This window comes from Helianthus annuus, chromosome 8, assembly GCF_002127325.2.
Source record: "Helianthus annuus cultivar XRQ/B chromosome 8, HanXRQr2.0-SUNRISE, whole genome shotgun sequence".
Lineage (NCBI taxonomy): Eukaryota > Viridiplantae > Streptophyta > Magnoliopsida > Asterales > Asteraceae > Helianthus > Helianthus annuus.
This window is the reverse complement of record NC_035440.2, coordinates 128566129-128638217: the sequence shown is the minus strand read 5'-3', so window position 1 is coordinate 128638217 and position 72089 is coordinate 128566129. Positions and strand designations below refer to the sequence as shown.

General features: G+C 37.5%; 1 protein-coding gene and 1 long non-coding RNA gene across 2 annotated transcripts; one reads left to right on the top strand and one right to left on the bottom strand.

Annotated features, from left to right (window-relative positions):
- The first annotated feature begins 34138 nt into the window (after window positions 1–34138).
- LOC118480870 lies at window positions 34139–35205 on the top strand. Its single transcript, XR_004863974.1, has 4 exons — window positions 34139–34309; window positions 34747–34835; window positions 34989–34994; window positions 35103–35205. It is a non-coding gene; the product is annotated as an uncharacterized LOC118480870 (long non-coding RNA).
- Window positions 35206–63210: 28005 nt separating this feature from the next.
- On the bottom strand, window positions 63211–64626 carry LOC110907006. Its single transcript, XM_022152047.1, has one exon. The coding sequence runs from the start codon at window positions 64624–64626 to the stop codon at window positions 63211–63213; it is 1416 nt and encodes a 471-aa protein (XP_022007739.1).
- Between the last annotated feature and the right edge of the window lie 7463 nt (window positions 64627–72089).

Sequence of the window (72089 nt, the reverse complement as noted above, 5' to 3'; positions counted from 1 at the left end):
TCTAACCATTTCGATCTTTTCATTCGTTATTGCTATTAAATCACTTGGTGCAAGCTCCCTTTGTCCCACTTCGCCCCAACATACGGGAGTCCTACATTTTCTCCCGTATAATAGTTCGTAAGGTGCCATTTGAATACCACTATGGTAACTGTTATTATAAGAAAACTCGACCAGGGGCAATTGGTCGTCCCAACTTCCTCCAAAATCTAAGGCACACGCCCTCAACATATCAACGAGCGTTTGAATGGTTCTTTCTGACTGGCCGTCAGTTTGAGGGTGGTAGGCGGTACTTATGTGCAACTTCGTACCCACACTCTCGTGAAACTTCCGCCAGAGAAGTAAATCTAGTGTCCCGATCCGAGACAATCGACACGGGCACTCCATGACGGGATATGATCTCGTTCATATAAATTTCTGCCATTTTCTCGGAAGAGTAAGCTTCTTTGATGGGTAAAAAGTGAGCGCTTTTTGTAAGTCGGTCTACGATTACCCATATTGTATCGTGCCCTTTCTTTGTTTTAGGAAGTTTGGTTATCAAATCCATCGTTAGTTCCTCCCACTTCCATACCGGTATCTCCAAAGGTTGTAATTTCCCATACGGCTTTTGATGTTCTACTTTCACTTGGGAGCATGTTAAGCATTTCGCGACGTATTTAACTATGTCACGCTTCATACCCGGCCACCAATAATTGGCTTTCAAGTCCCGATACATCTTTGTAGCCCCGGGATGGAACGAATATCGAGACTTATGTGCTTCGTCGAGCAAGGCAGCTTTGACTTCGCAGAATCGCGGAATCCAAATTCGGCCGAACCGCGTCTTAAGCCCGGTCGAATTTTCTTCTAGATTATCGATCACACCTTTTAGTCGTTCTCTCTTCAGGTCTTCCGCTCCGAGCGACTTTATCTGGGATTCGCGTATTGCCTCGAGTAATCGTGGCGTAACTATCATCTGCATGGATTTCACTCTTATGGGAGGTGGATACTCTTTACGGCTTAATGCATCGGCTACTACATTTGCCTTTCCCGGATGGTAGAGGATATCACAATCATAATCTTTGATAAGTTCCAACCACCTCCGCTGCCTCATGTTTAGGTCTCTCTGTTCAAAGAAATATTTAAGGCTTTTGTGGTCCGAGTAAATGGTGCATTTTGCCCCATATAGATAATGCCTCCAAATCTTTAATGCAAACACTACCGCCGCTAATTCCAAGTCGTGTGTGGGGTAGTTCACCTCATGAGGCTTCAATTGTCGCGAAGCATAGGCGATAACTCTCCCTCTTTGCATTAGAACACAACCCAATCCCTGGTGTGAAGCGTCTGAATAGACCACCAGGTCTTCGGTTCCGTCTGGTAACGTTAGGATCGGGGGACTTGATAGTTTTTCTTTCAACATTCGAAAAGCCTCCTCCTGTTCTTTTTCCCATACAAACTTCTCTTTCTTTCTTGTCAATTTTGTTAAGGGTAATGCTATTTTGGAAAAATCTTGTATGAACCTTCGGTAGTATCCAGCAAGACCCAGAAAACTTCTTATCTCTGTTGGATTTTTCGGAGGAACCCACTTCATTACAGCATCGATCTTTGAAGGATCAACCATAACACCCTCCGCATTTATCACGTGCCCCAGAAACTGTACCTCCCTAAGCCAAAAGGCACACTTTGAAAATTTTGCGTAGAGCTTCTCCGTACGGAGAGTTTCGAGTACTTCACGCAAATGTATAGCATGTTCGTCTTTGCTTCGTGAATAAACCAAAATGTCATCTATGAATACAATTACCGATCTATCCAACATGGGTCGGCATACACGGTTCATAAGGTCCATAAATGCCGCCGGCGCATTAGTTAACCCGAAAGACATTACTAAAAACTCAAAATGTCCGTAACGGGTTCTAAATGCGGTCTTTGGAATGTCTTCTTCTCGTACTCTAACCTGATGGTACCCCGATCGCAGATCTATCTTGGAGAACCAACTCGCTCCTTATAACTGGTCGAAAAGGTCGTCAATTCTAGGTAAAGGGTAGCGGTTCTTTATGGTCAGCTTATTTAACTCCCTATAGTCGATGCACATGCGCATCGACCCGTCTTTCTTCTTAACAAATAAGACGGGCGCTCCCCAAGGCGACACACTTGGGCGTATAAAGCCTTTGTCTAGGAGGTCTTGTATTTGTGTCATTAATTCCCGCATTTCCGTGGGAGCTAATCTATAGGGAGCCTTCGCGACCGGTTTCGCATCCGGATTCAATTCGATATTGAACTCCACTTCTCGCTCGGGAGGGAGTCCCGGCAATTCTTCCGGGAATACATCCGGAAATTCGTTCACAACTTCTACATCTTCAAGCTTTGGGAAGCTTTGTTGAGTATTTACTACGTAAGCTAAGTATGCTCTACTCCCATTGAGCACGTACTTAGTGGCTTGAACGAGAGTACATAGCTTCGCTTCCATCTTTCTTTCACCTTGTACATTTAATCGTCTTCCACTTGGAGTTTGGAGAAGTATAGATTTGGTTTCACATTTTATCTCTGCATGGTTTTGGGACATCCAATCCATACCCACTATTACTTTGAATTCCCCCAAGATCATGGGGATAAGGTCAATAGCAAACTCCTCATCCTCAATGATCAATTTGCAATTTTTACATATTTCGTGCAACAAGTAACTTTTACTATCTGCTATCTCTACTTCTAAGGGCATCGACATTCGTTCAATCTTAAAGGATGGATGTTGAACAATTTCACTAGAGATAAACGACATGGTAGCTCCGGTATCAAACAAAACGTACACCGGTATAGAATTTATTAGAAAAATACCTGAGACCACATTTGGCTGGGACTTGGCTTCTTCAGACGTGATCTGAAACATTCTCCCCTTTGCCCTAGAACCCTCTTGCTTCCCATCTTCTTTCTTTGACCCTTGTTGAAGCTTTGGACATTCCGACTTGATATGCCCTTTTTCGAAACAGTTGAAACAAGTCTTTGGGTTGTCCGGGCATTGATAGGACGAATGCCCCTCCTTACCGCATTTAAAGCACCCCTTCTTACCTAACAAACACTCTCCGGTATGGAGCTTTCCACACGTCTTGCATGGTGTAATCCCACCCTTCGACTTACCCCTTCTTCCTTGATCCTGAAACTTCCCCTTTTTGGATGGACTAAAACTTGCACCTTTTTCACTCGGCCTCTTTTCACCTCGCTCCTCTTGCCTTTTAATTTCGATCTCTCTATCCCGTGCTAAATCAATGAGCTCTTCAAGAGTTTCACATTTTGAGGGAGTGATGAACTCTCTAACTTCTGCTTTTAACACGCCATAAAAGCGACTTATCTTCATCCTCTCGGTTGTTACCAATTCTCCACAGAACTTCATCTTATCCATAAAATTGTTTGCTATTTCATTCACTGATTCGTTTTTCTGCCGGAGGCGTAAGAAATCCTCCTGAATCTTGTCGATAGCCGACTGAGGACAATGATATCTCATGAAGGGCCCCTTAAACTCCTGCCAAGTCATAACTTGCAGTCTGTCTTCGCCTACCTCCTTGCTGTGAGCATCCCACCAATCCTTCGCCTGATGGGTTAGTAAACCGGTAGTGAACATCACTTGATCCTCCTTATCACACCGACTTCATATAAAGACCGCCTCTATGTTCGAGATCCATCTTTGACATTCAACAGGATCTATTTTACCGTCATACGTCGTCGGATGGCATGCCATAAAATCCTTATAGGTGCACCTTCGTTCCTTACCTCTACTTTTGGATCCTTCGATTAATTCCTTCAACTCTTCGAACTTACTAGTCATCATAGCATCCACAACCCCCAGAACTCGGCTTTCTACTTCTTGAGCCAACCGTGGAAGATTGGCTTGTATAACCCCTTCCGCTACTTCTGTAACTCTGTTCTCGAATGCTTCTTGTCTGGCCACATCATTGTTATCATCATTATCATCGTTAATATTCCTTGCATCAGCCATCTACACAATGTTAATATTTCGTTTAATACAATTTAATCATTCAGCATATCTTTAATCATTAATCATCATTCATTTAATCCATTTCATCTTATTTGCTTCGTTTCTTTTGATTCTTACGAATCCATTCTCGTTGTGTTCGCTAATAGTGATTACACACACTTGTTAAACCTTATATGGACACAACGTAGCCAAGAAATAAGCCTTCAAACAAACCGGTAACACAAAACATGAAAAACAAAACAATTCAGCGCTTCAGCATTAGGTAAGCCGTCGGCGACGGCTATGTTGCCCGTCGGCGACGGGCTCGTATAATGACCGTCGGACATGTTCACCCGTCGGCAGGGTGTTAAGGCGTCGGACCAGGGCTGGCCGTCGGCGACGGGGGCTAACCCGTCGGCGACGGGCCTTCGTTTAGCAGAAACGCTGCAGGTCTCCTAGAGCATTCTACTTCGATTATTTCCATTCCGTTTGTGATCTACAGCTCCGAAACTTCTCATTTAACTTTCCCACACATCTTTTTAATCATTTTCACTAACCTCATAATAAACACTTGTAACTTTATTTATAATTTAAATGTTACCTCATGGGCGACCTTGGAGCGAGCACTTCTTCGAACGAGCCATCGGTTTGAGTTCAAGCATCGCGTTTAACGCTCGAATCCCTCAAACCTTGGCTCTGATACCAACTTGTTACATCCGCTTTTCAATAAAGTTAGATTACTCACAAAAGGATGGTTTTTCGGACAATTAAAATGCCAACTTAACACATAATAAAAATTTACAAAAAAATTGGGCATGACCCGTTCGTAAAACGGACGTCACCCCTGTTTTGACATAATAGACAATGTTCACATAAAACCCTTTTTACACTAAACCATCCCAAACAAAACAACAAGTTTTCAAATCTAAAACTTCTAACAAGGTTAAACAAGTAACAAAAACATAGACCCAAAAGCATGCATGTAAACTTGCGGAAGCGCTTAGTTTAATGAGGCTCGAACATGTGCTCGCTCCATGTCTCCGAATCGCCTATAGAGGTGCTTTACCTACATAAACATTCAAATTTAAAAAAAATTAGTGATCGCCATAGAAAATCATAACCTTACGTTTTAGCTCTTTCCATATAAAACCTTCTTACTCTTAAGCATACAACAACCCAATAATTGGGTTAGGCATAACCACTCTCGTAGAGAGTTTGACATACACATTCGACCCGTTTAATTGGGTTTAGCATAAACACTCTCGTAGAGAGTTAAGCATACCGTTCGACCCATAGAATTGGGTTTAGCATAGACACTCTCGTAGAGAGTAAAGCATACACATTCAACCCGTGAAATTGGGTTTAGCATAAACACTCTCGTAGAGAGTTAAGCATACCGTTCGACCCATAGAATTGGGTTTAGCATAGACACTCTCGTAGAGAGTAAAGCATACACATTCAACCCGTGAAATTGGGTTTAGCATAAACACTCTCGTAGAGAGTAAAGCATACACCTTCAACCCGTGAAATTGGGTTTAGCATAACTCAACATTACTTTCGTTAACATACCCAAATCTACAAGGGATTTGTCACTTACTTACTACATTGTCACGTTCATTATACAAGGATAGCTTTACATTAAATTTAATATAATTGGGAAATATAATAAAGATTCGTATAAAACGAAACATACCTCGATCTTGCGCGCCTTCCGGTTTCTTGGTGCTTGTACCTTCTTCCTTTTTGCCTACATCACGACATTCATTCCTTTGTTTAGTTTATCGCTTCATTCTACCATTTTTCCAAAATACACATACATTCCTCATTTAGGCATTTTATCGAACACATGGTAGGCATTATGGATATGGTACAAGGTACAAGTCTATAAAGCATGTTCCATGAGTTTATGATCACACAACAATCTCATTCATTCAATTTCACATAGTTATTTTATTCTACATCAATCTAATTATCATTCTAGTACTAAAATCAAGATCATACATCAAGATAACAAGGATTCTTAACACTATGATCCTACTAGTCTTAACTCAACTTCAACAAATGGGGTTTAACCAATATACTTCCTACAAGCCAGAAATCAACATGATTCTTGTTCTAGAGAGAAATTCTAACTAAGATTTCTCCTTTTTGATACAAGAATTCGAGATTTGGTTGAACCCATCTTTCTACAATTCATAACTTTCATGATTAAAACTCACCTCTTTACTAGCCAAGGTTAGATGCTTGATTTTTAGGGCTCATGCATAGGAATTTCACACAAATTGTGACTCAATTTGCTTGATTTCTAGTAGCTAGGGTTTGGCTCCCCTTTTCTTCCTCCCCTGGATCGTACGAACACACACACACACCAGTGTTTGTGTTTTTGTTTTAATTATTTCTTAATTAACCCATTTATTCACTAATTACACAACTAGCCCTCCCACTTAGAGAGTGTATTTTACTTAAGCATTTTTATTTAACTAGTTATCACTATACCATGACTTTCATTAACCAAGTTAATTTCTCTATTTATCATTTACCATTTTGGGGTGTTACACGTGTGTAGTGTAGCCTTTGATTATTTCCGCACTTTTGCACATTTTAAGAGATTATCTTAGTTATTGTAGTAGGCCCCTCTTTTGAAGGTGATGTTACCCTCAACCCAGTAGTTTGAGTTAGCAAGGATACAATCCTAAAGGGTCGGATTATTGAAAGACAATTAATTAAGTTATTAATGCATAATGTGGTAGGCCCCTCTTTTGAAGGTGACGTTACCCTCGGCTAAGTAGTCTGAGTCAGCAGGGATACAGTCCTAAGTAGACGGGTTAAAGTTTTAATAGTAGTTTAACTTATGAGGGGATCAAAGAGTTTGGACCCCCGCCATCCAATACCGGTGGGTATTGAAGGAGGTCCTACTAAATTTAACCCAGGTCCTTTGCAGGATCTATACACTGAACAATGTTAAGACTCTTACCAAACCGTTCCTTTAACCCCCGACCAGGTAGCCAACATATCTCCATATAGACCGTGGAGATATGAATGGTGAAAATCTTTTATTTTACATAGACAGTAAAATAATGCCAAGACACCACAGACAAACAATAAGGAAGAATCACCTTCAACATAAGACACTAGTTATTAAAGTCATTAATACATAACCAAATAAAAAGTTTGAAAAGATTAAAAATAAAACGTATTACACTAAACATTTGTCTTCACCAAGTGATGTAAGAGACTTAGGCAAACATGGCCTTTGATTGTCAAGAACTCTTACGATCAATCTTGGATCCTGTAACAACTCTCATTAAAATTAATAATTAGAATGTTAATTATCTATTAAGAAAACCCTAATTGAGACACCCAAGTGATTCTACACAAACCCTAAAATTTTCAGAATTTTCAGAATCAGGATCAGGGCCCCTAAAACTCAGGGGGGGCAAAACCCTAGTTACGATTATCCTCATAAACTATTTGTAAAATTCGAAATTTACGAAACTGTCAACACAGCAAGCCTAGTTACACACGTAGCTACCCTATGAACATAGGTTACCACTCGCGTAGCGCGACGCCCATGGGGGGTACCCCTCGCGCTACGCGACAGAGTCAAATTTTGGGTATAAATAGAGGGGTCTGGCACTTGCATTCTGGTGTTAATTCGACGAAGAAATTCACTTCGTAGACGAAGTTATACACTATTTACTACAAAAACACACACTAATATCAAATCGCTGCCGCGGAACAGGGTAATAACTCGATCGCTATTACGACTCAGTTTCCGGAATCAATACATTCAAAGAATGTCTAAGTGCCGCCCACATTGGGCTATGCTTTGTCGTTTGTCGGTAATCCGATAAATGAGTTGAAGCATTGTACTTTGTCGTTTGTCGATAATTCGATAAATGAGTTAAAGTACTATACTTTGTCGTTTGTCATTTTGATAAATGAGTTGAAGTATTGCACTTGGTCATTCATTGTGAGAAATTGATCTCGGAAGTTATCGTAACTGCTGTATTGATCACTAATCCTGTTTTGTGTGCATTATTGTTAAATTAGAAATAATCAAGGCTAATCAGTAGGCTTATACACTGCTCGTTAAATCTGCAATGTGAGTCATTCTTCTTTTTATCAACTGTTTTACAATACTCCAAATTATTTTCAAAGTGTTATAATTACAGGGACTAAGTCGTGGATATCTTGATTTATTGGTTAGTGGGGTATTGTGCACATTACTATTTCTCCCAGTTAGGTTCATTGACCTACTAGGGAGAAACGTCACTATTAGAGTTCATTGACCTAATAGTGGTATGACCATCGTCACCATTGTGACTTGTCACCATTGTGGCAGAAAGCCAGATAAAAATAAGATATGAACCATTGTAATCGCTCTTATGCTGTAATTTATAACTATAGGTCATTTCCTAAAAACTGAATGAACTCACTCAGTATTTCCCCGCTGACAAAACCTTTTTCAAACATGTTTCAGGTGATCTGTTGTGAGCAAAGAAAAGTGCCAGGAAGCACTACCAGCTTAGAAAAGTGGCTCAGTGTAAATAAATAAAGGAACATGTTTTAAAAATAAAGATTTCCATGGAAATCACATTATTGTAAATTACTGGGTTTATCCCTAAATTATGTAATGAGCAGTTTTAAATACTAAAGATCCTGTTTTAAAAGACTTCCGCTGTCGCCTAAATTAAAATACCGCAGGATTTCTGTCCCGCGGCTCCTGAAACGGGTCAAACCGGGTCGGGGGCCGTGACAGAAATAAGGTGGTATCAGAGCCACTTCTCAAGCCACTGATTTAAGCCAATTAAGTATTTAGAAAATACTTAATTTTTATTAATTGCTATTTTGTGATTATGTGTTCTATTATCTGAATAATTTTGTACAGTATGAGCAGATCTTTATATGCTAGTCAATGTAATAAGTAATGCAAATTCTTAAATAATTTGACTCAAGTATTAGTACCTTTATTATCTACAGTCTAGAAGTCTTATTAAGAAAATCATAAAATTTTCAAATAAAACCTCGTATGATGTAAATTTCAATAGTACCCAGTAGGAACTAATATTTAAAAAGTTTTCTATAAATTTTATGAATTCTGACTATGTCTATTTTTGCTAAACAGCATGAGTAACTTGTCTGAGGCCCTTCAGAATTTAAATCTCTATCCAGTAAGAGTAGAAGTTTCCAGAGATTTCAATAGATATATACCAGGTATAGAAGAACCTATAGAGTTCGATGCTTTACCTCCCAAGAAACCCAAGCCCAAGGAAATAGAAATTGGGGAAAGTTCCAGGCAAATTGAAAAGTTACCATCTCAGGAAGAGTTAGATTCTATAATGGCAAGCCATAATACTATTAAGCCTGTTACTGAAAATATTTTTAATCGCTCTCTCGAAACACAACTACCAATGAACTTAGAACCATCTATTCCAAACCCTTCAATCCACTCTCAAATAGACGAATGGTTAATTAATGAAATACAGTTACAAAACCATCCCTATAAGCTTTTTCCTCAAGTTCCATCTAGAACCTTTACCAAAATTTCCCAATAAGTAATAAGAATATAACTGAACTCCGCCACTTTGACCAAAAACTAATGAATGTTGGGAATAGGATCCAAGAGATTGGGAAACAGATCTCCTGGAAATATGATAAGAGGGAACACAGTTACTAGAAAATCGTTGACAAAAGGATAGGGGATTTGTGAAACTGTTATTGTGTAATAGTAATAGTAAATCAGTATGTAAGATAAACAATAAAACGATTGTATATAGAAGCATGAAATTTTAGAAAATTTATAAATTTTGTTCATATACGTGATTATGTACAATTAAGTATGATATTGGATTATTTCTTGTATACTAATTATTTATCTATAAATTAGTTATCAAATGGAAAACGCTAATAATGAACCAGTTAATGATTCTGAGCAACAACCGGGGGATCAATATATGACTAGGCAGGATATAGAAAATATCGTTGCTCAAGGGATAGCCAACACTATTCCAACAATGATAGCTCAAGGGATAGCCAACGCTATTCCAGCCATCGTTGCTGCTGTTAAAAATCCAATAGAACCACAACAACCCGTTCCTAGCAAACGTATCTCTGAAGATAACTTCAGTAATAGCATAAACGGAGGCAATGATCATGTTAATCATGACAATGAACCACAATCAGCGCCGTTCCCTAAGAAAATGAAAGTTGCAACGCCTGGTTGCACTTACAAGGAATTTCTTGCTTGTAAACCATCTGAGTTTGCAGGCAACGAAGGAGCGACTGCGGCACTACGTTGGTTAGAGAAAACTGAGGCAGTAATTGCCATAAGTAAATGTGCTCAGGATGATCAGGTCATGTACGCGTCAAATCTTTTCAAAGAAGGAGCGCTAGAATGGTGGAATACGGTGTTACAATCAAAAGGAAGAAGGATGGCGTATGCTATGAACTGGGAAGAATTTAAAAGCTTGGTAGAAAGAAAATTTTGTCCCGAATATGAAAAGGAACAAATGACAAACAAATTTTTAACCCACCGAATGATGGATGTAGATTGTCGAAAATATACTACGACATTCTTCGAATATGCTCGAGTAGTACCAACCCTGGCTTCGCCAGAGCCAGTACTTATTTCTCGATATATTTGGGGATTGATTTCTGAAATCCGTAACATAGTCAAGGCTGCGAAACCTCGCACGATTGATGATGCGGTGGATTTAGCCAATACTCAGACTGACGAACTAGTACGGACAAGAGAAGAAAATAGAAGGAAGGAAGTAGCCCAAAAGATTACCCAGGTAATCCGTTCGGATAACCATAACGATTTCAAGAAAGGAGGGAATGGGCAATCTTCCACTAGTCCATTTTGCAATTTTTGCAAAAGAAAGCATTTTGGAAGATGCAAAGGATACTGCAATTTTTGCAAAATTCCGGGGCATCAGGAAGAAGACTGCAGGAGGAAGAAATTTTCAGTTTGTTACAACTGTGGAGAAACTGGACATCTTAGGCCAAATTGTCCAAAACTAAACAAACCATCTGACACTAAAGCCAAACCTGCAGAAGAAGCAAAAAGGAATGCAAGAGCCTTTCAATTGACTGCTCAGGAAACAGAGCTCATTCCAGATGTAATAGCCGGTACGTCCTAGGTTACAACGTTTACACAAAAAGTATTATTTGACTCTGATGCACACTAAAGTTTTATAAATACTTCATTCTGTCAAACTCTTAACTTAGACAAATCTTTACACTCAAAACAGGCAAAAAAGGAAAATATAGAACTCTCAGGTCATATAATTCTTCGCTAACCTAATTCCTATGAAATTAGCCGAGTTTGATGTTGTGTGAGAAATAGATTGGTTAGTAGCCAACCCTACTCAAATTCTCTGTAACAAGAACTTTATAGAAAATCCAGGTACCCGCCGGAGAAGTATTTATGATTATAGGAAATAAATCACGTAAGGTCACATGATGAATCATGAAGGTATTCACTTAGATCTTGCTAAGATAGCAATGGAAGAGTTCGCAATCTTTAAATGGAAAGTAGGAATTTTATAAATTTAGCCGAATACGATAGGCAGTTTATTAAGGATTCTTTTAGATAGATACATCCTTAACTAAGTTAACACAGTTAATTCTAAATAAGAACCTAAACAAAAAAAGAACCCTCTAGCATAAATTAATAAATATTCCAATCCTAGCGTTACCAGAAGGAACAGAAGATTTTAAAGTATACGGTAATGCTTCAAAGTTAAAATTTGAATGTATGGTAATGCAACACAAAAAGGTAATTGTGTATGCATCAAGACAGTTGCAAAAGCACGAAGAAAGCCTTATCACTTGTAAGCTTAAAAAATTAGAAACCACAAGTTACCCTTAAGATTAGGAAACATTATTTACTATGGGTCATAAGAATTTAAGATATATATTTGAGCAACAAGAATTAAAAAAATGAGGAAAAGGAAATCCTGGGTGATTACGACTGTGATGTTTAGTATCACGAAGGAAAGACTGAAGACGGTTAGAAGAATTATATAAATAATAAACAAAAGCCGTCGAAGTTCGAGTTGGAGACAAAATGCTATTGAAAGTATTTCCTTGGGAAGGAATTTATAAATTAGGTAAGAGAAGAAGCTAAGTCTCTAATACGTAGGACCATTTCCAGTAATCCAACGTATAGGACCAGTAGCTTATCATTTACAACTACCAGAAGAATTAGCTGGAGTACATGATGTGTTTCATGTATTCAATCTCAAGAAATGTATATCAGGCGAATCCTTGGTAGTACCTCTTCAAGATATAGAGATAAATGAAAAACTGAAATTCGTAGAGAAACCCTTACAAATAGAAGACCGGAAGATTAAGTTTTTTCAAAACACAAACGACTAGTGCTAGTGAAAGTCAAATGGGAATCCAGAAGAGGACCAGAGTACACTTGGGAACTGGAATCAGAGATGAAGTGAAAATACCCTCATCTATTTCAGTAAATCTCGAGGACGAGATTTTTCTTAAGGTGGGGAGGATGTAACAACTCTCATTAAAATTAATAATTAGAATGTTAATTATCTATTAAGAAAACCCTAATTGAGACACCCAAGTGATTCTACACAAACCCTAAAATTTTCAGAATTTTCAGAATCAGGATCAGGGCCCCTAAAACTCAGGGGGGGCAAAACCCTAGTTACGATTATCCTCATAAACTATTTGTAAAATTCGAAATTTACGAAACTGTCAACACAGCAAGCCTAGTTACACACGTAGCTACCCTATGAACATAGGTTACCACTCGCGTAGCGCGACGCCCATGGGGGGTACCCCTCGCGCTACGCGACAGGGTCAAATTTTGGGTATAAATAGAGGGGTCTGGCACTTGCATTCTGGTGTTAATTCGACGAAGAAATTCACTTCGTAGACGAAGTTATACACTATTTACTACAAAAACACACACTAATATCAAATCGCTGCCGTGGAACAGGGTAATAACTCGATCGCTATTACGATTCAGTTTCCGGAATCAATACATTCAAAGAATGTCTAAGTGCCGCCCACATTGGGCTATGCTTTGTCGTTTGTCGGTAATCCGATAAATGAGTTGAAGCATTGTACTTTGTCGTTTGTCGATAATTCGATAAATGAGTTGAAGTACTATACTTTGTCGTTTGTCATTTTGATAAATGAGTTGAAGTATTGCACTTGGTCATTCATTGTGAGAAATTGATCTCGGAAGTTATCGTAACTGCTGTATTGATCACTAATCCTGTTTTGTGTGCATTATTGTTAAATTAGAAATAATCAAGGCTAATCAGTAGGCTTATACACTGCTCGTTAAATCTGCAATGTGAGTCATTCTTCTTTTTATCAACTGTTTTACAATACTCCAAATTATTTTCAAAGTGTTATAATTACAAGGACTAAGTCGTGGATATCTTGATTTATTGGTTAGTGGGGTATTGTGCACATTACTATTTCTCCCAGTTAGGTTCATTGACCTACTAGGGAGAAACGTCACTATTAGAGTTCATTGACCTAATAGTGGTATGACCATCGTCACCATTGTGACTTGTCACCATTGTGGCAGAAAGCCAGATAAAAATAAGATATGAACCATTGTAATCGCTCTTATGCTGTAATTTATAACTATGGGTCATTTCCTAAAAACTGAATGAACTCACTCAGTATTTCCCCGCTGACAAAACCTTTTTCAAACATGTTTCAGGTGATCTGTTGTGAGCAAAGAAAAGTGCCAGGAAGCACTACCAGCTTAGAAAAGTGGCTCAGTGTAAATAAATAAAGGAACATGTTTTAAAAATAAAGATTTCCATGGAAATCACATTATTGTAAATTACTGGGTTTATCCCTAAATTATGTAATGAGCAGTTTTAAATACTAAAGATCCTGTTTTAAAAGACTTCCGTTGTCGCCTAAATTAAAATACCGCAGGATTTCTGTCCCGCGGCTCCTGAAACGGGTCAAACCGGTTCGGGGGCCGTGACAGATCCCGAGACGACTCACACACTCTATGATGGACAATGGATGATGGTAGTGGATGATGGTGTTGTGATGGTTGTGGGTGGTGGGTGAAGTTTGAGAGTGGTGGTGTGCCAAGGGATGAGTTGCAAGTGATCCAAGCACTCCTATTTATAGGCTGAACAGAAGCTCGGGCACGGCCCCGTGTCCGTTGGGCACGGCCCTGTGTCCATCCTTCTCTCTTTCTTCATTAATTGCAGTTTGTCTGCATTAGTTGACCACGCCCCCCGTGTCCGCTGAGCACGACCCCGTGTGCAGAAGCGTATCTGTACTATCAAGATTTGCCTGGATTCTGCGAATCTTATAGTTGATCACGGCCCCATGTCCGCGGAGCACGGCCCCGTGGTGGGCGATAGAAGCTTCTACAACTTTGTCTTTTCTGCTGACACTTGGGCACGCCCCCGTGCTCACTGAGCACGGGGTGTGTTCAGCCTTCTGTTCTCTTTTTTTGCTTGGGAGGATGCTGTTGAGGGGGGGGGGGTCAAGCATGCCACGTTTGTTCCTTTTCTTGTATTTATGTTAGATTTAGCTGCCTTTTTGCTTCTTTTGTTCATTTGAGCTCATTTAATCCTGAAAATACAAAAAGAAGACAAAAACACACTTTTTCCAACATTAGTACTAAAAAGGGGTTAGTTTTATGCCACAATTGATGTAATTTATATGTTGCATTTTGTGCACATCAGCTGCCTATATATAGTTGTTTGTGTCTTATCATTTGTAACCTTTGTGGACTAGAAAGGGAAAACTCTGTCCAGATGATTTCACAGTTTTGTATTATCAAATCATCGATAGAAATCATATTAATTATCTTGTTCTTGTTCAAGTCACCTTCATACTTGGATTCCGCACAAGATTCAAAGTCATCTCAATCAGTTGTACATTCAAGCAGATCATAATCGGTCCAAACAAGTTTCTACAATTAGTATCCTCATTGGCATTCACATCTCCACCTATCTCATCCTCAACACCAGATGTATGTTCAGTATGAGTTTTTGGTATTTCAGATTCAGTCATTTTTGATTCAGTTGTTGTAATACCTGCTCCACCTTGATCATTGTCATCACCTGCATCATCATCATCAAAATCATTGTCAGAACCTTCAAAATCCACTTTTTCTTCATCATCTTCATTCTCGTTATCTTTCCCCTTTTGAATTTTGTTTCCTGGTCCAAACATTACTTCTGATTCTATAGTCTTCTGTGTTTCAGCTTCTGGCATATTCACATCTTGTTCTTCAATAAATCTAACTTCATGTATTGTTGCCATTGGAGGTTCATTAAAAACTTCAGTTTCAACAACTTGTGTTTCAGGTATGGCTTCGGTTTGAAGTTCAGTAATAACTTCTGATTCTTTAACAATTTCTACTTCCAGTATTGTCTCTGATGGAGGTTCAATGACAACTTCTGGTATACCATTAACTAGTTTCTTCCCATCAGTCTTCATCTTTGCAGTTTCAGCAACCTCAGCTTCTAAAACTGTTTCTTTTTCCTAGTTCTTCATCATCAAAATTCATCCGAAACTTGTTCTCCAACACCTTGAAGCAGTTGTTGAACTTGATTAATAGACTAGCATGATGACCTCTCCGTTCTGAATTAATATCAATATATGTTTGTTGCTTATCATTTTGAGTTTTCAAAATTATGTTCTCAGCTCTCAATATCTTGTTTTCCTCCACCAAACTATCAACTTTGACATTTAAAACTTCAACTTGCTTTTCCAACTCCAATATCTTCTCATTATTCGGCTTATAAAAGAAATCATCTACCAAGTCTAGATCATCAAGCCTAGGAGTTGATTTTTTCTTTGGTGTCAGTGCTTTCTTCGACGTTTACTAAGATGGCTCATAAATTGGCGTCTTTATATGCACACTCTCGGTTGTTCTAATATCATCAGTTTCTTCAACAACATGAGTTCTCATCTTCACTGAAACTTTCACGTCTTCAGTGAGTTTTTCCTTAACCATTTCATCAAATTCTGGTTCATCAACAAGTTTTAACTTTGAAGTTCTTCATCTCTTAGATTCAGGTGTACCCGTTGTCTTGAAATGTCACACCCCAACTGATGGCGGAAACATCGGAGTGAGACGAAATAGATTGCTCATTACACATAACGCTAAAATTGTGACAAGTATTTAATGATAAATTTCATTTCATTGCTACAAGAATCAAATTACATCGTTTGAAAAGGAAATACAACAAGTTGAAACAAAAGGATTACAATACAACAAGTATTAAAGTTTAAGAAATGCGTTTCTAGGCATCCTACTAAGTTCCATGCATCATCATAAGCCTGCAACATGTTTTCAAGTATAGTTCAATACAAAAATATTGGCGAGTATACAAGTTTGATTGTACTAGCATATAAGTATAAAATGATTATGAACAATCCACATGGCAAACCTAATTATCAAGATTAACGTATAAACTGGCATGCGATTTACAAGTCTACCCTCTGATTATCGTAAGTATAAAGAATGAATAAACTTAACATGACCTCTCGTTCACGGGCGGTGCGTTACTCCTATAGCGCTATACATGTTAAGTGGAGGCTCGTACGAAGTTAATGACAAGTTCATCACATAAGAATCACCCAGAAAACACGGATCAAGCATAACATAATAGTAAGCATGTATTGGATTGTTTGTATGTATGATTGCATAAAAGTATGTTAATTGTGTTTTCGTATATATAAATATGTTACACCCAAAAAGTGTGAAAACGGTAAAATGGGTCAAGTATACTCACAATATTGCACATGCTTTCCGATTGTCCGCGAGTGACGAGTTGTTGGAGAATAAGGTTTTAATGGTAAGGTTACATGATGTTTAGGAAGTGATAAGATTCGGAATTTAGAATTTAAAGTATCAAAAGTACGTATACGAAAGTAATATCTAGTTCTAAGAGCTCGTTTATGACACCATGTTAAGTGATTTCATGTGTCCCAAATTGGCCATTGGAATCATAACAAGTAACTTAGAATCTTAGATATCTTAGCCTAAGTTTATGACGAACAATCATGACTCGATTGTCATCACAAATTCAGCCATGTTTTATATAGATATGTATAGTTTATATAGTAATAATAACATCCTAAAACTAAGTCCAATAATAGATTATCATGTAGTATCATGTATGTCAAGCATGGAGGTTTAAACCTCATTATATGATTCACCACTACACAAACCATCACGAAGATGGTTCGGATGGTCATGAATAACAAGAAAGTAAATCTATTCTAGCAAGTCACTTGTAATATCAACTAAAACATCAAGTGAAGTGTGGAACTAAGTTTGAAATGCCAAGGCATCCAATGTTCACACTTGTATCAAACATAAGTCTCACTATATGAACTATGGCAAACTTATATGATTTCAACACTTGTAGGTTGTATTGAATCCTAACAAAACAGAAAGTTTAGAGGTTGTTTGTACATCTAAACTTGTAAGAATCAACACTAACAAGTTCCACAACCATTGATGGGTTTAGGAGGTTGCTAGGTACAACATTCAAGTATAAAAAGTTTAGTTTCGTAAAAGTTAACCAATCTTCTTCCAAAACAGAAAGTTTGGACCTCAAAATGGTGATGTTCCACCTTAGATTACCATGGTAATCTTGTGGAAACACTCCTATAGGTGTTCCAAGCTTTGTAGAAGAAGATTTGGTGAAGAAAAGTAGAAGAAATGTGAGTTTGAACTCACTTTTGGTACTTAGACAATTCTGTCAAAACTTGAGTTGCAACTAATTTGAGATTGTTTTTGGAGTGTAGAAGAGTTGGAAAAGTGAAAATGAGGTTATAGAGGCTTGGTTATATAGTGGTGAAGTAGGGTTTGAGTTTTAATGGAGTTAAAAGGTGATTGGGTGAGTTTAGAGGTGGAAGAAATGGCTAATCCATGAACAAGAAACAACTTTCTGTGGATTAGAGGGGGTGGCGTGCCGCGACGATCAACCATCATCCCCGTCGCGCAGCGCGACGGGCCTATCTCCGGAAAATTCTTTGATTTTGGGCAGGGTTAGTCCCTAGACGTTTGTTATTGATATAATTTAAGGTACTTTATGTATGCTAGGCATATAATTAAGTACTTTAATCATGGTTAAGTATTTGTATAAGCATGTATGGATCACGTGTATACGACTTTTGCTTGTCAGTTTATCGCATGTTTTACGAGATTCAAGAATAAGGTATCAATGCATAACTAAATAGACGTACAAGTATGAATAATTAGATAAGGTATAACTTGGATAGAATAGGGATTTTATTACGACTAAAGTCTTGGATTTACAATGATACAACGAAATATGATTACAAGTTTCCAAAAACAGAAATACGAGACAAGTTTTCTAAATAAGGAACGTTACGAAAAAGCGATGATTTACATGAAATTTGGCTTTGATTTACTTTTCTTTCACCCTCTAGTCATTGGCTTCTCAATCGGAATTTCTGGAATGTAATCTTCATCTTTTTCTTTTTCTTTCTCAGTTTTTCTCTTCTTAGCCATTTCAATTTCATTCGGGAAATCCTGTTATGATTCAGTAGCCTCATCATCAGTTTTCTTGTCTTCTTTTTCTTTATTAGAAGTTGCCGACACTACTACTTCCTCTTCTTCAATAACCGGCTCATCTACATCAATAACTTTCCTCGCACGTGAATGCTTTATAAGGCCAAATAATTAAGTAGGTTTACACTTGTCTTTATTAAACACATCATAGTTATTGGACTTATTTTTCTAGTGGGATTAGGTTAGGCCATGTGGGCCGAGTTTTATATGGACCCTATATAATGTCTTGTTTAGTTCATTATTAGGGTTAACCAGTTATGCATTTGGTTAGACTTCAGAATACCAATTAGAGAAATGTTGATTGTTCTTGTGTTTCCTTTAAATTATACCAGACAAGTCATAGAACTTGTGTGCAATCTATATTAATATCAATCGGCTTTCTTCATCTTGTTTCTACACTTTCTTAGTTTTCAGGACCTTGATTTTTGTTTGTGATATCCGATTGATAAGATTTCTTGACTTACAATTGGTATCAGAGCCTAAGAAGTCTTTCGAAGGCTCTGTTTTCTGGATATTACATCGAAGAACAAGAAGTTTAGTGTTTGCAGATTAGAAGAACATCAAGAACTTCAATAAACATCTTAAACAATTTGTCTTTTGATCCGTCTTGGAAGTTTACGGATTCTGTTTGCATGTTTTTCGGGATTATTGGAGGAAAGAATCTCAGAAATTGAATTTTGAATTATTCCTTGATTTTTGGGATTTAATTTTTGAAAAAGGAGTCAGTGTACGGGATAAGATATGTTGTGTACGGTTTAAAACATCAGGTGTGTGATCTGGGAGTTGAGGTATGCGACCTAGAGTGTACATTCTATACAGATTGGTAGTGTGCGGCCCAAGAGGTTTAGTTTGCGGTCCAACTAACAGTGTGCGGTCAAATAGCAAGTGTGAGGCCCAACAGTTAGTGTGCGGTCCAACTAACAATGTGCGGTCCAAATATAGAAGTGTGAGGCCCAAGTTTAAGTGTACGGTTTCAGTGTGTGCGACCTAAAACTTAGTGAGCGAGTGTGGGCAAAGGTGGAAATTTAACCAACTAACGTGTTCAGTTTTAAACGTATTTAAGTGCAAAATTTGATCTGCAAACAATCTTAGCAAACTGGTTGCACGATTGAACTCGTGTGATTTTTAGGATAAAAAAAGGCACGAAAATCCCAAAAAAGGTTTTGGACATTATATATCATTGGACTCGAAATTCAAGACAAGTCTAACGGTACGATTTGGTAAAAACAGTTTTCGGTCAGTTTTTGAACGTTTTTAACGGCCCGGTTCGGTAAACATACATTTCCGGGGGATCACGATTTAGTTACTTGGAAATGTCTTCTTAGAGTGATGCGCTTAAGAAGAAACTTGAAGGTTTCAGTTATATCCCTAGTGAATCTGATGAAGCACTTATTGGCCGGTTTGCTAGACTGCAATCTGAAATTTAAAAATGCTGAAATTATGGTTTCTACGTTTAGGGGAAACAGGAAGATTTTAGATGCTCTAAAAAGTATTCCGGATCAGGAAAAGTGTAGCTAGTTTAGAAATGTTAATCAAATAGTGTTGACAACCAACTGTTACAAAATGAAGCCGGATGAGCTGATCTCACTCATCAAAGCTTGTGATAAGGCTGGCAAGCAGAAGGCTCAAGGCAACATATCTGCTACAGTTTGCTCATCCACTCCTGCTGCTCTATTGCCTGGCAAATTGAGCTCAGTAATCAAATCTGCTGATTCATCACCGAATTCAGAATCAGGTTGCTGTGCAGGTACTCAGATTCATGACTTCACTCCTACTCCTACTGAGGTATGTGTTGATGATATTTGTTGTACTAATGCTTGTAGAGAGAAGGTAAGTGGTTATAAAGAAAAAGCCAACTCATTAGTTATGCAACTGTAGTTATCCAAATCTGATTTATATCAGATCAAAAAGAAAATCAATAGATACAAGGATATGGTGGAGACACAAAAACGTGATATCCGACACTTGCATAAGGATTTGAGTCAAGAAAAGTGTAGGCATCTCCATTTTAAAGAGCTTTCTGAAAAATTAACTGCTGAATTGATTCATTAAAATTAACTTTAGAAAATACAAACTTTAATTTTTGAAAATTTGATGTTTCTAGTGAAAAAGTTGAAAACATGATAAATAAGCAGTTGCAGTTCAATAAGAAAGAAGTTAGGAATGAGGGTTTGGGATTTGGGTGCATTCCTCCACCATACAATCATTCCTACCCCTCTATTCCTATGACTGAAAAGGAGATTGCTAACATTCCTGACATGGTTTATGGTGAGGTTAAGGGTCTGAAAGTTGAGCCAGTTAAGACCTCAAAAGCTAAAATCTCAAAGCCAAAAAAGAATGAAACAAAGTCAACCGAACCAGCATCTGCACCTGTCTTTGTTAAATCAGAGAATGTCCCTAAGCAAACAGAGACATTGAGTTTTGAGAAAAATGCAGAGGTTGATAAACACTTTCAGGTCTTAAATCCTAATAAACCGACTGAGCCAGCTGCACCATCTAACTCCAAATGTGAAGCACCTGAAGCAACTGATTCTGAGAAATTGGAATTAGTTGAATCTAGTGAATCCAGCTATGAGTCTTCTGGAGTAGCTGAATCAAGCAGTGAAACATTGACTGAGCCCACAACATCTGAAATTGAAACAACAAGTGTGGTGAGGCCAATAGACCCTGAGTTTAAATGTGTGAATGATACTGATACTGATGCTTCTACTTTGTGTGCATTTGAGGTAAAAGAAGAGGATTAGGTTGAGGGGGATGATATTGTTTGTCAAGAAACTGTCGATATTTGTTTGAAAACATCCAATTTGTCTGTTCATGCTCGTCCATATGTGAAAAACGCTGTTTCTGAGCCAGATTTAGAAGGCCAGTCAAATAAATATGTGTCTCCAAAACCAACAGTTTCAAATGAAAGTGCAAAATCTAACACTGTTTTTAGAGAGAAAAACAATGAATGTACTAACTTTTGTAGATAGAGACACATGAAGTAGGGCAGCAAGTTTGAAAAATCTGCAAACAAATCATCCAACAGATCCTATAACTCAAATTCATCATCGGTTGGGTCGAATGGATCGAGATATGCGCCTTATGTAAAGAAGTAAACATGCTACAACTGCGGCATTGTGACATCTGGGCTTGTAATCATTGTAAACAGTTCAGTTATCAATGAAACAATGTTATTTGATCCCAATATTTGTTTATTTATGTTTGACATTTTGCATGTTTTGATTTTTACAATTTCAAACTCTATATCGCTTTCTGGAGAGGTATACGCAAACCGATGCGTAAACATAATCAGTTTAACACGACAAACACTCCGTAACATCAATATATGCTCAACATACCTTAAATAACCTTTACATAACTTAGAAATAAGTTTTGAAGGCTTTGATATGGCAAAATCAAGTTTATTCGCTTACAGGGACTAATTTCGACAAACTACGAAAGTACGCCGATTCGTACTGTAACGGACATTCCAGAACATGATCATAAGTTAAACATACCCTAAATATCCTTTACATAGCTTAGAAATAGGCTTTGAGGGGTTCGGTGTGCTAAAATAAACTTTTTGGTCATTCAGGGACTAAAAGCGTCAAAAAGTGCATACGTTTGCATTTTCGCACATATCTTACGTTCTGAATACATCCGAACATCCAAAAAATTATGTAATCATTAAAATATTTTATTTTAGTGATTGGCATGATAAATTTCCAATCGTCGCGTAATTTGGATCGTTTTTCACGTTCGTTCGTGTTTCGTCGTAAATAACCGAATAACGTGATCGTACGACCAAACGAACCGACATCCGACATATTGTTGAGCATGTTTCCTGTCCTCTATGCTTAGGCATCATTGTAGAGCCTTGAAAATGGCTTAACGGTCTTTAAATGTGTCAGAAATGGCCTTATACATGTGCAGGGACCAAAACAACAACTTTTGAAACTTGTTTGCTGATCTGCGGCGGACGCGGGCCGCGTAAGCCTGCCCTATCTCGTACACGGGGCGTGAGAGACCTGTAGATCAGCAGAAACTTGTTTACTACTTGTTCCAGCTGTTCCCTGCTTTTGCAAATGGTTTTAAACATTCTATGGGCTTGTTTAGGGGCGCCTATGGTATTCTAAATCAGGGGGTGCACTTGTACGGCTAAGATTGTAGCTCGTTTATCGAGGAATGATCTTAACGGTTACCCGAAACCTATATAAACCCCATGATTTTCATTTCCAAGCTCACACTTGATCTGGCCAATTCTCTAAGTTGAAGTTTCTACACTTCATACCTGAGAATTCTAGATTAAAACCTTCATCGCTTGGACCTCTTGTAAGCTTGTTTCGTTCTTTTATGCGTTTTTAAGCATGAAAGTCAAACAGTGTTTGACTTTTTGCTTTGACCAGTCAATGGTCAACATGAAGTTCGTTTGAACTTCGCAACGTGAGCGTAATCACGATGGTCATAGTCATTTGTGACTATACCTACTGATTACCACGTTATTTAGGCGTAGTGACGAGTCATAGTTTCGGTCAAAATGCGTATTCTTGCGTATTTTGCAACCAAACTATTCTTGGGTATCAAAACCCTTTGTTTTGATATCAAACTTGTTTTCTAACTTCGTTAAACATGTTTTAACATGTTTAACTCGTCACTTTAGGTTTAGTGCTTATATAGGGTCGTAAGATAAGCGGTCTAAACAACCGCTTAGACTTTCGAACCCGATCCGTTTGGTCGATCATTAGGATCCGACCAAACACATTTTTTGACCATAGTTGTATAGGGAATAACCTTCCGAGGTTATACCTTATGGTCACTTAGTCTACTTAGTTATATGATAGGTAATTATATGTCTTAGGAAAAATGACCAAAATGCCCTTTTTACGCCAAATTTCATTCTAAGCATGTGTAACATAAATTTTGACATCTAAACTGATTTGACAACATTTTTAAATATGTTAAGGCATATAATACATGTCATAGGACTAGTTAGGCGGTCCGAACGCGTTTTACGCGAACGACGCGTTAAAGTAGCGTAAACTACCTAAACGGGTCCTAATGGGTCGTAAGCACTTAGGATAGGTTCCATTTTAGAATGTAGGCTCCGTTAAACCATATTACATGAGTTCTTACACTCTTTTGGATTACGAAACCTCATTCTATCTGATCCTCCAAGTTTGGTCCGTTTATTAACGTAGTTACCTATATTAGGTGCTGATTGATTCCGTGATTTTCTAGCATTGCTTGGTTGTTATCCAAAGACTATTGAGTAATCTCAAGTGACTACATAGTCCCCTCTTTTACTGTTTTTCAAACATTTTGGGGTGAAACACATGTGCCTACTTGTTACTTTCGTGCTTTTCATGCTTTCGTAACATATACTTGCTATGTTCATTAGTACACGTATAGTGCATGATTTTATCCATGTTTTTGCTATGTATGTTCATTTATTGCATACTTAGTACATTGTTTTACATCACATGCTGTGTATGTTCATTTATTGCATACTTAGTACATTGTTTTACATCACATGCTATGTATGTTCATTTATTGCATACTTAGTACATTGTTCTACATCACATGCTATGTATGTTCATTTATTGCATACTTAGTACATTGTTTTCACATAACATGCTTACATTTGGTATGACATTTGGTTTGTTTAAATGGGACAAAAATACATTCATTGACAACTCCCGTTCCTGAAATCCTAGGTTTGTTTGGGTGGAAGGAATGACTGAATCCAATATACATAATTCAGATAAACCTTTAATTTGTTTAAGGGTTTGTCGCCATAGTCGCAAGGCTTGAATGTATGCATTTTCACAATACCGCATAGATGTTTGTATCAGTAGAGCATGCAGTTATTTTACAAAACATAACTTTGAATTAAACTATGATTTATTTCAATACCTTGTTTTGTGCATTTTACCTTTGGTTTAGTTGATACATTTCACTTGCCATACATGACATTTGATTACAAATTACATGATTTACATTGGACAACAGACATTGTTTACACATAATCATCTTGACATTTGGTTACACATTACATGATTTACATTTGACAATAGACATTGTTTACACATAAACATTTTTGACATTGGTTTAAACAAGACATTTTGATGGTTTGTTTGGGTAAGTGATTTAAATAACGAGGCGTGTGTAATATGATAAAAGCATGGTGGATACGCCGCTGGTACTTCCTATATATAAGTGCTTTTATGATATTACATATCGTAGCGTTATTTAAACCATTTCAATTTAGACATGTTACATTTTACACAAATAACATATCTTCACAAGACATTGTTTTACAAACAGTTTATTTTATACAACTCATTTTACTTGGTTATTTAATTAACCATACACCTTTCTTTTATATCATCAGATTTTCTTATCACTTTTTATATAATTTATAAAAGAAAACATTTAACAAGATTCATGACTAACTTTTATTAAACATTTCTTTAAACTTAAGTCATGAATCCTATTTTAACAAAACCTATGTATCTCACAGGCATTTTTATGCTGACGTACCTATTTTTACATGTGTTTTCAGGAGCTGTTGCATAGGAATGATCAAGTTACACTTAGGCGGACCTGTGCCTTAGTGACATAAAATGAAGCTAGACTAGTTTAATCATGTTATGTACTCTTTGTTTCAGTTGTTTTAAGACAATGTAACCTCTTTGTTTATAAATAAAACAAAACTTTAATTACCATGGTTGTGAAACAATAATTCTATTGCTACACTCACCGACGTTTCCGCCGCGGTTTGTTGTTTTATGCGGTCGGGGTGTGAGAGGCATACCCTATCACATTGCTCGGAATTGCACACATCGTCCCTATGTGCCATATTATATACAGAATCAGAGTTTTACACCAAGGGATACATCTTATTGTATGCAATGAAGGTTGAAAAGCCTAAGGCAATGATGAATAAGCATCCCAAGGTAAAACCATCTGATGGGGATTGGAATGCTGCGAAAACTAAAAGAAAAAAAGCTTTGAAACCTTAACAAGTTTTGAAAAATAACAAGGTTGAAAAGAAAATTGTTTTGAAAAAGGCACCTAAGAAATTAGAAAAGCCTAAACAAAATTGGAAAGCAAAACATAAAGCAGTGACATCACCAATCCCTGAAACAAAAGGGGACATGTGCTTACGAGAAGTATCTTATTTTGATGCTTTAGGAAATCCCAGGACCCCGATGGCTTGGGTACCAATGTCTTACTGATCTCCTTATTTTTCAGGGACAACCAAGGAGAAGCTGTTGACAATCCTTGGAATGTTGATAGCGGTTGTTCTAGAGACATAACGGGTAACATTTCACTGTTGCAAAAGGTTTTATTTCTTTACAATTGATATGATCCCTTTGGAGGAGATAAGAGAGGTAAGATAAGATCCGCAAAGAGGTACAATTTAAATTTCGTGTTCTAATCGTGATATTGATTAGTCTTAAATCTGATGACAGAACGGTTAAGCAAAAATAACAAAAATATTTTAATTTTCTTTTGTTTTTCTTTTTGTACATATATTGTCTTGATAAGGTAAATTTGCGCATAGGATTTATACACAAATTTAGGGGGATAGAGAGAGATATCTGTAAATATATTTGCAAGTGAGAAAAATGAGAAAATACAAAAACATTTGAAAAACAGAAATATCCAAAAAAAATTATTGCATCACTAGGAAATGAAATAAATGTTCGTGTTAAAGGGCTTAACTAACACATGTAAGGTGCTATTGCTGAAAAGACTAGGATCTAATGTGATATGTTGATAGGCTTTACGCTTAAAGTAATAAAAAGATACTAACTGATATAAACATAATAAGCTATGTATCATGTGGGTAACATACCATCGGCGTATGATTTCATGGTCTTAAATCTTGCGTTGATAGATAGACAACGTCTGAGGTTTCGGGTCTTTATGCTGATGAGTCATCCAGGGATATCATGGTTGTCCTTCTGTTGCATCCAGATTATGTGCAGACCTAGGCATAGTCAGGATATCTTAAAAGAGGCAAAAAGAGGCCAAAAACCTTAAAGGAAGAAAATCTTACAATGAGAGAATTTTGTGTGCTGTTAAAGCAAAATCCGTACCAAAAGGTATTTGCTTAACCCTCGTCGGACGTTTTATTGGTCTGAAAGTACTAACGTTTTCACCAATAGTCTGACATTGTAAATCGAAAAGATGAACTCAGTACACTCACCTGCTATGATGAATTGTTGTGCTTACCTTGATCGCAGGGGTATGTCATGGTACGGGACACAGGGGGTATTATAGTATAATATTACCTTAAGCATATCACGAAGTTGAAAATTGAGAGTTGAGTTAGGTTTAAGAGGACAATCATATTGACAATCACATAGACCAGTTTGAGTAAGTTCGTACCGAAAAATGTTCCTTGGTCTGCCTGAGAACGATTTTGATCCCATTGCGATTGTAATTGCGTATTATTTTTCTTGTTTATTTGTGTTTCTGTTTATATTCTTATCTTTAAAAATAAAATAAATAAAAAATATATAGAAAATTCAAAAATCCAAAAATATAGTGTTTATTTGTTTTATAAAAAAATTTAACCGTTCTTGAAGATTTGATTGATCATTAAAAATTGAGTGAAATTTGAATAGTGAAATCCAAGTACCAGTACTTGGATGTACCAAATGTTCATGTGGTACTTTTATCTGTTGCATAGAAATGTTTGCTTATGAATTTCTGAGTATGTGCAGAACTTGATTTCAATCAAGTAACAAGGGTCCATGAAGAATGAGATGATGTTAGCTGTTGACAAAGCATGAAGCATCACATCAACAAGATGTACGTGAGTCAGAAGAACCAGATATGAATCATCGTCTGACAATGATAGTATCTTTGAAGAAGTACCTGTGAACCTGCTTGAAAGAGAAAGATTATAAAAGAAAAGACCTGCTGAGAATCCTCCTCTTGTATTTTTTTAAGCAAGATGTTCAAGCAAAAGCTGATGATGTTTAAGAAGAACAAAAGACCCAAGTTTGAGGATGAAGAGATGAAGTATCTTCCCACATAGACATGATAAAGACAACGGTTTGATAAAGACAGCATAAACCTAGGGGATATTGTAAGGCCATATAATTAACTAGGTTTTGTGAGTTCAGGATCGGATCGATATGATCACAAGCTATGCGGTGAATTCGATTTAACGTGCAGAATCCATTAAACCGAACCGTAATCGTGCGCGAAGTCGTAAATAATATCGTTTTATTATCAAACAAACGACAACCGGACAGAGTTTCGACGCTTACGATACAAAAACAACTCGATCCAGATGAATGTAGAAATTGATGATCTTGTGCGAAGTTGTTCTTGTCTGATATGTGTGTTCTACTTGTAGGAAGGGACAAGTTGAACTATTTATAGATGGTGTGGCATCATACCAATCACATACATGACTTTGTATGAACTCATGCAATCCACAGGTTCAAACGAATTCCCATGCAAGTTCCCTGGGTTCGTAATTTGGCATGCAAACTTCATATTTGTAGTTTTGTTATCACATGGATGTGATGTTGATATGATGTCATCATTTAGTCATGATGACATCATGTCTGGTTATATCTTATCTCGCATCGTGCCGTACCGTATCGTATCGTATTGTATCGTATCCTAACCTGACATTACCTAACGACACCTAGTGAAACCTTTGTCCGGTATGATACAGACTCAAGACTTTAAACGTTACAAATACAGACAGATTTCTAACTATGGACATACAAAATGTATTCACAGACTCCCCCTTGGACATAGCTTAGAAATCTGTGAAGTTTAGTCTTGATCTACCACGGAAAGCATATTCAAGCAATCAAAGTAAACCTGTAAGCTCCCCCTTGAATAATGCTCCGAATCTTTAAACATTTAGATTTGACAATTAATCTTGCTCCCCCTTTCTTTTAGCTTCCTCTCAAATCTTATAATCATTCAAATAAACTTTTTAGATTCAACTGGTGAGAATTTTCTAAGCATGATCAATTTTAGTAACCCTCACAGATGATCAAGTTCAAATTAATGACCTTGATTATCCAGCTTATCAACTTTTTAAATTTTCATTTTAAAAATCAAGTTTCAAATTAATGAACTTGTTTATGTTCAGCATCTTCAGATTTTGAAACGCAGCTTTTCATCATCGGTTGTCGAAAATAAAGCGGAAATAAAATCTTTTTGTATTTTTACAAAGTTTATACTAAAACACTCCTAAAATCTTTTTGTGATTTTTCTTTAATGAAAGGAATTAAAGAAATATTTACAAACATATTTTTGTTGAGTTTGCGTCAGAGGATCATATCAGTTTATGAGACATCACAAGCACCGTTGAGCTATAAACACTTTAAGTTCTAAACGATTCACTTAGATTGTCAGTATATTGATCCACTGAAATTCTCACACAAAGTTCAACTGATTCAAGATACGAGATTAGTGTTTTAAGAACCTAACTTATTCGCGTGTCCCACCTCAGAATATACTCCCGTATCAAGATTCCCTAAATTCAGTCTTACAGGTGAATATACTATATTGATATATGTTCTCTGGGGTAGTGCGAGACCTTGAGAGCTGAGGCTAGAACTTCCGTTCCATCAGAGAGATGAAGGCTCGACTTTAGGTGTGTCCCACTTAGGGATCTTCTTTACAACAGCATTTGATTTATATCTTTCGCTATTTTATCAATTTTTATGCTGAGGGAAAGCTTTATTTAAAGCGCGTAAAGTATTATACGAGGTCTAGGCCATTGCTTCCGCAATATCAGAAGACCAGGAATAATACCACAGATATCACTAAGTATAAAACCTAGTATCTCAGAATTAGGCAATCTTTCAAACAAGATTTCGGGGGTTACCCATATATCCGAGAGATGTTCCCCACAAAATAAGTAAGATATTGATTTTAGGTTTATATCCCGAACTAGGTTAATGCCCGCGCGATGCGCGGCTTCATCCAACACCATATTATTTACTTTGAAATATAATATTTTGTACAAAGGCATAAAAAACTATTAAAATTAATATATAATCTCATATTGTATAACAGGTCTGTAAAATTTAGTAATATGTAGTCTTGTACTATTGCATAAAAAAACCTGTTGATCAATATACACCGGTAGAGTAAAAAAGAAATTATCAAAATATGAACCAAATGTTAAAAAATGTGAATGTAATATATGGATGAAAAAAACAACATTAGATAAAAAAAATAATATCATCCAAACACTTGCTAGTTGCTTGAAAATCTTGACAATTTGACAATTTGACAATTTGAAATCATTCGGCTTCTTCTTGGTACCTAATATAACCAAAATTAACCAAACACATAATGAATATAGTGATATAAAAGAATTGAATTTATAATTGTAAAACATCTATGAAATGAAAGGTAAATAAATAAAAAAAATTAAATGTTGCAAAAACTTACATATCATTTTCCAGAAAATGGCAGCTGAAACCTACATTTAAATTAAGATGGCTACACAACTGATTTAGTCCTGAAAGTTAAAAGAAATAATAAAAAGAAATAATAAAACGGAAAACTTTAATATTCAAGAGCAAGTAATCAATTCAAAATAACAAGAAATCAAACCTAAAAGTTGCAGCATAATATAACCAACGCGACCGAGCACAACCCAGGTGATCACTTGTACACATCAACCATCAACTTGAATGATCAAATCATATACCCGAGCCGACTCAAATGACCAGTTGTCCTCATCAACCATCAATCCGAAAGTTCCATAGTGATATATAACCAACCACACCAGGATAACCAGTTGTATCAATTAAGCATCAAACAATCAATCTTGCCCCGTTTAGTACAAACAATTCTTAACAGAATAATCCAAACATAAAAACATATAAAATAGATGACAAAAATAATATACCTTCTTTAGTCTTTTTGAAAAACTTCATAATTTAGCAAATCATGTGAATTAGTCAAGGTATAAAATAAAACATCTAATGTGATCAAAATTGAACAGATCAATTTTCAAAATCAAAATAAACCTAATTGAATCTAAATGTAACAACACATACAGGGTCATTCAATACATTTCAAATGACACAGGTTCATGTAATAATCTGTTTTGTTATGAGGCAAAAATTAAAATGCAAATGGACTTGTTTTAACAATTTAATTCACTCAGAAGTATTCATATCTCCATCCAACTCTCTATTTCTTGTATATTCAATATCACAAAGATACAACTCTCTCTTTCTTCTATATTCATGGTGAAGTTGCAAAACATTTATATTGTCAGACTATCAGGCTCAGATTATGAAAAAAGATGACAACACCATGTCTGCAAGAGAGGTTGCATGAACAACTGCCATCCTACAACCTTGCCATACCATAATGCTATCTTCATTCAATTTTTACTCAGATCTACAAAATCATCATAGCCTTATGTTCAAAGTACAATGCACTTTGAATTAATTTTTATTCAACTTCACAGTCAACACTAAATGATTTGCTTAAGTATTTCAAATGATTTCAAAATGTCAAACCTCAGTTATTCAGCCAGACGTCTGCTTTATTATAGTTTTAGTCTCAGGTGAGAAGCATCTCATCAACATCATTGACTAAATATCCCTTAGGTGTCATCGATCTAATTATCATCAACCAAACATCGATTACACCCAACGCCGCCTAGAACAGCCGCAAACGATAGCCAGCAACGATTAGATCATCTTGCAACAACACGGCAGCTCTAGCCATCATAGCCTCAGATGACAAAAACATATGTCCTGATCAAAACTAAATAGATCAATTTTCAAATCAGTATTTCAGATGAATAAATCCTAATTGAATATTGATGTACCAACACATACAGGGTCAGTCAACACAGTTGAGATGATACAGGTTCAGGTAACAAAAAGAAACCCTCTGTTGTAGAAGCAACCAGTGAAAGAGTTTTCATGGAATTTTTAAGAGGGGTCGGTGACATTGTCGAGGAGTGTAAGGAAATGCTATCACTTAGCATTTCCTGACACTCCTCGACAACATCACCGACGCCTACATGTTTCAAGCAAAACACTCTCACTGGTTGCTTCTTCAACAAAGGGTTTCTCCTTATTACCTTGAACATGTATCATCTAAACTGTCTTTGACACAGTCTTCCTCTCTTCATTAATAACTAAAAACATGACACGTAGGCAAATAGAGGTCATCCTGTAATCTCCTTTAATAGATAGTATAGATTCTGAAAACACCACATATAATCAAAATACAAGAATTAGATGTATAATTTCTAAAATTAAGCAAATTACTAAAAAAATGTAATAAAATTATATAAAATGAATCAAGGCAAAAAGGCACTAAATAGACACATTCAGCCCTAATTCAACATATCAGTCATTCAAAATATTCAAAACCAACTATAGATGATTGAAGTCAAAAAAAGATTTATAAGTGAATAAATTGAATGAATTAAATGAATATATATGCAAATTTCGTTTAATAATTTTTTCAAGTTGAAATACCAGTTGAGAATTATAAAAATATGTTACCTAAGTTAAGAAATTAGTATTTTTAGAAATGGATTGACATTTCTAAAAAAAATGTCAAAAACATTAGGCACCAACTTTTTCGTATACCTAAAAGGAATGCATGAAAAACAATCTATACCTTATAATAAAACAAAACAAACTTATGCTACTTGGCATATTCTTACTCCTATTATTGCCACATGGCACTCTAAAACCATTCCCTCAAAGAATTTCAGCGCCAATTCTTTTTCATCCGCTCTTTTGCTCACACTCATTTTGTTCCAGATTGATACAATCCGGACTTTCCATAAATTTGATATCAGTTTCCTTTCAATCTTTCCAATCACAAATTCTAATTTAAGCCAATTTCACCATCATTCTCTTCCATTTGTTTTCTTCAAACCCTAGAATTTATTATTCTTTTTTGAGGCTTGAAGATCTGGCATATGGAATTCTCTCGGTCGTGTAGATTTGTGTATTTCTTCTTCAATCGGATCAAAGTATGTTTTTTTATGATTCGTCTTTCATATTGTTTAATCTTGATTTATCATTCAAAAACCCTAATTCTCAGTGAGCAAATTCTTATATATCTTCGATTCATCTTATACTCAGATTCAGATCCCATCTATCGTTGATTTCTTTCACAAACACTAAATCTATACTAGGCGATTCTCTCACGCGGTTATCAAAAAACCCTAAATTGGAACCTGTCGGATCTGATACAGGTAATTGTTTTTACGTATAGTGGAAGTTATACGGAGGCTATGAAAGTGGTAATAGGGTTTGAATCAGGGCTGGAGAATAAGATTCAAAGGAAATTGATTTTGTCATTTGATTCGTCTGTTCTTGATATCAACTTATTAGTCGAGAGTTTAGTGTAACCTATGTTCTGGTTTGTTGATATCCTGTCTTAATAGTAGGTGATTTCATAAGTAGAAATTGATGGTATATATGAATATAGAAATAGATGTATACTGCTAATGTTGTATCTATTTGTGCATTATTTTCTTTTACATTGTGTGCTTTTAGTTAAACATATTGATTATACTTGATTTGACACCTTGAATACTTGCGTTATACTGCTATCCTGTCCATGATCTAGGCTATTATTGAGGTGTTTTGGAAATTTTTGACACGTCTGTTTCATTAATGCGACTTTAATAGTGTTATTGAACGCGATCAACATTTTTGCATTGTATTCATCGAGTTTGTTCATTTTCTGACAAGTAATCAGTGCTCCTAAGCTTTTTTGCAAATTTGTTCCCCTAACCAATCCAACCCATATAGGGTTTTTCATTGTTTTTGAAAATATAGGAGAAAAATTCTCCGATCATGGAACCCGTGTTTTGGACCTCTTGATGCTTCTTGGTATAGATTTATTTTTCGGTTAGCATTTCTTTCCTTTGATTTAGTCATTGGATTCTGATTTGTTGGTAATGTGTATTTAATAAGTTGAGACTGGTGGATCGGTTTTAAGGGATGAGAGAGGCTGTTCATGGATGTTCGATGATTGTACGCCATCAAACTTAAAATACATATTAAGTTGAGACTAATGTTGATTCAATTGATGTTTGATGATTGAACGCCATCAAACTTAAATTGAGGAGGTTGTTTTTTTTTTTCTACAGAAGTAGTGCCAACATGAGAAAATATTTGACAACTAATGCCACTCCTAAAAGTTTTTCACAATTATTGCCATAGCCATTCAAAATGGCGAATTTATATGAGATGTAGGTTTGTGGCAGGAGTAATCAGAATGTGTAAGACCTCAATCATTTGTAAAGCTACCATAGCCATTTGTAATGGCGATTTTTTTTTAAATCCTGCACAAAAAGCCATTTGTAATAGCGAATTTGTGAGTATTTTTAATAGATGTTCTTGAAAACCAAATCAAAGGTATTTTAGAAATCATTATAGTTTGGATTCGGTTAAGTGATTAACCCACATTTTGTCCTTTCTTTATCAATTGTTAATATACTAAATCTGATCACAAGTTATTGATCCAAGTGCATGTCTTGATGAGCATTTAGGTTCTTGCCCTACCCTTGGGATTTGCATTTAGGTGGCTTTTAATTCTTTTAATTTGTTTTTATTGAAAACTTTTGAATCAAAGATTCAAAGATAGAGGGGTTGCTGAATAACTGAGATGTTATATCTTGTCAAATGGATGAAAATCGTGGGAAAGGGGCTGAAGTAAACTGCCATTTATTTGAGCAATCCAACAATTGCGGCAGTGACAAGGAATACGTTTCCGGCCACCCTTTTTTCCGTTGAAGTTCTGGTCAACTTCCGCTTCTGGTAAGTTCATCTTAACTTGCATGATTTTTTTCGAGTAGAATGGTTTATTTGGATATGATTGAGGCTATATTTGTTGTTTCATAAACTGTTTAGGGTGAAATGTGATTTTATATTTTTGAGTATATAATTTTATAATCAAAAGGGAAATGCAATGTAGGTAATTGGTTCGTGATTTACTCTTTAGTTTTTATTATTTTGTGTTTTGATTTAGAGAGAATCTAGATCTTTTAATTTTCAATTCGTTTTGATATTTAGGGTTTCTTTTAGTTTGTGTTTTGTTTAAACGACCAATTTGTTGATGATGTTGATTTGATATTGTGCCCATAATGCAGAGACGGTTAGGAGTGAGTAAAATAGGGCTTCTTGAACACATATTAATAATTTTCCAACTCAATATCATTCTTTTAAGAAGCAACTTCATTGTGCTCATAATGCAGAGACGGTTAGGAGGCATATTCAACATCACTCCTGCCTTTTGAAATCCTATCAAATAAGCCTAAGGCGAGTGCTCTTCATCTTGTAAGTTGTAAGTTTCACCTTTTCTTTTAAGAAGCAAATTCATTTACCAACTGTCCAAGTTATAATTCGAAGTCTATTGATATGTTTTCATCTTTCAACTGATAATGCATTCTTGTGTTCGTGTGGGTGAATTTATGCTTGATCCCTACTACCCTTTCAGGCGAAGGTATGATATATTGTTTCTTGGCAAATCTGTTTTGTGTTAGTTTTTTCATTTGTATCTAGATTTTTACTTTTGTCTTACATTCTGTTTTTTGTTCTATTAACTTTGTAGATATTGTTGTGTAATTACGGGTTCTTCGTATCTGTTATCTCCGTTGAGGTCTTATTTGTGTACCTGTTGGCAACTCCATCCAAGTCCAGTACCGCAAAGGGAAGCTAGAAATTTTTTTTTGAGTTTTTAAACGCAGCAGAGGGAAGCAAGAAGAAAAATTGAGTTTTTAAACGAGGGTTTAACCAATATTTTTTTCTCTTTGTTTTTTAAATTTATTGATTTGAACCTTTCTTTGCAGGTTGGAGTTCTTCGTGAGCTGATTCACTCGAGACAGTCTCTCCAAAATAACAGACGAATAAGAGAAAATATCCAGGTAAGTTTGTAGCAACACATTAAAATTAGCTTCTACTTTAATTGATAATTTGGTGCTTGATACCATTGTAAGTATTATTATTAGATAAATAATTAATTAGAAGCTAAGTTGTTTAGGATCACGTTTTCTTCAAAACCCCAGCCTTTATCTATATGCAGTTTTCTAGAGGTGATAAAATGTGCTATTTGAGCTAATCAGGTAATGGGTTAAAATTGGTTCAGGGTGAAACGTGAAACGGGCCAGGTTGGGTTGATCTACAAGCACTTTTTATCCATGGTTTTAATTTTCTTATGAATAACTGATAGTTCAGTTATGTACACAAAAACAATACATGTACGTCACACACACAAAAGAGGCTCGACGATTCTTTCTTCTGTTGCACATAAATAATATATGTACGTCATATACACGCAAATGTATGTACCCCTCACAATACGGTCATAACTGACACTATTATTTCTTATGTTGTACCCCTCACAATACGATTGTATCTGACACTATTCTTTTTTCTATAGCACGTCATAAATGCAAAAGAGGCTCGATGATAATGGCAGGCTGGGGTGGCAGTATCTTGATGTCGTATATATTACATTTGATGCGTCAATTTCTCATATTAATTTGATTTATGCATTGTTGAATTATTGGTACCTTGCAGGAAAACTTATGGATTTGGAGCCGGTTCGCGATCTGAAGTCCCAACATGGGAGGCAAAGGTTTGCTGACTAAGAAAGTAACTGACTGAAGTGTCTTTAACCCAATAAATTCAAGAGTCCATGCATAAATAATGGTTTAAAGATCATTAATAAGGTCATATTCATTTTGAGGCATATTAGATACGATATCTCACCTTGGACAGGTTCTTTTTTCTATTTTTTTCTCATTTGCACATCAATTAGTGTGTACCGTGATTAATAAGTTATGTTTTTTTACTTTCTCATTAATGATGCAGGTGTGTAACACTGTTTTTTTGAATTTTGGAAAAATACACCTTATTATATAATATAATATAATATTACAAAAACTGCAAGTGTATTTTTAGCATAAAACAATGTGGAGGCTAAGCATTCAAAAACATTTTGGATGACTTTCAACACGTTAAGTTGCATAATATGTTTTTTTCCTATAAGTAACCCATTGGAGATAAAATACAACCCAAGTCGACCCATTTCATGTATATGGTTCAAAATTGCCCCTTTGATATGATGAAGTACAAAAGGTACCTGTAGAAACATACAAATAATGTTACTAATCACCAAGTACTTGAAACGAACTCTTCACCTCAACAGTTAAAACAATAGCTCCTTTCTTCTTCGTTTGATATATTACGTACCCGCGGGTAGAGGGAAGGATTTCGTTACTTGAACGTTTATTTCTTTCAAATGATTATTTCAACAAGTTTAAGTTATATATTTGTGTTAAGCCACCCGCGAAACTCGCGGGATCTTAGACTAGTACAAAATGAAATACCAGCATAAAAATTACCAAATCTTATACATCAAATTTAATATTAAAAAGGTAAACTCAAACTGTAAAACAGTTGAAAATTCAGGTTTTTGACCAACCAAAGAAGAGTAAAAAATTCCATATAATTTAGCATACGGTTGTTTAGTTTTTTTGGTAATATATTTGTAGTTAATTTAGGATTTACTAAACTTAATTGATTAAATACAAAATATTATATGTCAGAAACGATTTTAAGAAATTTACATATATAACTTTGAAAATTTGTTTTTAGTTTACAAATTTATATAAAACAACCTTAATAATGTTCATTAAAATAAAAAAAAACAATTTGATATAAATAAATAATTAAACTGTATGGCAAAAAATATTTCAATTATTTCAATGTACAAACCTTATGTTATTTCCTTTATCAATTTTTATTTCACTAACCAAACTTTTTTATGCATAAAATAGCAGCATATTTAAAATAAAATTTCCAATTGTAGATATTCAATGAAGCTTAGGAAAACTCTGAATTGATTAAAATGAAAGGGTTTTATTAAAAAATTAATTATAGTCAGTTATACAATTTAAAAAAGGAAACAAAATAATATTAAATTTTTACTTTACGTAAATCTTTAAAAAACTGGCGGTTTATTATAATAATATTTAATAAAATAATAGAGTTGGCACTAATCAAACGATGTACTTAAATGATGTTTAATATGATAAATACTTTACTTGTTTCCTAAAATAACATACATAGAATTTTGAATCACTAACTATTTCAAAAAACATAGAATATTAACCACAAACATGAAGCAAAACAAATAACATTAACGTCTACCAATCTATAGTCAAATATGTTCAACAACTAAGTTCTTCGGCCACACATAAACGGCCCAAAAAACTGTCAGCAACTTCTACCATCACATTTGTTTAACGTAACAACCACACCAAAAACCTACCATTAAATGTATACTAACGACCACACCTTGAAAATAGTACCAAAACATACCATGAACCTTCACCAAGTCAATTATAAAGCAACGTACCTTTACTTTTAACAAATACCATCTGAAACGAAGAACCGTATACCAACCGTTTGTCTCTAACAAACTCCCTCATACCAGTCACATTAAATCGCGGACAGCCTTGCGAAAACTCCTTACCAATAGCTACATCCCATGTTCGACCAGCGCTGTCCTTAATGATTAAATCCATCTTTCGATCTAAACCATGAGTTTGAGCCCACTTCTTCTTCAGACGCTACATATGAGAATATAATAAATGTTAATAATAAATACCATTAAAACTGTTTTTCCTACAACTAATGATTTAAACTGGATTCACTTAACATACATTAATGGTATGAAGAAGTAAATAATACAAACTTACGTAATGATTGTCAACAACAAAAGTAACAGGTACTTCGTCATCAACACTCTGTTCAAATACAGGTCCAGCAACCGCATCAGGTACCTCATCATCAGACACTTCAATTACGCCATCAGTTGGTTCTTTTTTGATAACAGAAAGTTCAGGCGGGTAAGCTAGAAGGGCAGGCTTACAACAAAAAACACTCAATTTAAACGTCTTACGATCAGTCATTTCAAATACCAACAGATGATCATCAGTTATCGACATCTCTTCCTTGATCCGACTCCAACCTGTGGTGATATAAATGTTATCGTCTAAAATTTCCATCTTCACAACCCATTTATGGTTTCCAGCAGAACGAATCAAAACCGGATCAGAAGGACAGATATTCAGCATAGAGTGATGAACAAACAACCTGTTCACGATCTTCTCAAAGAATAAAACAGTATCAGTATCAATGCTATAGCCGAAATCGAAAAAAAACGAATTAACGCAAAAAAAAATTAAAAACGTAATACTTCAATTACCATGCAGTCTTCTCGGTCTTTAAGATCATTTTTACGTTTGTAGTAGAAGTAGTTAGATGGTGCTAGAGAAATGCCTTGATAAAAGTGGAATAGGCGGAACAAAGATAAAGCTTCTTCATATTGACAAACAACCCACGAATCGTCCGGTAATTTCAAAGATGAGACAACATCAAACCAGCCATTGTAAAAAAATAGTCGCCTGCAAGCTTGAACACTTTGACTTCAAAGGTCCTCCCATCAAGGGTCCTGATGATTGCATTTTTCTCTGGATAACCAAACTTCGTAATCCAGTCACCATAGTCAGCAGGAAGTTTCTGCAACGGAAAATATAAGTATCGTTAAATGCAATTATAATAACAGTAATCACAAACTGTTATATTAAAACATCTTAAATTTTTTTTCTTTAAATGATTATAATTTCAACACTCACCAACGATTTTCTATCACACTTCCACACACGCGCAGCGAATCCGTACACCATCTCGCTTCCAAAGTTGTTGTCTTTCACAACCCCAAATTGTATATCAAAACAGGTACATGTAACAAATATAGATAACAAACTGTAAGACCCAAAATCCGGGTGTCTCACAGTTGGGACATCATTGCATAAACGGTCCAAACATTTGAAAATTTTAATTATTATTATTAATTTCGTAATTTAAAGAATGCGCAGCGGAAAACATTTAAGTCAAATTCCCAATCATGGGAAACATCCAAACTAAAAATACAAGATTTTAATGTTTAAACTTTATTTATAAAAACATCGTCTTCAACTAGAAATGTCATCTTCAAATATCGGGTAGCTTCATGCAACGTCCAAGAGACCATCATTCATCCATCCAACCTGAAATCAATCTAACATGCATGCAAAAGTCAGCTAGGCTGAGTGAATTCAAGTTGTTTTTTTTTTTAAATATTGTAATACAATAAAATAGTTGTAAAACATTTTCATCACATCGTCTTAAATAAACATCAACTTCTTTGAAACATTCTTTAAGATAACCTCAAACACCCGTTCAAATGGGTCAAGCACATAACAATGGGTCTCCTCGACCTTTAAAGCCAAACACAAAGTAAGGAAAAAGGACCCTTTTCGCCCCAAGGACCTCTAAACTGTGAGGGGTCTTCCCACCAAGACAGATAGATACGGTTAGGGGACTTCCTCTGCCCCAAGGACTGTTAAGCTGTGAGGACTACTTCTGCCCACATAAGTCAACTAAACAGTTAGGGGACTTTTCGACCCAGTCATGGCAAGACGCAAAACCTACACATTCACATTCACATTCATCTTCACATACAGATTAATGCAATATAGTAAATTGCATCATGATCATAAATAAATGTGGTTATTTTATCTACAAATTCATTTTTAATGGGTCAAGCACACAACACGGATCTCCTCACCTTAAAACCCAAACACAAAGTAGGGGATAAGGAATTTTTCTTCTCCTCTTGCCCCAAGGGTAGATAAACTGCTAGGGGACTTCCTCTGTTTGACCTGGTTGTGGCATGACCCAACATATCACACATATGCCCATAAAATTGGGCAAGCAAATAATCTTCATGTATAATTAAAATGTAGATTAACGTAACCATACAAATGTCGTAAAAGTTTATCATCAGTTTAATACATCCAACATGCTTATACACCCTTAAACTTTGAGAGATTAAATAAAGGGCATCATGAACTTACACTTAAATACACACGTGTGTACATATATACCTCAAGCATCATACGTATACCTTCGTACCAAAACCCCTCATAAATATATATTCCCTCATAAACTCGAATATTCATATAACAATATATCTATATAAATTTGTTCTTATATACATGTAAACATATATAAATATGGTATATATTTTATTCTGATCAATAATCGCCTTCACACGAATAGGTATAAAAAAAACATATAACCCTACTCACAATTCATGCTTAAAAAGCATACGAGTAAAAAAATGAATTTTATAAATATGTAAAAAGAACTTCACAACTTTCTTCGTAAAAATAATCATAGGAGTTTAGCATGCACATTAGCCCGAAAGATTTAAAAACATTTAAAAGAGTAGGCTCAAGAACTCACCTTTTTTTCGTAACGGAAGTGTTAGAGAACCGTACAATCGAGCAAACCCCATAATGCTTTCAAAGACCTACGATATAATATATGTTTATATTAACTTGAATCCTAACCAATCAATATTAAATAAAAAACCCCTCGGCTTTTGTGTATGGGATTCATGCATTAGCATGTTCTTTAACCAGCCTACATGCATGCTTACATGTAACCAGCATGAGGTCTAATTAAATTCATGTTTGTGATGGTTTCCATGCATGTTAAACTTACAATGTAGCAATGCCACGCATTACTGGTGCAACATAGGTCCAAAAGTTAACAACACTAACAAGTCAAACCCTCTTACGTAACATTGTCACTCAACGTAAAAAGTAATAACAATGGTTGATTTTCTAACCCCAACCGTAGCCTCATACTTGGACTCATGAAATTGTTTCCACCATTAAACCTCAAAACCATATCCTTCCTTCCCAACCCAAACCCGTTTTCATGCATTAACATAACCAAAACATGCACATGGAAACTGAATCAATAAGCCCTTCTAACTTGCGAATGCAAGTGTCACACCCCCAAAATCCACCAGCGGAGTATCACCGCTTGGGAGCGTGACTGACCAGGATCAAGCCACCAATCATATTGAACATGTAATTAGTAAGTAAAAATAAATGCCATTCAATCACTAATATGAAAGGTGTTCAAAACACAAGTATGTTTTCATTGTTTAGCGGAAGCATATAAATAAAACCCAACGTAAATAAGTATGAATTGTCATAAAGTGTTTAACGTAGCATTAACGATCCGTGCCCACAACGACCAGCTCCTCCATGTGCAAGCTCCATGTATCTAACGACCTGCAAGGCATGTAACAGAGGATCAACAACTAGTTGAGCGAGTTCACAGAGAGTAAATGCGTAATAGTAAGCTCGTTTGAAACATGTGGCTCTACTGGGCCGATAGTGCGTTCTATTGGTGGGGGCTTCCCATGTTGTATATCCACTAGACTATTCGTAACCATAAGTGTTCTACATATCCCGAGAACAGTAATGCGTACAAGTTTACGTAGGTTTTACGTAAGTATCCTTCACAACCGAGGATAGGGGTACGCGGGGGTTTACGTAGGTTTTACGTAAGTGCCTGACACAACCGAGGCAGTAGTGAGTATAAGTTCACGTAGGTTTTACGTGAGTGTCCTTCGCAACCTGAGGACAGTGAGTAGCATAAGTATACGTAGGTTTTACGTATGTGTCCTACACAACCGAGGACGATGGTATGGTAGTCTAGTAATAGTGTCCGTACGAATCTATTCAACCTTATTCCTTCAATCCCATTCCCAAGCCCTGGGAATCCCATGCCTTAGTAAGAGTGTGAACTCACCTTGGTTTGCACGGTATGCTACGTTATGTGCTCACAGTTAATCAATCACGTCCTAAAGTACGCACGTATTCAAAATCAGTTTATATTGACAAAGTTGGCACGTAGGTATAATCATAGTGGACATCGCATCAATAAGCACCGAGTATCACATTGCACGTATTCGTTATCTTAGAAGCATTGTTTTATACTTAACAGCAGTTAAATATCTCAGTTAACTTCTAACAGGGTTAAATCAAGTTACTGTGCATAATTACCCACTCGGCGAAACACCCCTGTTTCGCCGTGAGTCCCTTTCGACGAAACGCCTTCTGTTTCATCGTGACACCCCTCGACGGAACACTCTTGATTCGTCAGGTTGTTTTGATGACTAGTCTTGGCGAAACACATTTCCGTTTCGCCGTCAAAAGTGTTTCGCCAAGCATTTAATACGTCCCAACCCAAAAACAATAATGCAGTATCTAATTAAAATTATCGGTACACAATATGGACTTGGTTGCCTAGCATTATTGGGCCGAAGCCCATAGCCAAAGATTTCGGTTGACCGCCCAACCCCGCCAATCGACATAGTTGACCGCCCAACCCCACATGACCTCTTGCAACAACTGCCATCTGACTTTGTAACCTAGGAACTTTACTAACCGCCCCTTATCATGTGCACTTCCACACAATCCCAAGTAATTCAAAGCATGTTGGCCGACATGTGCAGATCACCTCAAGAGATCATTGGACCATTACACAACAGACTGCCAAAAACCCTAAGCATAAATCAACTAGCTCATCATTATTGTCACACCCCCAAAATCCCACCTGCGGAGTACTACCGCTTGGAGGCGTGACTGACCAGGATCCAGCCACCAATCATACTGAACAAGCATATAAGTAATTATAAAAGTTTAACCATCATGATTGGTGTTTCAAAACAACAAGTTTAAGTTGCAAGCGGAAGCATAAGTTTTAAAGTTATAACATAAGTTCCAAAAGTTTCAAGTTTAACATAGCATGTAGCAATCCCTGTCCCACAACGATCCTCCTCCATGCAAGCTCCCACTGAGTACCTATGGTCCTGCAAAGCATGTAGTAACGAGTCAACAACTAGTTGAGTGAGTTCACGGGTGGGCGTTCGTTTTAGTTGTTTCGAAAACAGTTTACTTTATCTGGCATCCTGCCGTGGGGGTTACCCCAAAGTTTAAAAACGTGACATGTTCGTTCCCAGTTACTCCGGCACTCCGGCCGTGGGGGCTACCCCATGTAGTTATCAGGCATTTCGGCCGTGGGGGCTACCCCATGTACATCATCTGGCTCTCCAGCCGTGGGGGCTACCCCATGTGTATACTAGACTCGTTACCGTATCGATTGCTGACTGTAGTCATGTTTATGTGCCCTGAAAACATCAATGTCTATCATCATTGACGTGCCCCAGATCCATTAGTTCACGCCCGTCCTCTGCGGCACGGTGTGAGGCTTGTCAGACCTAAATAGCGCTATCTAACTAATGACCCGCTCGCCATTGGCCCGGCGATTAGTCGATACAAAAAGGAGGGACTTCGTGATAGAGTTTTAGTCTAGTACGTTTATCCGTCCATCCGGACGAGGAATCACATTCCTGAACCACTGACGTCCTACCCAAGGTAGACGAGGAACCACGTTCCTTAACCCCGTTCCCAACCCAGGGAATCCCATGCTTTGTAAAGGGTGTGAACTCACCTTGGTTTGCTCGGCAGTCAAACACAGAAAGTCAATCAAGTCGCAAGTAGTCAATAACGTCCTAACACGGATATCACGTATAATCAGATTCGAACCAAGTAGTGCACAAATGTTCAACACGTTTGGCAAGCACGTTTAGCAGTAACAGTTAACAGTCAACCGTAGCACATACGGTTCACAAGTTCAGCCCAACTACTTAGGCCCAAACACGTAAAAGCAGTTAACACAGAAGCCCATCAGTCTGGCCCATTAACTAAGGCCCAAAAAAGTGTGGTCTCGAGTCGCAACCGGACTCGCAAGCATGGTCTCGAGTCATGCTGTGTGTTGATCATGGATGGTTGCGAGTCGCAACCGGTGTCGCAACCGTAGTCTCGGTTCATCATGCTAAGGTCTCGAGTCGCAACCGGACTCGTAACCTGCGGTCTCGGCTTGTCCTGTTATGGTTGCGAGTCGCAACCGCGTGGTCTCGAGTCATCACGCTGTGGTTGCGAGTCGCAACCAGGTGATTGCGAGTCGGTAAGCTGTCATTTTCAAGTTCACGTGTTGATGCAGATGTAGTCAGATTAGTGGTACAATATAATCAGGCCCAAATCCGGAAATAACCAATAGAATCCCACTAACATATTTCCTAATCAGGCTATTAGTCAAAGATGGATCAAAATCACAAGGGTTTTCAATCTTCAACTATCATTCAAAGTGTTCTTCCTATGTTCAAACACATATTCATCAAGTATTCAACCTTTATTCAAACAAAACTATGAACAAGCATCAAAACACTAAACATAACACACAACTCGGTTTTTATATATGTCCGATTTCATGAGAAATGCAAATCCGATTTCATGTATCATCAAGATCTAGTAGTTTAACTCTATTTAACACAAGATGTCATGAGTTCTTTAGCAACACATTCCAACACTATAACTTGTTAACATACATAAAACTTCATCTCATTCATGCATCCATTTAAACACAAACATAACATAAACTAATCAATAATCATCAAGAAATACTAACAATAAACATCATCTCATGCATTTTATCATTTAACATGATTAACATAAATCCATAAACATTAAAAGCACTAACCGGTTAATGAAGTGTGTGTGTGTGTCGATCCGAAGTTCCAAGCCCGAGAGTTCTTGTGCTAACCGATTAGATCCGAGAGTCTTGGAGGTGGGTTTGTGTGCTTAAGGCTTAGAGAGAAAAGTAGGAGAGTGTGTGGGTGTAATGTTCAACAAATGGTAAAAACTAACTAAGGCATGGTATATATAGTCAAGTTCCAAGAGTGTGCACCCTTAGTGGGTTTCGAGTGGGGGTTCACGGCCCAATGGCCCAACCGGCCAAAAGTTCTCGGCCCAAGTTCACTCGAGACCTCATGGTCTCGAGTCGGGTTCTTTGATGTTTCGTGTCGGGTTCTCGGTTCACATAAAACACGTACACATATATATATACAATACACACATAACAAAGCACTTATCACATAAAAAGGTTCACGTTATCATTTTAACTAGTCACATAACGTACAAGCAAGTTACATCAAGACACAACGAAAGGTTCTAGATTTCGAGTTGTCACATCATCCCCAAGTTGAAAGAAATTTCGTCCCGAAATTTGACGGCACTCACTGAGGAAGCTAGTCAAGTTGCAAGGTTTTCCCGGTTTTCCTGGGGTGTCACATCCACCCCCCGTTGATCTGGAATTTCGTCCCGAAATTCCGTAGCTTCAGCCTCAGTAGCGTTTGTACTGTTCTCAAACAGTTGGGGATACTTTTGTTTCATCCGATCTTCGCGCTCCCAGGTGAACTCTGGACCGCGACGTGAGTTCCAACGAACTCGAACGAGAGGTATTCTAGTGCTCTTGAGGACCTTAACATCCCGGTCCGTGATCTCGACAGGTTCTTCGACGAATTTCAACTGTTCGTCGATCGTGAGTTCCTTCAGAGGAACTACGTGCGTCTCATCTGACAGACACTTCTTCAGATTCGACACATGGAAAACGTTGTGAACTGCACCGAGTTCTGCTGGTAATTTCAGTCTGTAGGCCACCTTGCCTATTTTCTCAAGGATCTCAAAAGGTCCAACGTACCGTGGGTTGAGTTTGCCGCGTTTACCAAAACGGACCACACCCTTCCAGGGTGAAACTTTGAGTAATACCCGCTCCCCAACCTGGAGCTCAAGTGGTTTCCTGCCCTTATCGGCGTATGCCTTCTGACGGTCACGAGCGGCCGCCATGCGTTGTCGTATTTGAGCAATCCGCTCAGTAGTGTCTACCACATGTTCTGGACCAGTGATTTGACTATCCCCCACCTCTGCCCAACAGAGGGGTGACCGGCATTTACGTCCGTACAATGCCTCAAACGGAGCAGCTTTAATGCTGGTGTGGTAGCTGTTATTATACGAGAATTCCACGAGTGGCAGATGCCTTTCCCAGCTGTTGCCAAAGTCGATTACACAAGCGCGAAGCATGTCTTCTAGTGTTTGGATAGTACGCTCGGACTGCCCGTCCGTCTGCGGGTGATACGCTGTGCTCATATCAAGACGTGAGCCAAAAGACTTGTGCATTGCCTGCCACAGTTCCGAAGTAAAACGTGCATCTCGATCAGAGATAATAGAAGTGGGCACCCCGTGCCTCGAAACAACTTCCTTGAGGTATATTTCCGCCAGAGTGGAGAACTTATCCGTTTCCTTGATTGCCAAGAAGTGTGCGGATTTCGTGAGTCGATCCACGATCACCCAGATAGTATCGTTTCCGCGCTGTGATCTAGGTAGGCCAGTAACAAAATCCATGGAAATTTGCTCCCATTTCCATTGTGGTATCTCTGGTTGCTGAAGTAGGCCTGAAGGTTTCTGATATTCCGTCTTGACTCGCGCACAAGTCAAACACTTGCTGACATAAGTTGCTATGTGGGCCTTCATGCTAGGCCACCAATACGTGGTTTTAATATCGTGGTACATCTTGTCCGAACCAGGGTGTACCGAGTAGCGAGATTTGTGCGCTTCATCCATCACAAGTTCTCGTAAGTCGCCATAGAGTGGGACCCAAATGCGTCCTGTTACATAATAAGCACCGTCTTCCTTCTGTTCTAAGCGTTGCCTTGACCCGCGTAGGGCTTCGGCTCTAATGTTTTCTGGTTTCAGTGCTTCTATCTGAGCAGCTCGTATTTGCGAAGGTAGACTAGAATGGATCGTGAGTTGTAAAGCTCTTACACGCTTAGGCGTAGTGTCCTTCCGACTCAGGGCGTCTGCCACAACATTGGCCTTGCCCGGGTGATATCTGATAGAGCACTCATAATCATTCAGCAGCTCGACCCATCGTCGCTGCCGCATATTCAGTTCCTTCTGCTTGAATATGTGTTCTAAACTTCTGTGGTCGGTGTAGATGGCGCACTTGGTTCCGTACAGGTAATGCCGCCATAGTTTAAGTGCGAAAACAACAGCTCCCAGCTCTAAATCATGTGTCGTGTAGTTCTTCTCGTGAACTTTAAGTTGTCGTGAGGCGTAAGCTATGACTTTATCTCGTTGCATCAATACACAACCAAGGCCTTGAATTGATGCATCACAGTAAACCACAAAATCTTCTGTGCCCTCTGGCAGTGAAAGGATAGGTGCACTACAAAGTCTATCCTTTAGATGCTGAAAAGCCAACTCTTGTGCATCTCCCCAACGATAAACAACGCCTTTCTGTGTTAACAAGGTGAGAGGCTGCGCGATCTTAGAAAAATCCTTAATGAATCTCCTGTAGTAACCTGCCAATCCCAAAAATTGGCGAATTTCCTTTGGTGTGCGAGGCGCAGGCCAGTTCTTAATAGATTCCACTTTGGATGGATCAACGTGAATCCCATCCTTGTTCACCACATGCCCTAGGAAATGGACTTCACGAAGCCAGAAGTCGCACTTCGAGAACTTTGCGTAAAGCTGTTCCTTCCGGAGGAGTTCCAAAATAAGTTGCAGATGTTGTTCGTGCTCTTCTTTGCTCTTAGAATAGATCAGGATGTCGTCGATGAAGACTATAACAAACTTGTCCAGGTACGGTTTGCACACTCGATTCATCAAATCCATAAAAACTGCCGGTGCGTTCGTCAGCCCAAACGGCATGACCAAAAACTCATAGTGCCCATATCGAGTCCTAAAGGCCGTCTTAGAGACATCCTCTTCTCGAACTCTCAACTGGTGATATCCCGATCTCAGATCAATCTTTGAGTAGTAGCTCGACCCCTGCAACTGGTCGAACAAGTCGTCAATGCGCGGTAGAGGATAACGATTCTTCACAGTTACCTTGTTGAGTTCGCGATAGTCGATACACATTCTGAAGGTACCATCCTTCTTTTTCACAAATAACACTGGAGCTCCCCAAGGCGATGAGCTAGGACGAATAAAACCCTTATCCAAGAGTTCTTGTAGTTGTGTGGAGAGTTCTTCCAACTCTGATGGCGCTAAACGATAAGGTGCACGGGCTACAGGCGCGGCTCCAGGAGCTAGATCAATCTGAAACTCGACTTGGCGATGGGGCGGAAGACCAGGTAATTCCTCAGGGAATACCTCAGGATAGTCGCGTACAACCGGAAAATCTTCTAACTTCTTCTCCTTCTCTGTGGTATCAGTAACTAGAGCCAAAATCGCAGTGTGGCCCTTTCGTAAGCATTTCTGGGCTTTAAGAAGAGAGATAATGTTCTCAACAGCACTTCTCTTGTCGCCACGAATCATGAGAGGTTCACTACCTAGACCAGGAATACGAACGATCTTCTTGTTGCAAAGAATCTCTGCTCGGTGTTGGGATAACCAATCCATCCCAATGACAACGTCGAAACTACCCAAGACAATAGGAATAAGATCGATAGAGAAGGTCTGGTTAGCGAGAATAAGCTGGCAACCCTTGACTACGTGTGAGGCTTCCAAACTCTTACCATTAGCTAGCTCTACGGTGTGCTTGTCGCTCAGGGGTGTAGGAATACGCTTAAGCATCTTACTAACTTCTAGTGACACATAGCTAGTATCGGCACCCGAATCAAATAAGACTGTAACATAAAAGTCGTCGAGAAGGAACTTACCCGTCACCACGTTGGGATCATTCCTTGCTTCACCTTGACCAATCACGAACACTCGTCCCCTAGCACCATTGTTGTTGTTGTTCCCATTGTTACCATTCCCCTGATTGTTGTTGTTGTTCTGGTTCAGTTGGGGACAATCCTTCTTGAAGTGGCCTTCAGCTCCACACTGAAAGCATCCTTTGTTGTTACCCTGCTGCTGTCGCTGGTTCTGCTGAGGTTGCTGACGATTCTGGTTGACGGGATATGCGCTCCTGCAATCCTTTGCAACATGACCAGGCTTGTTGCATCGATGACAGTTGCCCCTGGTGCACGGCCCACTGTGGTGTAGGCTACAACGATTGCACTTGGGGTGATTTCCCTTGTATCCACCATGACTCTGACCACCAGACGATTGCTGACTGGGGCTCTTGTGATCGTCCGTCTTTCTCTGCTGAGACTGAGTTTGCACCGAAGTTGAACCCCTGCTTGAAGTTCCATCCCATTTCCGTTTATCTCCACTAGAAGCACCAGAAGTAGTTGCAGCACCTATACGCTTCGGTAACTTGTTCTGCTCCACCGCTTGATCAGTAAGACGGTGAGCCAACTGTACAACCTGCTGGATAGTAGTCAACCTTGCTGAAGTCACATGACTTTGGATCTCTGGCACCAAGCCCTTGAGATAGAGTTCGATTCGCTTGTAGGGAGGATCCACCATAGTAGGACACAACAAGGCTAGCTCATGCGATCTCTTAGTGTATGCCTCAATTTCTGATCCTGACATCTTGAGATTGTAAAACTCATCTTCCAGTTTGTGAATGTCGTCACGACTGCAGTATTCCTCCCTGATCATTTCCTTGAAGTTTTCCCATGGGGTGGCGTTGGCAGCAACCAACCCTAACATCTGCACTTGAGCATTCCACCACGTGAGAGCCAAACCCTCGAGAGTACCAGTAGCATACTTCACCCTGCGCGCTTCAGGGCATTCGCACATTTCGAACACAGACTCCAGTTTCTCAAACCAGTGTAGGAGACCTACTGCTCCTTCAGTGCCGCTAAAAGTTGTGGGTCGACAGTCCATAAAGGTCTTAAAAGTGCACACCGGTGCCTGACCTAAGGTAGGTGAAAGAAAAGACAGAGTTTAACACAAAGGTTGGTTCACGAGAGTAGGATCCAAATGATCCTAGAACAATTTCGGACTGCAGGATATACCTCCTGCGTTTGCAGCTGCGAGCGCTGCGGCAACTCGTTCGTTGATCAAAGCCGTCAACTGGGCTTGTGTCATGTTAACGCGTCCAGACATGTTTCTTCATAACAAGAGTAATACGTGTGAGAGAGGTTCGCGAAGGCACGATAGTAGGACAGAGTAAGCACGCACGTGTTCAAACAACAGTAGTTATACTAATCAAGCATACCATGAGCAATGTACTACGCAACTAACAAGTAGGCAATATACATACATCATATTACCTAGAACGTCGAGCCTTGCATGAGGAGCGAAGTGTCGTTGTGGACCGTTGAGCACTAAACCGGTTATAGTCTGGTTTTAACAAAAACGTTTCTCCTTTATTAAAACCAAGTTCACTATAACCAATGGCTCTGATACCAATCTGTCACACCCCCAAAATCCCACCTGCGGAGTACTACCGCTTGGAGGCGTGACTGACCAGGATCCAGCCACCAATCATACTGAACAAGCATATAAGTAATTATAAAAGTTTAACCATCATGATTGGTGTTTCAAAACAACAAGTTTAAGTTGCAAGCGGAAGCATAAGTTTTAAAGTTATAACATAAGTTCCAAAAGTTTCAAGTTTAACATAGCATGTAGCAATCCCTGTCCCACAACGATCCTCCTCCATGCAAGCTCCCACTGAGTACCTATGGTCCTGCAAAGCATGTAGTAACGAGTCAACAACTAGTTGAGTGAGTTCACGGGTGGGCGTTCGTTTTAGTTGTTTCGAAAACAGTTTACTTTATCTGGCATCCTGCCGTGGGGGTTACCCCAAAGTTTAAAAACGTGACATGTTCGTTCCCAGTTACTCCGGCACTCCGGCCGTGGGGGCTACCCCATGTAGTTATCAGGCATTTCGGCCGTGGGGGCTACCCCATGTACATCATCTGGCTCTCCAGCCGTGGGGGCTACCCCATGTGTATACTAGACTCGTTACCGTATCGATTGCTGACTGTAGTCATGTTTATGTGCCCTGAAAACATCAATGTCTATCATCATTGACGTGCCCCAGATCCATTAGTTCACGCCCGTCCTCTGCGGCACGGTGTGAGGCTTGTCAGACCTAAATAGCGCTATCTAACTAATGACCCGCTCGCCATTGGCCCGGCGATTAGTCGATACAAAAAGGAGGGACTTCGTGATAGAGTTTTAGTCTAGTACGTTTATCCGTCCATCCGGACGAGGAATCACATTCCTGAACCACTGACGTCCTACCCAAGGTAGACGAGGAACCACGTTCCTTAACCCCGTTCCCAACCCAGGGAATCCCATGCTTTGTAAAGGGTGTGAACTCACCTTGGTTTGCTCGGCAGTCAAACACAGAAAGTCAATCAAGTCGCAAGTAGTCAATAACGTCCTAACACGGATATCACGTATAATCAGATTCGAACCAAGTAGTGCACAAATGTTCAACACGTTTGGCAAGCACGTTTAGCAGTAACAGTTAACAGTCAACCGTAGCACATACGGTTCACAAGTTCAGCCCAACTACTTAGGCCCAAACACGTAAAAGCAGTTAACACAGAAGCCCATCAGTCTGGCCCATTAACTAAGGCCCAAAAAAGTGTGGTCTCGAGTCGCAACCGGACTCGCAAGCATGGTCTCGAGTCATGCTGTGTGTTGATCATGGATGGTTGCGAGTCGCAACCGGTGTCGCAACCGTAGTCTCGGTTCATCATGCTAAGGTCTCGAGTCGCAACCGGACTCGTAACCTGCGGTCTCGGCTTGTCCTGTTATGGTTGCGAGTCGCAACCGCGTGGTCTCGAGTCATCACGCTGTGGTTGCGAGTCGCAACCAGGTGATTGCGAGTCGGTAAGCTGTCATTTTCAAGTTCACGTGTTGATGCAGATGTAGTCAGATTAGTGGTACAATATAATCAGGCCCAAATCCGGAAATAACCAATAGAATCCCACTAACATATTTCCTAATCAGGCTATTAGTCAAAGATGGATCAAAATCACAAGGGTTTTCAATCTTCAACTATCATTCAAAGTGTTCTTCCTATGTTCAAACACATATTCATCAAGTATTCAACCTTTATTCAAACAAAACTATGAACAAGCATCAAAACACTAAACATAACACACAACTCGGTTTTTATATATGTCCGATTTCATGAGAAATGCAAATCCGATTTCATGTATCATCAAGATCTAGTAGTTTAACTCTATTTAACACAAGATGTCATGAGTTCTTTAGCAACACATTCCAACACTATAACTTGTTAACATACATAAAACTTCATCTCATTCATGCATCCATTTAAACACAAACATAACATAAACTAATCAATAATCATCAAGAAATACTAACAATAAACATCATCTCATGCATTTTATCATTTAACATGATTAACATAAATCCATAAACATTAAAAGCACTAACCGGTTAATGAAGTGTGTGTGTGTGTCGATCCGAAGTTCCAAGCCCGAGAGTTCTTGTGCTAACCGATTAGATCCGAGAGTCTTGGAGGTGGGTTTGTGTGCTTAAGGCTTAGAGAGAAAAGTAGGAGAGTGTGTGGGTGTAATGTTCAACAAATGGTAAAAACTAACTAAGGCATGGTATATATAGTCAAGTTCCAAGAGTGTGCACCCTTAGTGGGTTTCGAGTGGGGGTTCACGGCCCAATGGCCCAACCGGCCAAAAGTTCTCGGCCCAAGTTCACTCGAGACCTCATGGTCTCGAGTCGGGTTCTTTGATGTTTCGTGTCGGGTTCTCGGTTCACATAAAACACGTACACATATATATATACAATACACACATAACAAAGCACTTATCACATAAAAAGGTTCACGTTATCATTTTAACTAGTCACATAACGTACAAGCAAGTTACATCAAGACACAACGAAAGGTTCTAGATTTCGAGTTGTCACAATTATCATCACATAATGGGCGGCAACCAGAATCCTAATCTCCACCCTATTGGGCCGCCATTAACAATGAGATCACATGCAAGTATGATTTTGTCACAATAATCAATACACTACACATATATTCAATCTTCTATTTCCTGATAATGCACATGCAAGTAAAGACAATAGTGGCCGCCAATTTACATGAATACAATATGCAATCCCATGCAATTAAAACACAGTGGCCGACATTGTTAACTATGGCCATATTGTGATTGGACCAAAATATGAAATCATGTGAATTATCAAATCCATAACACACATCATCCGAACAATCAAATCATCATACTAAATTCAATGCATCAATTACTCAATCATGAATATACATAGCATTATCATTCAGATATGACTTCTGCCATTCTCATGCAAATAAGAACCTTATGGCCGACATTTATTTTTAGAGTGCACATGGTTTGATGAGAACACATGGCCACCGTTTACATATTACAATTAACAAACAACAATCATCCAAAATTATTAACTCACATACCGAATAAATGCAAGGACATAAGAGAGGGTGCCTTGAAAGTAGAAAAGCTTCGATGGGGGAAAGGGGTTTACTGCCGTCACTATTTTGAGGGAGTATGGAACAAGTAGGGTTTTGGATATGATAGTGCTAATCGAAAAACGTAACCTATGGGTAATTATAAGCCAAGTCAATGACCGGCCCCTAAATCAATGCCCACTTGAGCTCTACTAGGCCCAATTGTATATTCAAATCATAAGGTGAGTTCGGATTGGGCTTTGGTTTAGAAATTGAACTCGTGCAACATCAGCATAGAATACTTGGTGTGTGTGTGGCCCGGATTGGTGAACAAACAAGTGCGGCCCGAGCATGCGAACAACGATTATCGTTTACTTATAGCTTTAACAAGTAACAACTAGCAAACATTCACCGCCACGTGTAATAAAACATAATGTAAATGAAGTAATACAAGATTTAAAAGTTACGAGGTTAGACGACACTAACCTTGAAAGTTCGGGTTGTCACAGCAAGGGCGAATGGTGTACCTGGATTGTAGACGAGAAAACCTCAAAACCGAGCTCTTGAAGATGAGAATTAGAGATTGTTAAATCCCTGGAACTAATGGAGAGTACCATGAAAAGAACATGTTCCTTCTTCTACGCGACACACGATTCCGGTTTTGCCAAAAAACAACACCGAACCAGCAGCCCAACTTCATACGCTAATGATGTTCATCATCAGAAGGTAATTATCATGCCATCCAAAATACTCAACAACTCAGTGTTATATAATACCCCAAAACAAACCATGAAATCACAATTTACCTCAATGTTATTCATATACCACCATGGCATCCAGCCGACCACCACCTACACCATCATAAAAATAAATACACAATATATGCATTCCAGCCGACCACCCACCTACACCCATCTCAACTATTTCAGACCGTCACTGTTACCACCGTAGTCAACAACCTTTGCACCATCGCCAACTGCCAACGCTATCACCACTATCCACCGTCGCACCATGTCTCACCCTCACCTCCATCGCACACCACCAATCACCCATGACCATCACACCACCGTCGACCTCCATCATAGCCACTACCCTCACCACCATTATCTGTTATCTCCGAACACCACCATGCACTTTCATGGCCGAAACTCTCACCGAATAAAACTCGAGCAACCCAAGCAACATAAACAGAACCAACGCAAGAATACATAAAGGAGTTTACCTTAACATGATTTTGAAGTTACACCACCGGAAACCGCCTTGAACCACCATCGTTGCCGTACCGTTATTTTCTCGTTCTTTCTTTCTCTGCTGTCGCACCCATGAACTCCATACGGTTGTAGGGTTTTGATGATATAATATAATCACTAATTTACACTTCAAACCCCCTTATCTTTCACCCTTTTATAAGTTATTCCCAAAGTAACATCATGTTTTATTACTTACATTACACCCCCTACAAGTTCTATTATGATGAAACCATTGCGTCTAAAACCATACCTCGTCTCATACTCGCAAGACCCGTTAGTTACTCGCAAAATAGTTTAAGGTAGGAAATTCAAGATGTTACACAAACAACCATCAACTTTTACATCAAAGAAAATATAAAACAATATCAAAATAAATTAGGTAAACTTCATGTGTAAATAATTACATCAACATACAAACAAATCGGCTATAGAACAGAATATATAAAAGCGATACACTAAAGATTCTTTATTGCTTTCTAGAATCATCATCAGTCAATCATCATCATCATCATCATCATCTATAAAGCCATACAATGAAATCATACAGATTAAAAAATTAACAACAAATAAGGTTTCTAGAACCCTAACTTTCCAAATAGATACACATTTGACTAAAATCAAACAGGGGTTAAATCACATATGAAATCGAACCCTAAATCATATGAACCCTAACTACATAATCAAAACATGTAACAAAATAAAAAAACTGCTATTACATATTGAATTCATGTAAAAATCAAAAACATATAACAAAACAACAACAAATCAAATTTCAAACCCTAAAAAATAGGGTTAAGTTATTACAAATTGAATTCATGTACAAAATCAAATATACACACACAACAAAGTCAAAACTGCTAATAAAAATCAACAAATTACAATACATGAACAAAAAAATTAAAACACTAATACACAAAACATATATCCGTCCAAAATCAAAATCGGCTATAACAGACCCTAAATAAGAAAATGTACACCACAATAACATCAATCGCGTATGATAATCTAACAAACAAAGAATCTTTCAAAACCATTGAATCTGAAACATCCAATAAAATAAAATGAAATCGTATGTAAAAGATGGAGATATCTGTTTCAAGAATCAATACCGTCGATGTAGACTATTATCTAATGAACAACGATATATTAAAACCATATATCAAACTGTATGATACTGAAAGATCTGTACTGAAATCGAAATGATAAAAAAATATGTATAAACATAGTAAACAAACCACTAACGTGTATCATTAACAAATACACTCAATACAACATAAATCAGCCCCAACACAAATTATTCCACTATGATTATTCCAAAACCCTAAAAACTACCACCTCTTCACCAAATCGGCTATAGAACAGAATATATAAAAGTGATACACTAAAGATTCTTTATTGCTTTCTAGAATCATCATCAATCAATCAATCATCATCATCATCTATACAGCCATACAATGAAATCATACAGATTAAAAAATTAACAACAAATACGGTTTCTAGAAACCTAACTTTCCAAATAAGCACAATTGTTCAAATACTTGAGGTTATAACAATGGATTGGAAATCTAAATAAACAATCCAGCAAGTAACGAATGGAATCACGGGTGAAGATACAAATAGATACACATTTGACTAAAATCATACAGGGGTTAAATCACATATGAAATCGAACCCTAAATCATATGAACCCTAACTACATAATCAAAACCTGTAACAAAATAAAAAACTGCTACTACATATTGAATTCATGTAAAAATCAAAAACATATAACAAAACAACAACAAATCAAATTTCAAACCCTAAAAAATAGGGTTAAGTTATTACAAATTGAATTCATGTAAAAAATCAAATATACACACACAACAAAGTCAAAACTGCTAATAAAAATCAACAAATTACAATATATGAACAAAAAAATTAAAACACTAATACACAAAACATATATCCGTCCAAAATCAAAATCGGCTATAACAGACCCTAAAAAAGAAACTGTACACCACAATAAAATCAATCACGTATGATAATCTAACAAACAAAGAATCCTTCAAAACCATTGAATCTGAAACATCCAATAAAATAAACCGAAATCGTATGTAAAAGATGGGGATATCGGAATCAAGAATCAATATCGTCGATGTAGACTATTATCTAATGAAGATTGATTATACCTCTTCACTAAAACGCCGATTTGATCTAGAGGATTTGATTTACAGCAAGATTAGATCTAATTAAACACTATAATCGATCATAAATACTCGAATTAGAGATTACCGTATATGATTTGTCTTCAAATCCGTTGATTCTCGATCAAAATTATTGGCTCCTCTGTTCGCCGTCTTCATTCAGAGAAGAGAAGAAAGAGAGAACGAAATAGGGTTTTGAGAGGAGAGAGAGAGAGTTAAGCGTAAATGAGAAGACTTAGCTCAATCCTCAATTATGAGGTGTGCCACATAGATGCTGACATGGCTTGCTGAGTTGGCTTGCACCATTGGGTGACATGTGTCCCCCAATGGTTTGCTTTATTATATATATAGATTCAGTTTACTAAACGTGTAGAAACCTACTGGCATATCATCAGCGAGACCGTTTATCACATTTTAACATTCCATTTCATTAGCATGTTGTGATTGTCTTACTGATATACTATCATTTCCTCTTTTTACACAAAAACTCATTATGAATTTTCTCATGTTTTTGGCTTTTTCAAATTTTCAAATGTTTTTGTATTTTTAAATTTTTTACTCCCCCTAAAATTCAAAACATTTAAAGAAAATTTGACAAACCGATGCAGATAGCTTCATCTCGCCATCCATTTCTGCTTCACATTCTCTGTTTATCTCACATTCACCCCATGATTTACAAACCACTTGATTATAACGTTTTGAAACCATTATTCAATCTTGTTTTATCATGTGTTTGTTTAGCCGTGAGGGTTTCGGCGTTTTCCTTTTAAATTTTTCAAAAGATTTTAACAATTTAAACCAAACACTTCATGTTTTTAACCACAGACACAAGTTTTTCTCCTCATGTGCCAGGCTGTTCCGTTATTCATGTTGAACTTGAATTGGCACTTGAACACCTGCACACGTAAATGAATTTGATTAGTTTTGAATTGGAACCCAATCCATACTGGATTTAGGTTTACCAAATTCATCAACATATGACATGAACGACCTTTCACAATTTCTTTTATATTCAAACACTTTTATAAAAATTTTATCTGAAAATTTATCTTTCTTTGATTTTTAACCATTTGATTAACCAATTTTTCCTTCTTTATTCTCTCTTTTGTACTAAGATTTGTATCTGATGAATTTGTTTTACTTGACCGATCATTCTTTGGAGAGCAAAACGATTCATCAGAACTAATATCTGAATCAACGTTAGTATCCGAGGACAAAATCTTTTCTAAATACTCTCTCGCTTTCTTTCTTTTCTTTCTCAGTCTATCTTTCTGCCCTTGTGACAATTAGATCATTTGGTTTTTGGGCTTTTCTTCTATTTTCTCAGTTTTCTTAGCCATTTTATGAGATTCGGCCCTCGATCTTCTCTTTGATCTCATTGTGCAATCTCTGGCAATATGACCTCTGATTTGACATTCATAAAATCTTCTCGTCTCATATCTCTGACTCTGGCAGTTAACAGCAATGTGTCCCTCCAAACCACATTTGTAACACACCCTGTTATCATAGCATTCTCCACTTTCAAACCAAACACTTAGATCGTAACATTGATTTGCCTTGTGGTAATCATTACTTCTCCTTTTTCTATCATCATAATGATTTGTCTCTAAAGAATCTTCATTCCATCTTCTCTTGTAAGCTTGATTTGACTTTTGAGCACCGCGATTAAACCTGCACCACTTTTTAGCAACTTTTTGTGACTTTTGATTTTTAAATTTTTGTGAATTTTTGTTTTTACAGTAATTTGATGATTGAACTGATGATCTTTGATTTTGAACATTTTTTGAATTTTTAAAATTTTTAACATTTTGTTTTTGTTCCCCATTTTGCTTAGAAGTTGAACACTCACCTTTTTCAGCAAATTGTGGAATTGTTTCTTTAAATTTTTCTTTTAGTTTCAAAAATATATTCTTTTTATCATTTTTATCATCAGATTCATCATCACAATCTTCAATTATGACTTTGTCATAATTTGTGACATCGTCACTTATTTGAGTTTTCACTGAGGGATTTTTGTTTTTCGTGTTATCAGGTACAGCCGTTTTTGTTTTGCCCTTTTCCTGACGGTTTACACCCAATACCACGGTTACAAAATTCATATTCATCCTCCCCCGTTTCTTCATTTTTATTGATCGGTTTTGGAACTATATTATCAAACATCAAGGACGAAGCAACAAAACCCTTCAATTTCTTTTCTAAATCTTCAATTTTATTTTTAGCAATCTCAGCATCTTGTTCAAATTTTGTGATTTTTTCTAGATGCGAGTTTATTATATTTTGTTTTTCAAAATCATTTTTATTTAAAATTGATTTTTCATTTTCTAAAATTTTTATTTGATTTTTCAAATCATTTTCTAATTTTATAAATTTTTTTTTTGGGTAAAGGGTTACCCTGGTTCACTTTCATATATCACAACCAATAAAAAACAAGTAGTAAGGGGAGTCCTTACTAGTTCACAATCCTGACATACCAGGAAAGTGTTAACACGCTAAAAGCAAACCACAAACATAAACAAAACAACTCTAGCTACTAACTAGATACAACCAAAAAAAAACACTACATGCTTGGCACATTCCATTTATCTAACAAGGTCAATCCAGTTGTGGAGCTCTTGACCTTCACCGAGGCTAGCTTCAATCTAACCTTAGACACAATAGCTTCTGAAATCACATGCACCGTACGCTTCTTTGCTTTAAACAGCCTCTGGTTACGCTCTTGCCATATAAAATAAGCCGTCGCCGCTAGGAGTAAACGCCCAATGATGCTTCACATAGACTTCTTTGAAGGAACTGCAATCAACCATTCGACCATATCCTCCCACTTACTGGACATTAGTTGAATTCCCGCAAATGATTTAACTGAAGACCAAACCTGCGTTGAGAACGGGCATTGAAAAAACAAATGATCATGTGAATCCGGTTCCAAACAACACAGCGGACATGATAGCCGATTAAGATTAGAAAGACCTCCTACATCCCATTGCCTTAATTTATCTTGCGTCTTGAGTTTCTTCTTGCAAATGAGCCACGCCAAAAAAGCATGTCTCGGAATATAGTTTGCAAACCAAACTATGTCAACCCATGGGACACAAACACCCTGACTACGAATCGAATTCCACACCATAGATGCTGAGTAACCCGTCACCCGTACCATCACACCACACTAGAAAATCAGAACGGTTAGAACAAATAGTAGGTGGTTGTATGTTTAATAACACCGGAAATAAATCCATCCATGCTCTCGGCCACCCCCAATCACCATTATTCAGAATCTCACGAACCTTCGTGTTAAGATTAAAACCCGCATTATGCACCCTTCGTGCTGAAATAAAGTCACATAACGGACCTATAGGTGACCACCGATCAAACCACGCTGACGTACTAAGACCATCCCCAATCTTCGTGATGATAAAAGGATGAATTCGATCACGGAGGTTCAATATATTTCGCCACCCCGTTGCACTATTTCCCCTTGACCGAAGCTGCCAAAACGACTGGCCTTTTATTTTGTGCTCATGGATCCAATTTACCCATATCGAATTTCTTCTAGTTAGAAGACTCCATATATGAGTAGTCATTAACGCCATATTCATATCTCGGATTCTCCTTATACCCAACCCACCTTCAAATTTTGGAAGGCACACATCAGACCATTTAACCTTTGCACGGCCTTTCTTCATTGGACCTTGACACCAGAGAAATGCCCGCATCTTTTTCTCCAGATCATTAATAATACTAGCCGGAAGGATAAAAACAGACGCCCAATAAATATGCATGGAAGATAATACAGATTTAATCAGCTGAAGGCGCCCCGCAAAGGACAAAGTTTTATTTTTCCAGCTATCAATTCTAGCTTCCATCTTTTCAACTAAAATCTTGCAATCTTTGTAAACTAACCTTGAGGATACTAGCGGCACTCCTAAGAATCGAACTGGTAAGTTGCCTTCCTCAAACGTCATCAATTGTAAAATGCTTTGCTTCACCTCCCTGCCAACATTACCAAAGAAAACTGTACTCTTCGCCATACTTGGAGTAAGACCCGAAACATTCTTGAATTTCTGCAGCCCATCCATGATAATCCTAGCCGAAGAAACGTCGCCTCTAGAAAACATAAACAAATCATCCGCAAAACAAACATTCACAATTCTTTGTTTTTTACAAAGATTATGAAACTTGAAACTGGATGAATTATTCACCAAATTCCTTAAAATGAGCGTTAAAGCTTCCATCACCATAGTGAATAAATAAGGAGACATTGGATCACCTTGTCTCAACCTTCTTTTACCTTGGAAAAAACCATAAATATTACCATTCGCTCCAATAGAGAAAGAGACAGTCGTAACACATACCATTATCCAATGAACCATTTTGTGGTGAAAACCAAATCCCACAAGCAACGACTCTAGAAACGACCAATCTACTGTATCATACGCATTTTGAATATCAACTTTAAACGCACATTTCGGAGGCCCAGTATTACGATGATAATTATGCATCAACTCTTGTGTCAGCAAAATATTATCCGAAATACGTCTTCCAGGAACAAAGGCTGATTGATTAATATCCACCACATCGTCCAGCCCATCCTTAATTCTATTTGTAATAATCTTGCTAATGCACTTATAAAGAACATTACAGCAAGATATGGGGCGATAATCTAGAACCGAATTAGGAGTATGGACTTTAGGGATGAGAGCCAGAACCGTGTGATTCAATTCCTTTAGAAGTTTCCCATTAGCAAAAAACTCTTGAATAGCACAAGAGATATCATTTCCTACCACATCCCAAGAATGTTTAAAGAAAGCCGCTGAAAAACCATCTGGGCCTGGCGCCTTGTGATTACCAATAGAGAACATGGCTTCCTTCACTTCTTCTAGCGAGACATCCCGAACCATATGCTGTGCCTTCCGCGGACATAACCGCCTATGGAATAATTCATGATCTATGCTTTCCATAACATTACCCACAACACCTAAAAACTGCGTAAAATGCTCAACCAAAGCTTTCGGGACTTCCACACCTTCAAAGACAATACCATGGCGATCTTTAATACAATCTATTCGAGTAACATGATTCCTGCACTTGAGAGCATTATGGAAATAAGCTGAATTTGAATCACCAACATGAAGCCATTCCACCTTAGATTTTTGTTTTAAAAAAAAAAAACGTTCCTCATCCAGTTTGGCATCATTAAAAACACTAACCAAATCAGCTTCTTTATTTCGTAAATTAACATTAGTCGGATCAGCATCAATAGCCGTTTGAACCTCATCCAATTCCGCCCTTAGCTTAACAACCTTCTCATGCACGTTCCCTTGCTTATAAAACAATTTACGCATCAGGGACTTCAGCTGCTTCAAACGTTTCACAACACAATACATACAATTACCTGTGCATGGCAAACTCCACACTTTCAAGACTTCCTCCCTGAATTCAGGTTTATGAACTAAAAAATTAGCAAACTTAAACGATTTCGGGCCTGACTTTTGCAAGACTAGGAAGCTTTAGCACACACGGACTACGATCGGATACACGATAAGGTTGAAACACAGCATGAGCCGAGGGAAAATCTACCAGAAACTGAGCATTTCCCATAACTCTATCAATTTTCTTCATAACACCTATGCCTTTCTTCGGTTTTTGACTCCAAGTGTAATGCAGCCCAAACCGATTAATATCTAAAACCTCTATCTGCTCCACACACTCCTTGAAGTCTCTCATAGCCGTTGTAACATTTGATGAACCATACAAGTTGTCCTCCAAATTCAACGAAGAATTAAAATCACCCAGCAAAACCCACGGTTTATTACGAACAAAACAACTATGAATCTTTAAATTCTGCCATAGATCCTTCCTTTTAACATAGTTATTATCCGCATAAATAAACGAGCAAAAAAACGATTTATTATCAGCTTTATTAAACACTTGTGTATGCACAACCTGATTTGTTTGAGAGATGACCATTAAATGAGCCACATCCGCATTCCAACCCACAATAATTCTGGTACCCTTATCACATATCGCACCATTAGAAGTCCAACTCCACCTTCTACATATTTTCTGACAAACATTATAAACTTTAGCTACATCCATATGAGATTCCAAAATAGCACATACATTAAGATGATTTTCTTTGACAACTTCCTGAACCTCCTTCTGTTTAAGGGAGAGATTCAATCCCCTAATATTCCAAGCTGCGATACTACCCATCTAAACTCACAAAACCGGGAGTGCTTGCCCCCTCAGAGTTTGGTTTAACACCCGCTTCCATGAATAAAGCGGTTTCATCATACACCGTTTCAATATTTTCCTCATCATCCAAAATCTCTTCCGTACGGGTAACCTGGCAACTATTTGAGATTACATTTACTGGCTTGTTAAGACCATCACCTGCCTTATCCAAAATAGAAAACGGGTTAGACGTAGGGACTGAACTACTCGACGCCTCTCCACTTGAATTATTGCTCGGTTTCTTCTCAATGGGTCGATAAATGAAGTTTTGCTTCGGTTTGTTTATGATAATCCCCTTCTTCTTGTTATTCTTTCCCTTGTTAACAATAAAACCATCAGCATCTTTTTCTTCCACCGTATCCTTCACAATCTTGACATTTTTTGGGCACTCAGAAAACTGATGACCAAACACTTTGCATGTCTCACATCTCGGAGGACGCCACTCATACTCCACCTTCATGGTTTCTTTCACGTACCCTTCACCATCTACCATAGGGATAGCAATTTTTAGATCCTCCTTTATTTCCTCTTCAGCCGAGAGTTCAATTAGTGCTCGAGCAAAACTGCTCCTTCCCCATGCATCTGAACACATTTGAGCCGTATAAGAGTCAAGCATTTTTGGAGTACCCAGCTTAGTTGCTAGCATGCTCAAGCCGTCATCTGAATAAGCTGCTAATGGAACATTATGAATCTTAACCCACACCGCCACCTTTTTGATATCATCTTTTTTAAGAATTGTGGTCGGAGACCAAGCATTTAACAAGAACGGTGTGTTTTTGATCAGCCATGGACCACCTTCTAAGACCTCCTTCATTCCTTTTTCATCCGAGAACTTAAAAAAGAAAAAACCATTGGAATTCATCATTGATTTTTGTAAACCAAATTTCACCCAATTCTTTCTAGCAAAATACTCCACGACTGGAAAAGCCAGTCTCTTCCCTAGAAAATAGCCGTAGAGTGTATTTGCATACTTATCCTGGCTCATTCTAACAGTCTCTCTAGGCAGAACAATATCAACATCCTCTAACACTTCCTCAGATTTTAAAATTCTGAAATTAACAGGTTTAGTAGGCTTACTCGACTTCAATTTTGAAGCATAAGATATATCAGCTTGCTTGACTTGCCCCTGAGGAATCTGACCATCTTCAGCCTGAATATTACTCGTACCTTTAGCCAAGGTATTCACCATAACAGGTTTAGCAAATGGATTCTCCACAGATTTCGATATTTTTTCCAAACCATCCAAAATCGATGCATCAGATGTAGAAAACATCCCCCTTCTTGGAAGCTTCAGATTGTCGTCAATGTTGGTGACTCGGAGCCCTATTCCACGTTTCGAAGACAAACCCGCAGACTCATTCCCTGAACCATCGCTATTATTTCCCATGCAACCGCCACATGTGAATAATCTCTCTAATAAAACCGAAAAGTTAACACATGCACACGTGAAACCCTAATCAGCCGACAAGGAATCACGCTTAACCCTAATCAGCCGACAATAACAACTCTCTCAATAACAAGAATGCCGAAATCCCAAGAACAAAAGAAACCGTGATCCTTTAAACCCTAGAACAAAACTTCAACCCTTGATCGATTAAAATAGTGTCATCAATCTAGCTAAGTTAATCTCAGTTAACCGCAATCAATGGCTACCAGATTAATAAATTAGGGTTTCAGATTTTATTACTAAGGCGGCGATTTTCAAGAAAGAAAAGAAGAAACCCTAGTTCTTAATCGATCCCTAATGCTAACGAGTTCGTTATAGACTCTTGAAAGATCAAGAACTAACAGTTGACATTTTCAAATTTTGATTTTTCACAATTTGAGCACACAATTTGAGGACAGTGTTCTTGAAGCTTGTTGACAAATTTATCTAGAGTAAATCTTGAAAAATTATAATCTTTTTTCAACTCAATCAAAGCTTCATTCCATTCTGAAGGTAAGGCATCTGCAAATTTTGATATTTCTTCAGCATTCGACATTCTTACCGAGTAACACCTTAACCAGCCAAGTAAATCAGAATACCGTTCTTTCAACTGACTCAACGATTCATGTTTTTTACACCGAAATTGTTCAAATCTCTTAACCCAAACTTTTCTTTTAGTTTCATCCGGAAACCACGGTTGCACTTCCATACCATCATCCCATTCATACATTTTCTTAAACTCAAAAGTTATTGAAAACTCGGTTAAAAAAATATTAGTAGCTCAAAGTCCAAAAGTTTTAACTTCCACTAGTCCCACTAAACAATCTTGGTTTAATACTTGCAACAAACTTGATTCAAACTTGGCCCAAACAATAACCTAGAATTTTCAGCCCAACTTTATAATACTAGGCCAACACTTCTAAAATTCTTGGCACAAATCTACTAAAAAAGATCCTAACAATTTTTAGCCCAATACCAAGTAATCACGGTCCAAGTCAAACTCAAATGACTCGACTCAAACTCGAATTTTAACCTGTATAAACGACCCACTAAACGTTTGTAGCCCACTAAAATCCTTGCACTAGAAGCCCAAATCTCAAAACTTGCGGCCCACTAATGCTTTTTGAACTCAAATGTCAAGAATATTGGTCCACTCAAATGAATTATCCAATAAGAATCGGTCCAAATATCAACATTTCCTTTGATCACTAAAATTTCCAAACTTTTAAAATATTGACCCAATCTCGACTAAAATCTTATGATTCGAATGTAGTGAAATAACCCGGCCCAAATGATAAAATCTCAGCCCAACAATTGTTTAACAGCCATTATAAACGAAAATCCATTTTTTATATATTTTTAAAATTTGATTTTCACATGTGCACATCAAATCAATATTCCTTTTACAATCAATGAAGTGTAAAGTGTAATCTTGTCAAAACCTTTAATATCTCGTAGGGTTTTTTAATTTTTTATTATTTTTATTTTATTTAAATGTGAAGGGAAAAAGATCAAATTGGAAGTTAATTTTCGCTAGGAAGGATAGGAAGTCATAGGATTATGACATGTGACAAATTTTAAAATAAAGAGAAAGGGTATTTTAGTCAATCCAACTCCTTCTTCTCCCTTTTTCAAAACCCCGTAACTTCAAAACCTACCATCTTCAACTATTTCTTCACTTTCTATCTCAATAATCACTACATGATAGTGCAATTTTCATCACCAATCAATGATTCAAAACCCGATCAACGTGTTCTTCAGCTTTTTTGAAGAAAACCCAGTTTAATTTCATAAAAAAATCTCGTTTTTTCCGGTGATTTTGGAGATAATCACTCGATTCGTTCGATTCGAGCGTTGATAAGTGTTTCTATCATTCAAATTTCGTCAATTGATGAAGAAATCGGCTTCGATCCATGTAAGAAATTCTTTAATTTCATTTTCACGATCTGGGTTTTTGATTCAATCATTGCGTTTTACGATCTTTGCGGGGGTCCGGGGGCGGCAGCCCCTGGTAGCAGGGTCCCAGGGGCGGCAGCCCCTGGCGGGGTCCAAGGGGCAGAGCCCCTGGCTGGGGTTGAAACGCATCAGAAAAATTAATTTTCCAGAAATTAGCTCATTTCGAAGACAGTAATTCGTAGACAATTCAGACAGTTCACAGTGACAGACAGTTTTATGTATCCATTGCGTTTTAGAAATAAGAGAGTTTTATGTAGTTTCTGGCTATTGCGATCTAGAAAAAAACACATTTTTAAGTGTTTTTAGTCATTGCGTTTTAGGTAAAAAAACACATTTTTAGGTGTTTTCAGTCCATTGCGTTTTAGAATGAGTCATTTTTAAGTGTTTTCTAGCCATTGCGTTTTACATATAAGACATTTCGTTGTGTTTTTGGTGCACTGCGTTTTAGGTAAAACACTTTTTTATGTGTTTTCAGTCCATTGCGTTTTAGAAAACAAACATTTTAAGTGTTTTCTGGCCATTGCGTTTTACAAATAAGACATTTATTTGTGTTTTTGGTGCATTGCGTTTTAGGTAAAACACATTTTTATGTGTTTTCTGGCCATTGCGTTTTACAAATAAGACATTTCTGTGTGTTTTCTGGCCATTGCGTTTTACAAATAAGTCATTTCTTTGTGTTTTTGGTGCATTGCGTTTTAGAAAAAATGTCATTTTTTAGGTCTTTTTTTCATTGCGTTTTACGTAACTAGTGGTTTTTCTATTGCGTTTTACGCAACTGGGTTTAAAATTTTTTTTTTAAATATAGCAATAGTATACTCGTTTTAAAGATAAAAAACGCTCGTTTTTTTGGTGCAATTTTTATAAAAAAAATAATGTCGTATGAAAGAGTTATTAACGTTTAAAAAATGGGGGGGAATTGGAGGAGAGAGAAACTATTGGTTTGGATTGACTAGAATGCCCTTGAACAAACTCATGCGCCTCTTTTTTTCCTTTTAATTTCCCTGATTTAATCTTAGCCCTTGATTAACTTAATGGATGGTCAAGATCACTTCCTAGTCTTCCTAGTTAAATAAACTTCCTATTGTATCTCCACCCTAAATGTGAAAACCTTAATATCTATATAACAAAAACAATCAACAATCGGGTAAAACTCTAAAATCTTTATATCATGCACCGCACAATACCCCTTTCGGTTCTTCCACCAAGACTTATCTCCTATTTGACACTAACACCAATCGTCACATCAAACTTTTCAGATCTAAACTTGAATCAAATTTTTGATGCGTATGAACGAAAATGTAATTTTTCATCATATGTTCATTTATTATTTTCTGAATCGATTTGATGTGTATTACAAACTTCTTGTGATGTGTAGTTAACTTTTGAAGAACATTATCAAGTTTCAGCCTTTCTTATCTATTCAAATTTTAGGCTCGGTTTTAACGAGATGTTTTTTTGAACAATATACTGAGTTTTGATCAAGTTTCAGCAATTTGAACAAACTGAAATCAATGAAAGAACGACTGAAATGATCAAAACTTCAACAGAAACTCATCCAAACAAAACCGAAAACAACCAAAACAGTCCGATATCTTCACTGATGAAACACCGATTTACACAAGATTTATCGATGGGGTTATTTCGTCTATGGGGTTCAACCTCCTTCCTTACTCGTATCAATGGCTCGAGATCTGCAAAACAGTAAACACCGTCAGTCTCGTTAAGAGGGGCAGAAAGGGGATTTCCCTCTTAACCAGGCTCCGGTGTGAGAATAAGTACTGTTCTGAGAGAAATAAACAGTGTGTGTATAGAGTGAGTATGGGGAGTAAAAAGATCCTGAACTTGAATGATGAAGGGTCCTATTTATAGCCGGAGGGTGAAGAAGGAAGGAGCAGCTGTGCCAGCTGTGGGCGCGTGCCAGCTGTCCGACCAAGGGGAATATCCTCTTGGTCTGCTCTGTCATGGCAGGTGTAGTGGTACACGTGGCGTTCTTACATTTGCCCATGCTGGAGACCTCGTACTGGTGTTGTCAGCTCTGCTCCTTGATTTGTCGCAGGCCTATGTGGCGTTCTGCGAGTGATGACACGTGTTGTCTTTTATGTCGGATAGAGCATCTTTGGCGCCAGCTGTAAGTCTTCCAGAAGTTTCTAGAAGCTTCTGGATTGCTTCGCTGATGTGGACGCCTTGTATGCTCAAAAGTGGTGTGGTCCCTGCCATGTAGGCAGGGAATTGGGACCATACCTCTTCATTCACCGAAATGAATCGAAACTCGTCCGATTCAACACACGATTACACGCAGAGCATCCGTAGCTCTGATATCACTTGTGAGTTCAGGATCGGATCGATATGATCACAAGCTCTGCGGTGAATTCGGTTTAACGTGCGGAATCCGTTAAACCGAACTGTAATCGTGCACGAAGTCGTAAATAATACCGTTTTATTATCAAACAAACGACAACCGGACAGAGTTTCTACGCCTGCAATACAAAAACAACTCGATCTAGATGAATGTAGAAATTGATGATCTTGTGCGTAGTTGTTCTTGTCTGATATGTGCGTTCTCCTTATACGAAGGGACAAGTTGAACTATTTATAGATGGTGTGGCATCGTACCAATCACATACACGACTTCGTATGAACTCATGTAATCCACAGATACGAACGAAATCCCATGCAAGTCCCCTGGGTTCGTAATTTGGCATGCAAACTTCATATTTGTAGTTTTGTTATCTCATGGATGTGATGTTGATATGATGTCATCATTTAGTCAGAATGACATCATGTCTGGTCATATCTGATCTCGCATCGTGCCGTACCGTATCGTATCGTATCCCAACCTGACATTACCTAACGACACCTAGTGAAATCTCTGTCCGGTATGATACAGACTCAAGACTTTAAACGTTACAAATACAGAAAGATTTCTAACTATGGACATACAAAATGCAGTCACAGGTTTACGATTGTCTTTATTAAACACATTCATAGTTATTGGACTTAGTTTTCTAGTGGGCTTGGGTTAGGCCATGTAAGCCGAGTTTTATGTGGACCCTATATAATGTCTTGTTTAGTTCATTATTAGGGTTAACCAGTTATGCATTTGGTTAGACTTTAGAATACGAATTAGAGAAGTTGTTGATTGTTCTTGTGTTTCCTGCAAATTGTACCAGACAAGTCATAGAACTTGTGTGCAGTCTATATTAATAATAATCGACTTTCTTCATCTTGTTTCTACACTTTCTTAGTTTTCCTCACTTTGATTGTGTTTGTGATATCCGATTGATAAGATTTCTGGACTTACATCATTCATATTCAGATTCGCCTTAGTTTCATCTGATTTCTGTTTTACCACATATTTCTTTTGACCCTCAACTGGTCGTTTCATGATTTGTCTTGGAACAAATTTTAATTTTATTTCTTTGATCACATCTGAAGGTTTTGTTTGAACATGTTTTTGAAATTTGTTCGGACACCGATACGAAATATGTCCAATCTTATAACAAGTATAACACTTTCGTGTATATGTATAAGATTGCTCAAAACCTTCAGTTTGTTCGCGTCTATTCTTTTGTTCCAAAAAAACTCTTGGTTTGACTGATTTCTGAATTTTGCTTCTTTTTCACCATCTGAACTAGTTTCAGAAACAAATTTAACATTTTTCTGAAAACGAGATTTCTTTTGAAATTTGTTATTTCTGAAACTATTATCTCTTCTTCCATTGCCATTATACCAACTTCTTCCATTACCTGATAACCTGTGTATCCATTTGATTGATAATTTTGTCGATTATTAGCACTTTGCTAATGATTCTTTTGAGAAAAACTTTTTACCCTTTTTTTGTGAAAATCCACTTCAACAAGTTTATAAGCCTGAAATAATTTCAGGATCAATCAAGACATTTTCCTTCGTTTGAAATTTTGACCTTTTATCAAACTTCCTTTCACACTTTGAACCTCTGACAAACTTTCTTTCCACAGATTCACTCTTTGATTCTTTTTCAAAACTTTTTCAACAACGCTTTAACATAAATCAGAATCACATTCTGAATTGTTTTCAGATTGTTCGTATGCGACATTTACGGTCTCGGTTAACAAATCTTTCGGATCAGATACAAGTGGAGTTTTAACTTCCACATTGATCGCCTTTTCCACACCATCCGGAGATTTTTTAGTATAGTTACTCCACATCGGAGGTGGAACTTTGTGATACCCGATTCTGTGATCATTATAACCATAAATATTTTCTCCAGTCTCTGGATCCTTACCCGTAGGTTAGGGAGAATATGGTCAAGCACATACGAAGGAGCCGCATAACTAGTCATTTTTTATCAACTCTTTCAGCTTCAGTTTTTACCTTTTGAATCTCTTGTTTTAATGCAGCATTATCATCAATGTATTTGTTTATTACTATTTCTTTATCAGACAAAGTTGCTTTTAACATTGAGATAGTTTGCTGATCCTTTTTAATGACTTCTCTAAATTCTTTTTCAATCTTTTGATGCTTGTTGTAAGCTTCTTGAATTCTATTTAAATCCTCCAACAAATTATTAGTATGTTGTTTAAGCATACGATAATTGACATCCTTTTCAGCGCCTTTATCGCACGGAATTGAACATTTTGAAAAAAGTAAGGATGTTGTTTGTTTATCCAAAGATTCAGTTTTGATTGGTTCATTTTTAGAGTCAACTGAATTCACCTCTTTTAAATTGGCCATCATTGCCTTTTGTGCGATCTCTTCCAAGGTTTCAGCATTAATCTCTTTGCTTACATCGATCACCTCAACATATTCATTTGTTGTTTCATCATAATGTAGGTCTTTAAAAACTGCTTCCTCACTGAAGAAACCTGCAAAACTGTTAAACACGTCAGGAGGAAATATGGATTTAAAAAAAATCATTAGGAATAGAGTAAATCTTCTCCTCTTCTACATTTTCTGTCGGGATTGCTTCAAAATCAGGTTTAACTGGATCAGCGAACAAGATGGATTATAATCGGATCAATTTTGTGTTTATATACAAAACATACCCGAGTTATAAAACCATCACTCTAGTGGTGTAGTGGTTTGTTGCGCGTGTGTTGGGTTATCCGGGTGGAGGTCGTGGGTTCCAATCCCAGTCTCCCCCGTTTTATTCTTTTTATTTCAACACTAGTTTCACAATAGGGATGAGCATTTGGTACCGGGTACCGAACCGTACCAGGTATATTCGTTACTGGTACCCATTTTCTCCGTATTTCGGTACCAGTTTTACTGGTAAAACACCGGTAAGTACCGGTACCGGTACCAATTTTCCACGTTTTTTATACCGGTACTTTCGGTACCTGTTTGATACCAAACGGGTACCGTGCTCATCCCTATTTCACAATGTGACAACTCGGACACCTTATGTTTCAGCGAGAGTGAAAGGGTATCTGGTTCGCGGGTTGGGGTTGGTTTTAAATCAGATGGGTTGAGATTTTACCACAAGTACA

What these genes read in the sequence shown, in the direction of transcription:
- LOC110907006 (XM_022152047.1), bottom strand. Translation starts at nt 64,626, where the DNA reads ATGGGAAATAATAGCGATGGTTCAGGGAATGAGTCTGCGGGTTTGTCT.